The sequence below is a fragment of the Diabrotica virgifera genome, chromosome 4, assembly GCF_917563875.1.
Source record: "Diabrotica virgifera virgifera chromosome 4, PGI_DIABVI_V3a".
NCBI lineage: Eukaryota > Metazoa > Arthropoda > Insecta > Coleoptera > Chrysomelidae > Diabrotica > Diabrotica virgifera.
This window is the reverse complement of record NC_065446.1, coordinates 257,313,257-257,385,345: the sequence shown is the minus strand read 5'-3', so window position 1 is coordinate 257,385,345 and position 72,089 is coordinate 257,313,257. Positions and strand designations below refer to the sequence as shown.

Genomic DNA, 72,089 nt, shown 5'->3' with positions numbered 1-72,089 from the left:
GTATTTTTTCAATTCTAAATCATTTCAATTCAAAATCAAAATAATTTGATTTACATAAGTTAAAAATGTCAAAAGGTTAATCTGTTTAGTTAGACAATCTTCGCACATAATGACAAGCTGTCTCTGTGGCGAAGTTTTAATGCGGGTGAATCACAATACAACGCAAATACCAGCCGCGTGGTAAGTTGGTTCGAATCCCAATACAAACTTTTATTTTTTTATTTTTTTTTATACATTTTATGATTGTAAGTATATTTATTATATAATTTTATTTTCAGAAAATACGTATTTAGTTAAAAAATTTTCCGACAATTAATGTTCAGAAATCATTTGTGGCATTTTTAATGTGTTTTTTGGCACTGTTTTAATAAAAATGTTTGAGAAGTAGTAAGTATAAATTAATTTAATATTTAAATAAAATATAAATAAAAAGTATATTAATTTCGTTTATAATCATATAATAGAAGTATAACTTCTTACGTGCGTACAAAGTACACACACATTCTTTTTTTGTTTTACGTTTTATCTGATTAAAAATAAGACTTAGCGCAATTTTAACCCTCTACCCCTTCCCCCTCTCCCACAACCAAAAACTCATTTCGTTTTTAATTTTTTTTTAGATGGGATGCAATCGAATTTACAATTTGAAAAATTTACAGGCATAGTTGAGGCTTCTTCAAACATGTTTATTTTTTTACATCATCATCATTTAAAAATTTTAAAACATCAAAATGGATTTTTTTTCAAAAAAAGCGTATATTTTTTTGAGATGGTTGCAAGTCTAATTTTTTTTATTTTGCGTATTTCATCAAAACTATATTTCTAATTTTTTCAGTAAGGTGCGACATCCTCAAAAATCCGAAAATCTTGGTTTTTTGTTTGGGTTATATATCATTTGAAGTATTACCTGAGTCATTTAGGATATTAAAAAAATGTTCAAACGTTCAAACCCCCCAAAAATGTGTAGGCCCAACCTACGGGTCTATAAACAAACAAACTCACATTAAATAAAATAAACAAACAAATAAACATTTGCAAATAAACAAATTGGGTTGCAAATCAACAAACTCACATTAAATTATGAAAAACTAAATATATACCTTTTGCAATATATAAAAACTCTCTGCCAACTTTTAATTCATAAAAAATAAATAAAAAACAACAAATATTTAAAGCAGAGTACATAAAATATTTACGAGTTTTAATTGACAGGCTTAAATGGGACTTACAAATAAAAAATATAATAAAAGAAATACGGGACTGTTACCAAAATTCCGCTATTTAAAAGAGTTTTTGGATGTTGAACAGCTTAAAATGTTTTACCTTTCTCTAATACAATCTCATCTTGTATATGGGATTTTAGGATGGGGTGGAGTAGCTGATTTCCATCTGGTGACCCTTCAAAATACTCAGAAATGGCTTCTTAAACTAATATATGGAAAACGAAAAACATATTCCTCAGACCAACTTTTTCATGAAACTCAGGTTTTTGATGTTCGGCAATTGTACTGCTTAGAGCTACTTAAAAATATTCATAAATATAAAATTCCTCTTAAAGTAAAAGTGTCAAATTATAAAAAAAGAATGTGTGTGTACTTTGTACGCACGTAAGAAGTTATACTTCTATTATATGATTTCTTAAAAATAAATATACTTTAAACAGTTTGTTTTATTTTTTTTAAACACCAAACTAATTTTGTGCTTACCGCTTTCAAAAAAATTAAAAAAAAGTATAGGATTGTAGTGGATTCGAACTCACGACCTCTCGATTTCTGGCCGAATTAGTCGAGGCATTGAAGCACAAAAAAAGGCCTTACTGTCGATTTTTGGAGCAGTAAGACGGATTTTAATGCAGTTTGGTGCGTTGGATTGGTGAGAATGTCAGGAAATTTTGTGAACTATTGTAATGAATAAGAAATCTGAAATTACATTTGTGCATAAGAAAAATTCATTTCAAAAGTGCATTTTGAAATAGGCAATTATTATAAATTTGCAACTCGGTAAATACGAGTAGTTGGGCAACATCCCGATTAATTATTTTAATTATTTTTAATCATTTTTAAGTCCATATAATAATAGTCTAAGATGTCAATAACCATTAATAATAAAAAAAACTTTCCTTATGGGGAATCGAACCAAGTACTAACAGGTCCGTAACTAGATACACATACCACTAATCTACGCAGACACTTGCTAGACAAGGGCGATATTAGGTATAAACAAAAACAAATAGGTAAGTAAAAATTGTAAAGAAAATTACTACATACTTAAATGTATTATAAAATTAATATATTCCTAAATTTTAGAAGAAACATTCGTAAATAGTGTTAATTAATATCTATTAATCTTAATAAATGAAATATAAATATTTTGACGTTTCACAATTTGACAATTCACTTTTAACTGCAGTGCCTTAAAATTTTTAAAGCAGCGGTGCTTTAAAGTAGCATTTTTAACGCTCCTATATGGAGTGCTATAAATTGCATTTTTAACACGTTTGTAGAAAAATATATTTAAAAACACTAATATATTCTTTCCACGCCTTTTTTGGACTGATAAATACATAAATTAAAACATTTAGTAACGAACTCCATACTGCCTGTGTGCGCATGCGCGCAGATTACTAAAATTTCACCCTCAATGAAATCGCGCCTAAAGAAGTATAACTTCAACAAGAAGAAAATTGAATGTCGAATGATTTTAGACTTTAAAAACAATCAAGCAACGGTCAATTAAATATTTTGCTCCAAAAATATACAATCAATTGCCCATAAATTAATATCAAGAATTTTTTTTGTATAAAAAATTAGTTACTGCTTAGGTAAAAGAAAAAGGGAGTTGAGTAACAATTTAATAAATTTAAATTATACTAGATAAAAAACATAGAAATTAGATTAGAAAATGTAAAAATAAAATAATGATGTGTAAAAAATAACAATAAACACAAACCTGTCAATATTAGACAGATTAAGTCAACAAGCATGTTTATGTTGTTCTGAAGCTATTTTCTTGTGGCATTTTTATAATCAAGTATTTTCAAATGGGAAATAAGCCACAATTTTACCAAAAAATGATTTTATTAACGTTTCGACGCCCAAGTCGGGTGTCGTTGTCAAAAAACAAAATAATACCAAAATAAACAAAAATGTTGTTGCTTAGTAAAAAATTCTTCTAATAATTTATTTATAGTCCTGTCGCCAGGGGGGGTACAACGGCCTCCTGTATTCAGATGGAGTTACCCAAGTTTTTATTATGTATTTTGACCCGTAGAACACGAATTTTTTGGGTAACAGTTGATCCGGATGTCGATAAGATTGTTATAAACAAAGAAGTTGAGGAATTACATAACAGCGATTTCTCGCAAAACAAAACATGTTTTTGTATTTTTTGGGCCATTCTAACCAAAAAGTGTTCCTACAAATTTTTTCGTAGGATGCATAGTTTTCGAGATAAACGCGGTGGAACTTTCAAAAAATCGAAAAATTGCAATTTTTGTACCCGAATAACTTTTGATTAAAAAATAAAATAGCAATTCTGCTTACCGCATTTGAAAGTTCAAGTCAAATTATATCGGTTTCGAATATATACATTGCTAAAAATTTATGTGTTTATTGCTAAAAAAAGCTATAAACACATACAGCCTTATTAATAAACACGGACTAACGCCCGACTAACTTTAGTCCGAGAACTAAGTCAATACCATTCATTTTCCCTATTAATAAACAGCGACTAACGATGGACTAAGCTAAACCCTCTCTAGTCTCGGACTAAAATTTAATCCGAGGTAATAGTAGGTTTAAACCGAGACTAACTTGACATTTTGTATTCATAACCTTACAAACTTGCTAAATGCATTATTTGCTTTTGCTTGCTTGTATAATAAATATATAATAACATTATTATGTTATTATTGATAATGGAGAGATATTATTTTATTAATGATTTAAGATAATTAATAGACGAATTAAATGAGGATAGAAATCAGCGGAAGCGGAACGATATTCCTCTTGTGAGTCACATCAAAATATACAAAATTATAAAAAAATCTTTAGTTTAGAGGAATTAGAAGGTACATTTAAAATCAAATACCGATTTTCAAAAGGTACAGCAGTTAATATGAAATACAAAACAATAATACAATAATATAAAATATAAAACAACAGGTAGCACCTTCTCAGAACGAAGTCCAACAAAAGTTAATTAAAATTTATGCAGAAATGGCACCGACCGAACAGCTGTTCTGTTTAGAGGAAAGAGAGGTTAAATCCTCTACATTTTCTTCTTTTTCGCAAAATTCTCTCCATTTCTCTTTTTTTTCGCAAGGGTTGCCAACATAAATTTGTTGTAACTAGGACTAAGGAAGGTTTAGTTAGTCCGAGCTTAGTCCGTGTTTATTAATGACAATCTTAAAATGAAGTTAGTACTCGCTTAATCTCGGACTAAGTAGTCCGAGACTAACGTTGGACTAAGAAATTTTTATTAATAAGGCTGATAGTGTTTGCCGTGCCTAATACATGCGTTTACATGCATGCTACGTAGAAATAGCCTCGCTTGCACTTGTACCTACTCACCTACTCGTTCGATTTTAAATGAGAAATCATTGAAAACATCACTCCAGCACTAGGTGTTTATACTTTTGTTTAGCAATAAAATAATAAATTTTTACCAATGCAAATAACTAAAACCGATATACTTTGACTTGAACTTTCAAATGCGGTAAGCAGAATTGCTATTTTATTTTTTAATCAAAAGTTATTCGGGTACAAAAATTGCAATTTTTCGATTTTTTGAAAGTTCCACCGCGTTTGGAACACTTTTTGGTTAGAATGGCACAAAAAATACAAAAACATGTTTTGTTTTGAGAGAAATCGCTGTTATGTAATTCCTCAACTTCTTTGTTTATAACAATCTTATCGACATCCGGATCAACTGTTACCCAAAAAATTCGTGTTCTACGGGTCAAAATACATAAAAAAACTTAGGTAAGTCCATCTGAATACAGGAGGCCGTTGTACCCCCCCCCTGGCGACAGGACTATTAATCTGACTCATTGATATCGGCAATTCAGACACGTATTATACATTTTAAAGTAGACGACTTTAAAAGGATATTGCCAATATTGATGAGTTGCATTCCTGGGACGACTTTACTAAAAGATAGTTCATTCAATTACAGGAAATCAACCCCAACTCAAGAATATCCGCCACAAAAAATCTTAGCATGTGATCTGTCTTTAAAAAGACAACCAAATGCAACGGTGGCAGTAAAATTCTCGCGCTAGAGATTCCATAATAAATCACGAGGGAAAACCAGGAAAAAACCTCGTGATTAGTATCCCGACATCGTAAGTATTTGGGCTTATATTTAGTTTACTCTCAAAACTAATACCAAATTCTGACTTGATATTTTAAATTATAAATAATACTAAAATATAAAATATGTACTAACTCGATATATATGCTGATTTACTAATCGTGGTATTTTCTTTCTATTGACTTCCTCCTTTAATATGGGTAGGTAACCACATCCTACTGCATTCTACCGAAGAATTTGGTAAAAGGCTCTAATTATGCTAAATGAAACCAATTGTGTCTCAAATTCCTCGGTAGAATGCAGTAGGAGGTAGTTACCCATACTAAACGAGAAAGTCAATAGAAAGAAAATACCACGATTAGTAAATCAGTAACATATCGAGTTAGTACATATTTTATATTTCAGTATTATTTATAATTTAAAATACCAAGTCAGAATTTGGTATTAGTTTTGAGAGTAAACTAAATGTAAGCCCAAATACTTACGATGTCGGGATAGTATCACGAGGTTTTTTCCTGGTTTTCCCTCGTGATTTACTATGGAATCTCTAGCGCGAGAATTTTACTGCCACCGTTGCATTTGGTTGTCTTTTTAAAGACAGATCACATGCTAAGATTTTTTGTGGCGGATATTCTTGAGTTGGGGTTGATTTCCTGTAATTGAATGAACTATCTTTTAGTAAAGTCGTCCCAGGAATGCAACTCATCAATATTGGCAATATCATTTTAAAGTCGTCTACTTTAAAATGTATAATACGTGTCTGAATTGCCGATATCAATGAGTCAGATTAAATAAATTATTAGAAGAATTTTTTACTAAGCAACAACATTTTTGTTTATTTTAGTATTATTTTGTATTTTGACAACGACACCCGACTTGGGCGTCGAAACGTTAATAAAACCATTTTTTGGTAAAATTGTGGCTTATTTCCCATTTGAAAATACTTGATTAAGCATGTTTATGCTTTTAAGACTTTTTTTACGTTTATTTTATTGTAAGTAAACTGAATTGTAAATTATTGTAATACCTATTGATTTGAATAAACGTATTTATTATTATAAAAAGTAAACATATTTATCCACTGAATCTACAATTTCCCTGTAAATATTTACTTGCAATGACTCACCCCATATAAAATTATCGGAAATAAGATACATTTTTTGCTATTTGACACAAATCAGAAAATGGAAATAAGATAAATTTAATCTTCTCATCTTTCCGACCGCGTGACCTGGTGAAGACCTGGTGGAGAGCATCGCCGTGGCGTTTGGGCGTTCCCGTTGCCGCTCCCAACCGGCGGCACTCCGCCTCTGACCTTGCGCGACCTTCTTCTGCAGTCACTGACCTCCGGAGCAGACACACGATTCTCAATTCTGCATATTAAATAGTGCTCGTCGTAGTCGTCGTGGCTGCTGGGTGACAACTACCTCATAATGTAAGCTTCGGCAATTACGCTTCGAATATGGTATTTCTTAATAGGTTAGCTATTTGTTTACTTCGAGCTTATGTCATGTAGAGAGTCTCATTTGTGGCGGTTATTTATAACATAAAATTACGGGGTATATTCGCAATAAACAAAATAAACATGCAAAAAGAAACTATTCTCAACTTGATTTATTGAAAATGTATCATTGAGGTTTGTTAAGCTTGTTTGAGAGAAAAATTTCCTTTAATCGCACCGATAAAAAGTAATGGGCGGGCCCCCGGCAAAAAGTGAAGAGCGAAAAAAATTGTTGAATTTTTATAGAAATAAAATTATTAATAATAAATAATAAGAAACGTTTCAAATATAAATTTTATTAAATTTTGATTATATTTATAATAGAGCTGTTTTTCGAGTTTTCTGATCGGCAACAATATCTCGAAATTTTCGAAAAATCGCATGATTTTGCCAAATCATTCTTAATTCACAAAGTTGATAGGCAGCTAACCGATCCTGTTTCATTCTAGCTATCATTACCTCATAGCATTTTTTTATGCGAAAAAGAAAACTAAAGGATCTTTCTGCTTCTGCGACTGTCACCGGTAATGTGCAAAATTAATATTCTTCACGCAATAACGATTCAAATTTGAGATTTTTAATTTTATTAAGCAAATCTATTGGAGAAAGTTGAGATTCACCAATATTATCCGTGTATATTGCTCTCAAATGAAAAAATTCATCTATCAATTCTTCACTGATGTCTTCTTAATAAAACTCGCGCAATACATATATTATATCAATTTTTTTTTAATATTGTCATCTTCATCTCGGAATATCCATACAATTTTAAATAGCGAATGAATTTTATTTTCAGCATTAAATCTTCTGGTTAAATTGCTTATTATATGACAATATTAAATATTTCCCAGCGAAATATTGCATCGGGCTTAAAATTATCAGTCGCATCATTACTATAGGCCCAGGCAAATCATCAAAAATCTCACAGGCTTTTTGCGCCGTTTTTCTTTATTTGATGAAGTACTGGATTTATTCCATAATTGCTGGTAACTAATTTAGATTCTTCAACATAGATTCTTCTGACCTTTTGTAAATCTTCTAGAAGCCCTGATATATTTTTAATCTCCATATCCATACCATAGTTTTATCTGACTGCACTGTACTACTTGACTCCTGTGATTTTTTATTGCTGTTAAAATTTTAAACCAAATCGATTAAAGGTCATAATATTAAATATAGCCGAGTATTAATTAAACGCATTATGGACTAAAGAAAAACGGGAAAAATTACGTCTTTGGTCTGGTCGACGCCGGGTCCCTTACATCGCCGGGCCCCGGTAAAATGTACCGGCTGTACCGCCCTCTCGGCGGCCCTGCCTGGACACTCAACCAATCGAACATTAAAAACCTGGAAACATTCGATATGTGGTGTTACTGAATAACTCTGAAAATATCATGGATACATCGCAAAACAAATAGGCCAGAATAATAAGATAAAAATATACCCTGTTCGTGGCACTTCAACAGCCAGGGTACTGAAGCGTTTTTTCGACAGGTAATACCTATAAGAACAAATTATAAGTATTTCCTGCGGAGGATCTGGCGGCCATTTTTATTTATAAATAATTTAGTGTCAAAAAAATCTTTAAAATGGCGTATTACAAAGTTTGATATGCTCATTTATTGTTAATATAATTACGAAAAATGTTCGAAATTGCAAAAAAATTAATTTCGCAATAACTATTGTAAAAATGAGGGTTCTTTCAAATTTCTACAAGTTTGAAAAAACTTAAAATTCATTTTTAAAATTGCGCAAATTGTACTATTAATCTTAATGTTAATAAATGAGATATAAATATTTTGACGTTTGCTTTCAAAATTTGACATTTTACTTTTAACTGCAGTGCCTTAAAATTTGTAAAGCACCTAGTGCTTTAAAGTGACATTTTTAAGGCTCCTATGGAGTGCTAAAAATTGCATTTTTAACAAGTTTAACTAACAAACAGGCAACATATAGATAACAAGCTAGATTTTTTTTTAAATTTTAAGTGAACTGAAAAATGCTGATTAATCATCTAGATTATCTACATTCACATTGTTTATATTTTCTCAATCAATTAATCGGAAAATTAATTCAAATAGAATAAAAATTTGCCCTCCAACTACATTGTTTAAGTTGAGTACATTGGCACAAATGAAAAATGACTCTGAAGTTGCTTTATTATCTCAAAAGATTAAAACCGAATGCATAATCCATTTCTGCTTAGCGTTCCCGATAAACAATTAATTTGTTTCATATCGACAACAACTGGGGTCCGCTGCATACCCCGCGGAGCCAGTACCCCGGAGCTCTTGCTTCTTCTAGACTGGTGATGGTGATTATCGATGCGATATCCGAAACACCTGCTCGTTATTTTCCAATCGACGAGATGTTTTCTCTTATAATTGGCGGTATGTGTTATACAACGATTCAAAAAATTAAAAGATGCTCGTAACGAGAACACCGTTTTTAAAATGCCGCAGAGAGAACGTTTTTGCTACTATGAGAGATTGCCACGAAAAAATTTTAGGACTGATAGACCAGGACGGATCCGTTTTGAGGTGGATGTGAGAGGTGGCATTCGGATTTTTGCAGGTGAAGTTAGGTGACAATTCCAACAATAATAGTTGACTTATGCTCCTTCTCAAATATGCCCGGAACATTAATAAAAAAAATGAAATATTTAAAAATCTCAAAAATTATCGATTTTGTTTCTACTTTCATTGCTTATAACTTTAAAACAATTCATTTTGGGAAAAAGTCGTACGGAAAGATAATAAAGATAATTGAATTTTGTATAATATACGACTGGTTTAAAATGTCTTAAATTATTACTCTTTCTGCAAAATAGCAATAAATAGAAAATAATGGGGCAAAAAGACTGTTTTTATTCAATATTTTTCAACCACTTTGGTTGCACTTAGAACCTTCATATTTCGCTTAGAAATTTATTATAATATACTTAAACCGTCCACCAAATTTCATTAAAATCGACCTAATAGATTTTGCATAATAATTTTGCAATCTAAATTTTATTTAAAAAGTTTAAATTTTTTAAAAACTTTCTGAACAAAAAGTAGACCATTTAGAAGTTTGCTAATTTTTTTTACATATAAAGAGGTTCTCTACCTATCTAATACACTTTACAGAACTAAAATCGGATTATTTAAGCGGCCTCAGCACTGTTTTAAAATTATAAACAATGTTTTGGGTTATAAACAAATACAGTGAGGACGTTTGAGTTGGAATAAATTTATTTTCTTGAGAATGGGAGATTCTGGAGATAAATCCCGAAATAGATCGATTTTTATTTAAATTATAATTTTTTGGCATAACTATCATACTAGTGATGTCATCCACCTGGGTGTGATGACGTAATCTAAATATTGGAATTAATTTAATTCAATTTTGTTTTAATTCAAACCCTGTATAAATAATTATGTTAATGTTTTATTAGTGAATACAAAATTGAATAGCCTTTCAATTAAGCTATCACACGGCACCTAATCTCATTTAAAAAACTCATCCATTACGTCATCACGCCCAGATGGATGACGTCACTAGTATGATATATATACCAAAAAATTAGAATTTAAAAATAAAAATCGACCTCTTTCGGGATTTATCTCCAGAGACGCCTATTTTCGAGAAAATGAATTTATGCCAACTCCAACGTTCTCACTGTATTTGTTTATGAGCCAAAAAATTGTTTATAACTTTAAAACAGTGCTGAGGCCGCTTATACCGATTTTAATTCTGTAAGTGTATTAGATAGGTAGATAACCTCTTTATATGTAAAAAAAATGAGATTAGATTAGAATTTTTCTTCAGAAAGTTTTTAAAAAATTTGAACTTTTTTAAAAAAATTTAGATTGCAAAATTATTCTGCAAAATCTATCAGATCGATTTTAATGAAATTTGGTGAACGATTTTAAGTATGTTGTAAGAATTTTCTAAGCGAATTATGAAAGTTCTAAGTGCAACCAAAGTGGCTGAAAAACATTGAATAAAAACAGTCTTTTTTGCCCCCTTATTTTGTATTTATTGCTATTTTGCAGAAAGGGTAAAAATTTAAGACATTTTAACCAGTCGTTTATCATACAAAGTTCAATTATCTGTATTTTATTTCTCTACGACTTTGTTCCAAAATGAATCGTTTTAAAGTTATAATAAAAAAAAAGTAGAAAAAAATCGAGGTTTTTCGAAATTTTTAAATATTCTATTTTTTTTATTAATGTTATGTTCTATTAGTCTTATGGCTCCTCTACATAATCGGCGATTGTGTAGAGGGCATACTCCGCTATAGTTGCTCATGATCGTCTATGATCGCCCATGACTGTAGACGATCCGTGATTTTACGGTTTTTTGAAGACGCTTCAAAGGGAATCGTCGAGTAATAAATAAGTTAATGAGTAATAAGTAATAGTTGCGTTGACATGCCCACGCGACTGCCGATCATTAATTTCCCGTCGGAAAATATTGTGCTTAGGTTAAAAAAGGTGTAATTTTTATACTAAAATTTGATGCAAGCTTAATTATTCTCTCTCGTACCGAAAAATCTCAATGCGATTGCAAGTTGTATTTTAACTGGTATGGACTTTCTGAAAGTAGTGTCTTGTTTTGCTACTAATGGGGATATTTTTCGTACCAAATACCTAATTGAAATCGCTCGGTGACATACGTATAAAGTTTTTGAATTCTTCAGAAGGTTTACCTAATAATTCAGCAAGCAGATTGTCCATAATTTTTTTGGAAAAAAGTATATCTAAGTGCACAGCGATGAGTGAAAAATATGTTTATCGAATTGCGAAGTTTGATGTATCTAAACTCATTTGATTTTATCTCGAACAAGCCTGTCAAGGCTGTTGTCAAAGACTACTCTTCTTTTCCTCCATTTTTTTTACAACTTTTCGTTGGGCCATATTGGCATAATGGTTGTATACCGCTATTATACAGGGTGTCCCGAAAAGATTTGTCATAAATTATACCACACATTCTGGAGTCAAAAATAGTTCGATTGAACATAACTTACCTTAGTACAAATGTGCCCATAAAAAAAGTTATAGCCCTTTGAAGTTACAAAATAAAAATCGATTTTTTTCAATAGATCGAAAATTATTAAAGATTTTTTATTGAAAATGGACATGTATCATTTTTATGGCAGGATCATCTTAAAACAAAATTATAGTGAGATTTGTCCACCCCATAAAAATTTTATGGGGGTTTTGATCACTTAAGCCCCCCCAAACTTTTGTGTACGTTCCAATTAATTCATTATTGTGGTACCATTAGTTAAACACAACGTTTTTAAAACTTTTTTGCCTCTTATTATTTTTTCGATAAGTGAGTTTTTATCGAGATGCAGCTTCTTTTTTAATATATTTACATAAAATTTGTATGGGAGTTTTGTTCCTTTAAACCCCCCAAATGTTTGTGTACGTACCAATTAAAATACTATTGTGGTACCATTAGTTAAACACAGTGTTTTTAAAACTTTTTTGTCTCTTAGTCTTTTTTTGATAAGTCACCTTTTATCGAGATGTGGCTTCTTTTTCACAATATACCTAAAAATGTAAATTATAAATACATTTTCAGATTATTAACAGGTCCCTATAATCGTACTTAACCATATACAAATATGTGGTGGACTCGATAAATATTCAAAATATCTCGATAAACACTGGCTTCTAGAAAAAGTCCTAAGAGGCAAAAATGTTTTAAAAATAGTGTGTTTAACTAATGGTGCCACAATAATAATTAAATTGGAACGTACACAAAAGTTTGGGGGGTTTAAGGGAACAAAACTCCCATAAAATTTTTATGGGGTGGACAAATTTCATTATAATTTTGTTTTAAGATGTTCCTGCCATAACAATGATACATGCCCATTTTCAACAAAAAATCTCTAATAGTTTTCGCTATATTGAAAAAAATCGATTTTCATTTTGTAACTTCAAAGGGCTGTAACTTTTTTTATGAGCACATTTGTACTAAGGTAAGTTAAGTTCAGTCGAACTACTTTTGACCCCAGAATGTGTGGTATAATTTATGACCAATCTTTTCGGGACACCCTGTATAAATTGTTGCAGTAGCAACACACTGGACGTCCATCTTTACGATTAGGTGGGCTGTGGACACGTGCACGATTATTGTGCCGATCATAGACAATCACATGATTGGCCATAATCGGCGATAATGAAGAGCAGGCATCAATTCCTTGCACATTCACTGCCATATTAATAGAAGATATGGTCACCCAGAGAGTGTTTCAACTAATAATGGGATCAGAAATAAGCATTCTCAGAAAATACAAAAATGGGCCGCCACAAGGCTCCAAACTCTCACCACTCATTTTTAGCATTTTGCCATACCGTTTGCCATATGGAAGCGAGATTAACGAATCTTCGTCTACAGAAGAGTTAGCGAATGGTATGCCAGTTATAACCTCATACATCAGTTTTGGTGGTGGCGGCATAGTGCTATGGAGTATGGAGCGGTATTGCTTGAAAAGGACATACCGAACTTGTGAAGGTGATTGGGCGAATGACAGCTGATGATGTGTACATTGAGATAACATTTTAAAAGACCATGTTTTGCCATTTGCAAGTTATATTGGATATGACAAATTTGTGCTAATGCACTATAAAACAAGTCTTTAGTCGTTAGAATAGTAGTACGTTCTTAAGAGGAAACAGTAGCGATCAACAGGTAGCAAAACCGCGTTCCAAGATTGCGGCTGTAATTTTGAATATTTTTTCAAGATATTTGGCACACGTATTCGTAATATAATAAAGAATGGCGGTACAGAGCCCAATTTGAAAAATATATTAATATGTGGAAATTACTCTGTAATTAAATATAATATTAAAAAAACGAGCCTGTACCGCCATTAAGAAGAACAAAAAAGTACACTTTCTTCAAATAAACTTTTTTATCCGATTCCTAGATTATGTGTCATTTTGGAACTACTAAAATTTTTTATTTCATTAGTAGTTCCAAAATGACACAAAATCTAGGCATCGGATAAAAAAGTTTATTTAAAGAAAGTGTATTTTTTTGTTCTTCTTAATGGCGGTACAGGCTCGTTTTTTTAATATTGTGTTTAATTACAGAGTAATTTCCACATATTATTATATTTTTCAAATTGGGCTCTGTACAGCCATTCTTTATTATATTACGAATACGTGTGCAAAATATCTTGCAAAAATATTCAAAATTACAGCCGCAATCTTGGAACGCGTTTTCGCTACCTGTTGATCGCTACTGTTTCCTCTTAAAGGTAAAATATTGCAAAACCTCTAAATTTTAAATAACTAATAGCTAACAAGTCAAAGAAAAAAGTGATATTGTTCCGATGTGTGCTTTTGCCCTAGGGGTGAGCTTCACCCACTATTGGGGGTGAAAAATATATGTTCGAAATAAGTCCAGAAATGGATAAAATGACTAATTCTAAGCAACTTTTGTTCTATAAAGTTTTTTCAACAAGTTAATACTTTTCGAGTTATTTGCGAGTGAATGTTCATTTTTCTACAAAAAAAACATGTTTTCAGACGGTTTTTCGCAAATAACTCAAAAAATAGGTACTTGGTGGAAAAAAATTCTTATAAAAAATATAGCACGCAAAAAACCGAAAAACTTGGTATATATATTAGGTCACTATACCTAGTAAAAGCAGAGTTATAGCTAATGAAAAATAGGTTCATATTCGTCAAATTCCAAATCGTATATTTTAACGTGCCATAACAAAAAAAAAACGAAGGGTATCCCGAATGAAGTACGTGCCTCCTAGTGGCGGGATACGGGCAACAATACATTAGCTTATAGGGCAGTCCTTACAGTAGGGATCCTGGCCTATACAGAAAAATGCAGGCGGGTGTGGGGTACTACTGCACTTTGGTTGCATTGGTGGTGTATTGGCTAAACGTGCAGGACAGGGCAGGGTATGGTGCTGATAGAAAAGGCATTCAGGCATCAAATATCCAAAAATCTTTTCAGGCCATAATAATGAAAAGACCTTCTCCAAACTAAATAAAAACTTATACTGAAATGATGGCATCTCCTGAGGTAAAATGTTCCGGAAGTAAAATGAGCCTCCATTCGGATCTCCGGGTGAGGACTATCTCAGGGGGAACACCATTGCAGGTTAGAAAAATCAGGATAGGGTCTTGGAATCTTGGTAGTCTTACAGGTAAGAGTCTGGAGTTAGTGGATGCGCTCAAACGAAGAAGAGTTCAAATTGCTTGTATTCAAGAAACTAGGTGGAAAGGACAAAGGGCGAAAGAACTAGGTGATGGATATAAATTGTGGTATGTAGGGAGTAGTAACACTAGAAATGGAGTTGGTATAATTGCTGATAGTGAAATGAAAGATAACGTAGTAGAAGTTGTAAGAACGAGTGATAGAATGATGTCAGTGAAATTTGTAATTGATAAAGAGGTATTGAATGTTGTGTGTGTATGCTCCTCAAACAGGTCTGGGTGAGAATGAAAGAAGAGCTTTCTATGATCAATTAGGAGACGTACTGAGTGATATTCCAGCGGAGGAGAAAGTTAGAATAGGAGGTGATTTCAATGCACATGTGGGCCAAGCCAAGACAGGATATGAAACAATACATGGGGGATTAGGCTTTGGAACTAGAAATGAAGCTGGAGATGACATGCTAGAATTAGCAACAGCATTGGATATGGCGATTGTTAACACATTCTTTAAAAAGAGAGAAACTCAACTTATTACCTACAAAAGTGGACAACATCAATCCCAAATAGACTACTTCATGATAAGGAAAGAAGACATACGTGAATGCAAGGACTGCAAGGTAATAGTTAGTGAGACAGTAAGCCAACAACATAAGCTGCTTGTTCTGGACATCGAAGTAAAAAGCGAAACCAAACAGAAATATCGGAGAGGACCACAAAAAATCAAGTGGTGGATGCTAAAAGATGAGAAGGAGGGTCTATTCAGGGAAAGAATAGAAGAAAAAATATGTTGGAACATGAAAGGAAGCCCTAACACAATTTGGAGAAAAATGGCCAATATTATTAGAGAGACGGCTATGGAAATACTTGGGAAAACGTCAGGAAAGAAGTTTAAGGATAAAGAGACTTGGTGGTGGTCAAATAAAGTACAAGGAAAAATAAAAGAGAAGAGAAAATTATATAAAAGTGGCAAGAAACCAGATCGGACATAGATCTTCAAAACTATATGGTCGCCAAAAAGGAAGCGAAGGTAGCAGTAGCAAAAGCTAAAGCAGAAGCGTATTCAAACCTATACGATCAACTTGATACCAGGGAAGGCGAAACGAAGATATATAAAATAGCCAAACAGAGAGCAAAGAAAGCAAAAGATTTTAATCAGATTAGATGTATCCGAGATGAAAATAATAAAATACTAGTTCACGAAAGGGATGTCAAAAAGAGATGGAGAAAGTACTTTGACAGCTTATTAAATGAAGAATTTGACAGACAGCCTGTAGAGTCAACGGAGACAGTAGCAGCAATGGTCACCAAAATAACCAACGAGGAAGTGGCTCAAGCGCTTCAAAAAATAAAGAAAGGAAAAGCGGTAGGACCAGATGATATTCCTGGGGAAGTATGGAGAGCATTGGGAGAGACAGGAACAAGGTGGCTAGCAGGTCTATTTAATAGAATTATGGAAGTTGGACAAATGTCAGACGAATGGAGAAGCAGTATACTGGTACCTGTTTACAAAAACAAGGGAGATATACAACAATGTACAAACTACAGGGCTATAAAACTGCTTAGCCACACCATGAAAATATGGGAAAGAGTAATTGATAGACGGATACGTGAAGAGACCGAAATATCCGAGAATCAATTTGGTTTTATGCAGGGTAGATCAACAACAGAGGCAATTTTCATTATAAGGCAGTTGATGGAAAAATACAGGAATAAAGAAACAAACGCTCATATGGCATTCATTGATCTTGAGAAAGCATATGATAGAGTTCCTCGAGAGATTCTGTGGTGGGCACTCAATAAGAAAGGAGTCCCTGGTGAATATGTAAAGATTGTGAGGGATATGTATGAGGGAGTAACGACTAGTGTTAGGACAGGTGTGGGAGAGACTGATAAATTTCATGTGTAAGTAGGATTGCATCAAGGTTCTGTGCTTAGTCCGTATTTATTCTCATTAGTTTTGGACCAGATAACAGCGAAAATACAGGGTAACATTCCATGGTGCTTAATGTATGCTGATGATGTAGTGTTAGTAGGAAATAGTGAAAGAGACTTAGAACAAAAACTGGAACAGTGGAGACAAGCTCTGGAGGAAAAAGGTTTAAAACTTAGTAGGACAAAAACAGAGTATTTGGAATGTTCACTTAAAGATGGAGCTACTACAAATAAAATGGTATCTTTGGATGGTGAAATGATTGTAAAAAGCAATAGTTTTAAGTACCTAGGATCGGTATTACAGAGTAATGGAGAAATAGATGGAGATGCATGCAGCAGAATTAGGGCTGGATGGATGAAGTGGAAAGAAGCGAGTGGTGTGTTGTGTGACAGAAAAATTCCAATGAAGCTGAAGGGAAAATTCTATAAAACAGCTATAAGACCAGCTATGATGTACGGAACTGAATGTTGGGCAGTGAAAAAGAAAGAGGAACAGCGAATGCATGTGGCGGAAATGAGAATGCTTAGATGGATGAGTGGAGTGACACAGAAGGATAAAATTAGAAATGAGTATATTAGGGGAAGTCTAGGTGTGGCACCAATTGATGCCAAAATGAGAGAGCATAGGTTAAGATGGTTTGGTCATGTTCAACGTCGAGACGTTAACCACCCAATACGAAGAATAGCTGAAGTTCAGATTCCTGGAAGGAGTAGGAGAGGAAGACCAAAGAAGACCTGGAGGGAGACGATAAGGCAGGACATGTTGGTAAAGGGGATTAACATTGATATGGCCCAAGATAGAATTGTGTGGAGAAATGCAATTAGGGAAGCCGACCCCGCATAGGGATAAGGCAAAGAGAATGAGATGAACCAAAAAAACGAAGCACTTTTTTGGGAAAAACTCTATTCAACTTTTTTAAAGTGTTTAAAAAAATGCTTATTTTTGTTTTAAAAAAAAATTTAGCATCAAAAGTAAACAAGTTACGCTCAAAATAAAGTTGATCCTTTTTTTTAGTAAGAAATCGGGAAAGTCACCCTCTAATTAGCATTTCAAATGAACTTAATTGTTATCACTTCACAAATTTTTTACTCGCGTATGTATTGATCTTACGATCTGTAAGTTTCATCGGTTCAAAGTCCCTATTTTTGAAACAGCTGTAGTTAAAAGGGCTTGAACGAGTCACTTATCACGAGTGTATGCAAATTTAGAAACACCTAATCTTTACCAATGTTTGTCTTAGAGAAAAACAAAAAAATACAAAATATTCAGAAAAGTTAAGTCGACTTTTTTATTGTTTAAGACTTTTGGTATATCTAACAATTTTTAAGTTAGTTTGAAAAAAAAAAGCATTTTTTTCAAAATTAAAATTTTAAAAAATTTTACTAACCAAGTTTTTTCAAAAACAAGTACTTTGAATCGACGAAACTTACAGATCTATAAACACAACATAAGTAAAGTAACTTGTGAAGCGGTAACGATTAATTTCATTTAAGTTGCTAATTGGGGGTGATCTTCCTGATTTTTTTTGCCAAAACAAAAGGGACCAACTTTATTTTGAGAGTAACTTGCTTATATTTAATGCTAGAAATACTAGAAATATTTTTTATAAAAACAGAAATAAAGCTTATTTTAAACACTTTAAAAAAGTTGTAATGTATTTTCCCCAAGAATGCTGCATTATTTGGATATTTCACATTGAATTATTCTATTTGGAATTTTTCGGATATGAACCTATTTTTCATTAGCTATAACTCTGCTTTTGCTAGGTATAGAGACCTAATATATAAACCGTTTTTTTTCACTTTTTTATAGGCTATAGTTTTGCTAAGAATACTTTTTTCGACAAAATGCTTACGTTTTGAGTTATTTGCGAAAAACAGTCTAAAAACGTGGTTATTTTGTTGAAAAATGAACATAGTCACTTGCAAATAACTCGAAAAGTATTGATTTGGTGAAAAAACTCTATAGAACAAAAGTTGCTTAAAATGAGTCAGTTTATCAATTTCGGGACTTAACTTGAACATATATTTTTCACCCCCGAGATGGGGTGAAACTCACCCCCAAGGCAAAAGCACACATCGGCACCATATCACTTTTTTTTTATGACATGTTAGCTATGCGTATGCCAAATTTCATGTCAATCCAAGCGGTTCTTTAAAATTTACAGCAAAAACCGTGAAAGAATGTACTATAGGATAGGTAGATACTGAATATGTACCTTGATGAGATCCACTTTAAAAAGTATATTGGCCATCATATTAAAGCCCACATCAGATTTAAATCCGACCAAAAATTTATGACACTTTAAAACACCCCATTTGGAAAATAAATTTTATTCCTATGACATTGGAAGGGCTAAGGATTGCAGCACAAAAAATTTCACGTCACATATTAATTTCAAAAATATTCCATATTTTTGTCCATGAATGTACAATGGCAATGGCAAAAATGCAATCTCAAATGCAAACAGAACTTAATTTTGATTATGTAATTATTCCATAACACGATTGAGCTGAATTCAAATAAAAAGATGAGATAAACTTCTTCCAAAAACACATTCTGGTCCATGTAAATTAATAGGTTTATTCATTTTTGTAATCAAGACGCTCATTTGAATAAGAGAAAATGTCCGATCAGAGACTTAAAAAAATCTAAAATACTGCCTTATTATAACGTATGTATCCATAAAAGTTACAAAACTAATAAAAAGATTCTATAATGAGCCAGCGTGACTTTTTTAATTATAAAACCGAGTCAGACTGGTTTTCTTGAAATGAGCACATTGCTGAAAAACCAGAAATATTATGTACTTACTTAATTGCAGGATCGGATCTTCTTTACTTTACTTAAATCCTATAATATATATAGGTAGGTACATACCTATAGTATTTTTACTACAAAAGCGATAATACGTATGTCAAAATTTTTGACGTAAGAGAACTGTCAAAACATTAGAATGTGACTTTTCATTATTGCAATATTCACTTATAAACATGGCAATAATGAAAAGTCACATTCTAATGTTTTGACAGTTCTCTTACGTCAAAAATTTTGACCTACGTAATATCGCTTTTGTAGTAAAAATACTATATATATTAATGTATACTGGGGAACAGTTTGGTTTAACAATAAACATAAAGAAAACAAAACACATATTATTACCACTGTAATAATATTATTGCTAAACAGGTAAATTTTCATTGTATACCGGGTGTACCAATCAAACTGTGTTTTTTTCTCAAAGTTCGCATCACCCTGTGGAATATTCGAGCATTTATAAAATACTGAAATTATAGCCCAACTATAGACTCAGGTTTTCTTAACATTCTGTTCTTTATTCATTCGTTTATGTTGGATAATAAAAAAGTTAGGTAATTTAACAACTAGACATGTTGTTCATCAATACACGGTGTTTCTAAATAAGTGCGATAAAGTTTAAGTGGTAATTCGGCATGAAAAATTATGACAGTTGGCTTTATAAATGTACCTTCGCAAATGTTTCGTTTCCGAGATACGGGATGTTGAATTTTTTCTTACAAACTTACGATTTATTTTATTGCTTTAAAACCGGTTGAGATATGCCAATGAAATTTGCTGGGTTTTAAGACGTATTAATTGCACATTTTTTGACATACAATTAATAATTTAATATTCACCATTAGCGCGCATACGTGTAATATGACCGATCATATTACCAGTATGCACGCTAATGGTGAATATATAATTCTTAATTTTATGTCAAAAAATCCGCAAAAGCTATCTCCTAAATCCCACCAAATTTCATTTGCATATCTCAACTGGTTTTAAAGCAATAATTAAATCGTCAGTTTGTAAGAAAAATTTTAACATCCCGTATCTCGGAAACAATACATTTGCGGACATACATTTATAAAGCCAACTGTCATTATTTTTTCATGCAGAATTGCCCCTTAAAGTTTGTCGCACTTATTTAGAAACACCGTGTATTGATGAACAACATGTCTAGTTGTTAAAGTACCTAACTTTTTTATTATCCACCATAAATGAATTATGCAACAAACAGAATGTTAAGAAAACCTGAGTCTATAGTTGGGTTTTAATTTCAGTATTTTATAAATGCTAGAATATTCCACAGGGTGATGCGAACTTTGAGAAAAAAACACAGTTTGATTGGTACACCCGGCATACAGTGAAAATTTACCTGTTTAGCAACAATATTATTGCAGTGGTATTGTTAAAGAATTAGGCTATAACATGTTCAAAAAATCACTTAAATCTGCCAACAGATTTAGGAAAAATGAGACATCAAAAATCACCAAATTTTTAAATGGGCCGATTTCTACGCACGTAAGTTTATGTACAGACAATATTATAAATTTATAAAAAATCTTAACAAGTCCTTGTTTAACCACTCACGTATAGATGAACGTCACATATACCGGTTTCACACGCGTTTGCTTTTCGTACGTGTTTTAATTGCTTTTAGCAGATTTTTATAAGGGATTATCGTCTTACACTATTGCAGAGACAGGAAACGCGTTTGTTCAGCGGTAATGAAAATATCAGAGAAAGGTTCGCGTTAGTAGATTAACCTAGAGGAAAGACCGCGTACTTGCTGAGATGTGTTGCCAATGAAAGCTAACAAAAGAGAGTATTTATCCTTCAGCGGATAATACAAGAGAGTTATATGCCTTTGCGGGTCAACAGAGAAGAGTCGTTTGCTATCAAGCAGGTAAAGCAGTGAAGAGACCTGTTCCCAGCGGCTGGCGACAATCAATAGAGGATGAGAGTTCTGTCGCAATGTCTAAACATATTTTCTGTACAGAGGTCATATCTGAATATATATAATGGATATCTGGATACAGTCTGCTGCTATTGTTGACATCCGTCTTGTTGACCATTGCCTATGTATATCATAGGAGTCACCAATTTTTCGGGCAGATCTGATTGGAGAATTTCTAGATCTCACTCGCTGGTGTTCTTTTGAGATATCTGGTATATCTTGATGGATTGGTAATTGTACGTTGGCTACAATTTTGTGGTACTTTCTCACTATTGCTGCTGTACGGCGTAGATCTGGTGGAGCAATATTGCTCAAAGTAGGGAGTCATCTCACTGGGGTTGATTTAATTGTTCCAGTGATTATTCTCATGGTTTGATTAAGTTGGACATCGATTTTGTTTGTATGTGCACTATTTATGCATACTGGTGTACAATACTCTACCACCGAAAAAACCAAGGCTAGAGCAGAGGTCCGAAGTGTATCTGCAGAAGCACCCCAAGTTGTTCCAGAAAGTTTTGTTATTATATTGTTTCTTGTTCTCAGTTTACTGGCTGCGTTTCTAAGATGTTTTTTGAAGGTGAGTGTTCTATCAAGTGTGACGCCTAGATATTTAGGGTTGTTGCTATGTTTGATAGCTGTATCATTTAGAGTTACATTGAGAGTATCGGTCGCAAGTTGATTCGACAGGTGAAAGAGACAGGTTTCAGTTTTGCTTGTGTTAGGACGTAAGTGCCAGTTCTTAAAGTAGTTACTTAGTGTAGTTAGATCCTCGTTTAGAGCTCGTTCTCCAGCTTCTTTACTATTATCTTAGAAGCCAATGGCCAGGTCATCAGCATTCGCTGAGTCCTGTCCTGTTCGGAACTGAAGTATCAGGGAAGGTTTCATATTGGAGGTGTGTCATTGATGTAATTGAAAGTAGCCGCCGCCGTCCAACTCATACAGCGATTATTGCTAATATTTTATTAATACTGAGTCGAGAAATATTTTTCAATCCAAGTATTCATACCCATATTAAGCAAGAAATAGATCAAACATAAACGGTTTTTCTTTATTTATTGCTGTTATGCGATTTGATTCTTAAAAAGAGCTGATAGGATCTTATAAAGATGTCTTCATGGTTTTTTCATTTATGTTGGTTTTAAAATCAAAATATGGACACTGTGTGAAGAATATTTATGTGCGAAATGGTGGCTGAAGAAAGCAGGTGTGAATATAATGTAGTGCAGTCATTTTCATTTTTTATTTATAGCATCTATAATTGTAGAAGATGTATCATTTTTTTTCTTCAGTTGCCATCTCCGCTGCGGAGATTGTCAATCATCATAGCTATTTTAATTTTTAAGTAGCTCTAAATAGTTGTTTTGAGCTGCATCCAAACCATTCTCTTAGGTTATTCAGCCATGAAATTCGTCTTCTTCCGATGCTTCTTCCGCCATCTATCTTTCTTTGCACTATGAGTCGCAGGATGCCGTACTTCTAGCCTCGTATCACATGTCCGAGATACTGTAGCAAGATGTAGACTGATGGACAGCAAATTACATTAGAAACAGAAACACTGTAAGTAACTTCAAACGCATAAAGCAAGAAACCCATTATGAACGGCCAGCACGGCACAGCCCGGCACGGCACAGCACAGGCCGGCCCGTCCAAAAACCCATTTGTAACGGCCAGCGCGGCACGGCACCGGAAAAATGATCATTTACCATAAATGATAATGTATTTTTATTAATAATTTTATATATTTTTAATTTATTAATTTTTTTAATTTATTAATAATTTTATATTTATAAATATATACAGAGAGGGGCTAAATTATCGAATAAATTCATTTTCTCTAAAATGGACGGCTTTGGAAGAAAATACCAAAACAGGTCGATTTTTACTTTTAAATTACAATTTTTTGGCATATACAGTGGAACCTCGATTATCCGTCACCTCTGTTAACCGTCAGGGTCCATTAAGTTATATTGTATACACAAGTAAAAATTGAGTCATCAATTCATTTTGTTTGAGCATTGCGATAAGCCAAACGAAATTCATTGAAATGTACACGTGCAGTTATGCCATCACCGCATTTTTTTATGTAAATAATTTTTGTTCTTATTCAGGGCTCTGGATTAAATTTCAATTTAAATATGTAATGATAAATGATACCATACTTTTAGAGTTCTATTTTTAGAATCGCAAGCCGAAAATAAAAATGTACATCACACAAATTTATTAGTTAATATCTGTGTGTCACCATAACAGTATGATTTTTATTTTTTTAATGTTCTGTTAACCGTCTTCTCGATTATCCGTCATACCCTTGGTCCGGTGCCCTGACGGATAATCGAGGTTCCACTGTATTTCATACTAGAGACGTCCTTCATCTGAGCTTAATGATGTAATCGATGATTTTTTTAAATGGGAATAGGGGTTGTGTGGCATCTCATTTGAAAGGGTGTTCAATCCTCTATTCAGTAATATAAACAATAATATCATTATTTATACAGGGTGGCCAAAACAATAATTTTTAAATTACATTAACTGACGCAAAAAGAAGAATGTATGTAATTTATTTAACTCAAAATACATTGTACTGCTGTCAGTAAATAGAAAAAAATGTTTATTTCACAAATAAACATTTCGTTTCACTTAAATTAAATCACAAACAGCCTCCCACCTACCTCTTGACAGTTTGAACATTTAATTTAAGCGAAAAGCAATGTTTTTTTGCCAAATAAACATTTTTTTCTATTTTCTGACATCATTAGAAAGTATTTTGAGTTAAATAAATTGCATACATTCTTCTTTTTTCGTCAATTAGTTTAATTAAAAAAGTATTTTTTGGCCGCAAATGAGATGCCACACGACCCATATTCCCATTTAAAATAATCATAGATTACGTCATCACACTCAGATGGATAACGTCACTAGTATGAAATATATGCCAAAAAATTGTAATTTAAAAATAAAAATCGACGTGTTTCGGGATTTTTCTCCAAAGCCGTCTAGAGCCGTTTAGAGAAAATGAATTTATTCCATAATTTAGCCCATCTCTATATAGGAGAAAAATGTTATGTATTGTTTTAATTTTATTTTAGAAACGCATCATGTCATCTATGATATATTTTAAAAACTATCGTAAAATAAAAGTTTTTAAAAGACATAAACTACACAATTTTAATGAATATGCATCATGTTAAAAAAAAACGAATTCATGGTTAAAAGGTAATGTACGTACCTGTCCATTGATCAAAATGTTCGGATATTTGTACCCATGCATTGTCCTTTTTCTTGCTATCGTGAAAACCTGGGTCCGATGGATCATACAAAAATGGATATTCTCTGACACTCTCAATTAAAAGTTCGTCCATATTATTTCAAAAGAAACAACGCGCTTTCAATTAAAAAATCAACAATATAATATATAATATTTTATAACAATTATGACACACTGGCGCCGACTGGCCGTTCGACTCCAACGGATTTTATTCTACTCGGAGAATTTCGGCCGTTCCGTTTGCGTGCTGGCCTGTGCCGGGCCGGGCTGGCTGCTCATAATGGGTTACGTTGCATTTAAAACTATACAAATGAATTTGGACTGTCCTGTGCCGTGCCGGGCTGTGCCGTGCTGGTTGTTCATAATGGGTTTCTTGCTTTGTTGATAAACACGCAGAGAGTGCAAGTAGAACTGTCAAAGAAAAGCTGAACATTAGAAAAGCTACAGGTAAACATGAAATGGATGATTGATGGAGAGGAGAGAGAACGGGTAAACCATTTTAAATACCTTGGCAATTGGTTAAATGTAAATTGCGATTGTGATGAAGAGGTAATAACCAGGATTAAAATATCACGTAAGGCTTTAATGACCTAGAAACCAGTTTTATGTAACCGAAGCCTGTCGATGAAGATTCGCAAGAAGGTCCTAAAATGTTACGTGTGGTCTATATTATTGTATGGTTGTGAGACATGGACGTTAAAAACCACAATGCTAAATAAATTAGAAGCATTCGAATTGTGGTGCTATCGACGAATCCTAAAGATATCGTGGGTTTCGCACACTTCCAATGAAAATGTTCTCCAAATGATGAATTCAGAACGTCTGCTCATAAACATCATAAAGAGGAGAAAAACAGAATACTTCGGCCATATAATTAGAGGGTCTAAATACCATCTACTTCGTCTTATAATACAATCAAAAGTGGAGGGAAAGAGATGGATTGGTCGAAAGAAACTTTCATGGTTGCGTAATATTAGACAATGGTGTGGTTCCATGGTAGAAGAATTATTTCGCGCAGCAGCCGATAGAAAGGTTTCAGGAACTTGTAAACATGATGACAGCCAATGTCTGAATACGGACACGGCACCTGAAGAAGAAGAAGAAGAAGAAGAAGAAGAAGAAGAAGAAGAAGAAGAAGAGGAGGAGGAGGAAGAAGAAGAAAGATGATATAGCAATGGTAGCAGCATCAACTGACAACATTATAAAACACAATATACTACCGGAAGCATGGAGAACCTCCTGGGAGTGATCAAGTTTAGTCCAGAAACGTTGACATATATAGGAGAAAAACAAAGAAAAGATTATTATAAATCCAAAATCTTATATGGAAGAAAAAAGTATTGCCTCTAGAATATAGTCAAATGCAATAACTGTACCAATACACAAAAAGAGAATTACAAGAGACTGTAAGAACTATATAGGCATATGCCTATTAAGTGTAGCCGCAAAACTATCCCCCTTCTAAGTGCCTTCTCTATTGAGGTTGGCTTATCGCCAATGGCAAATTTTTCTCTGTTCTGGGCTTAAGTCATTCCATGTTGTGTAGGTCGAATCTCTGATGTTTCGGAGCCAGGATTTTTTATTTCTTCCTATACCCTTTTACCTTCGATTTTGTCTTCTACTATTACCTGGAGCTGCTCAAATTCCTTGTGGCACACTATGTGTTCTAGATATGACGCTTGTCATAGAAGAACTGTAGGACACTCTCGAAAAGACGAAGCAAATTTCATATCGGAACAAATCCCTGGAATGAAGAGAAAGACAGGACCACGCGGATAGTAGATTTTATAACCTACCCTTTTATTACAAAGAAAAGGACATTGGCCTTCACCATGCCTCGTTTGGCTTGGTTGGTTCATTTAGCCATTAATTATTATTAGTTATATGATAAGTGTTATTATTGTAAGTAAATCTCGACTTAAGAAGGGTGTGTTCGGAATCATCATCAGTGGCGTTACAGCTCTTTATGAGCGAAAGTCTTCTTCAGAGCAATCCTCCATTCGCCCCTGTCTCTGCCAACTCTTCTCCATGCTCTAATTCCAATAGATTTTAAATCATTCTCTAGGTTGTCTTGGTATATAAGTCTCGCTCTTCCTCTTGTTCGTTGTCCTATCGGCCCTCTTCGGTCAAAAACTTTTCTGACTATGGCATCTTCCTCTCGCCTGATTACACGACCTATCCATCTAAGGCTGTAGTAATAGGCCATGATAAAGAAGAAGAGGCGTGACTTGGCACAATGAAGTTAGATATAGGCTAGAAGGTTAGAACATATAACATGACGTAACGTAAATATTGTAAATCCTACTTTTATTAAATATAATATTTAATAAATACCTGAGTATTATTATTACATGGCGCAGTCAGTAGAAATCGTAATCAATGGATCGAAGTAGTCAACATAAACAACCAAGACATTGAGTTCAAGATGGACACTGGATCAGAAGTAAATATATTACCTAGGGATATCTTAAATGTCTTATTCAGAAACAGTAAGTACAAAATTGAAAAGTGTAATACTATGTTAGAAGCTTATGGAGGTACACGTTTGAAACCTTTAGGGAAAATTACTCTAAATTGTAAGAGGTTAGATAGGAATTATAATTTAGAATTTGTAGTTGTAGATTTAAAATCCAGCCAATTTTGGGTTTAAAAACATGTTATTCTTTTGACTTAATTAAAGAAACACAGAGTGTGAATGTTGATGAGGAACATACTAATAAGGAACAATTATTACTAGAATATAAAGATTTATTTGAGGGAATGGGCACATTCACAGGTTTTTGTAAAATGCAATTAAAAAATGATAGTATTCCAGTAGCTAGACCAGCTAGAAGAGTACCATTTACCATAAAAAATAAGCTAAAAGAGAAATTAAGTAAATTAGAAAGTAGAAATATTATATCCAAAGTAACAGAAGCATGTGAATGGGTTAATAATACAGTTATAGTTGAGAAGCCAGATGGTTCACTGCGTCTGTGTCTAGACTCTCAAGAGCTTAATAAATGTATTGTTAGGGAATATTTTGAAATACCTAGTTTAGAGGAAGTAAGTTCGAAACTGTCAGGAAAAAAATATTTTTCAGTATTAGACTTTAAAGATGGCTTTTATCGAGTTAAATTAGATGAAAAATATAGTTCCTTAACAACATTTGCAACTCCATTTGGGTGTTACAAATTTCTTAGATTACCATTCGGTCTAAATCTGGCCCCAGAATATTTTCAAAAATTAAATTGTAAAAATTTTGGTGACATTGATAATGTTATTATATATTTTGATGATCTATTAATTGCATCTGATTCCATGGAGGAGCATGACAAAAGACTTAAAAAAGTGTTTGAAAGAGCTAGGGAAAAGGGTGTAAAGTTTAAGAAATCAAAATTTCAGTTTAGACAACTGACAGTGAAATATATGGGACACATTTTTAGTGAAGATGGTATGAAAATAGATAATGAAAGATTGAGGATAAATGAGCTAAAAAATCCGTCAAACAAGAAAGAGCTTCAAAAACTGCTGGGTGTGGTAAATTATGTACGGAAATTTGTTCCGAAATTGGGTGAGATTGCAAGCCCACTGTATCAGTTACTGAAAAAGAATGTTATTTTTCAGTGGCTTGGAGTTCACAGTAAAGCACTGGAAGTGATAAAACAGGAACTTGCTAAAAATATATCTCTAAAGAATTTTGATTCTAGTAGAGATATTGTAATTCAAACAGATGCGTCCCAGTTTGGTTTGGGATGTTGTCTAATGCAAGATGGAAGACCTCTGTTGCTTATGCTTCTAGAGGTTTAACAGGTACTGAGGAAAATTATGCTGTTATAGAGAAAGAGTTATTAGCTGTAGTGTTTGCATGTCAAAAATTTCACAATTATATTTATGGTCGCTCTGTAAAATTCATAACAGATCACAAACCTAATGTAAGTATCATGAGTAAGCAAATAAGTCAAATTAGTTCTCCTAGGTTGCAACGGCTAAAACTGAAGCTACTGAAATATGATATACAAATTCAGTATGTACCTGGTAAATATTTACATATTGCTGATTATTTGTCTAGAAACGTAAGTGATGAAAGTGCGGGAATGATGCTGATATGAATGAAATGGTGCATTCATTAGAAAAGCATTTAAGAATGAGTGAGACTAGAAAGATTCAGTTTAAAGCAGAAACAGTAAAAGATAATGTACTGAGTAAAGTCATTGAGTGTTGTCTGAGAGGGTGGAAGAATACAAAGTATGAAGGAGAGATGAAAGTTTTTCACAAGTTAAGAACTGAGTTGTTTGTTAATGATAATCTTTTATTTTTCAATGATAGAATTGTTGTACCTAAAGTTTTGCGAAAAGAGATGCTTCAAATTGTACATAAAGGTCATTTTGGTATAAATCGTTCAAGAGATCGAGCAAAAGATGTCGTATTTTGGCCAGGGATGAGTGTGGATATTGCGAATGAGATACAGAGTTGTAAAATTTGTGAAAAGTATAGATATGCAAATAGTAAAGAGCCATTAATATCTCATGATGTCCCGGAATTGCCATTTCAAAAATTGGGTGCTGATATTATGGAACATGGTGGCAAAGCTTATTTGGCTGTTGCTGATTATTTAACGAAGTGGCTAGAAATAATCCCTACAAGAGGTAAACAATCGTCTAATGTTATAAATGCACTCAAGCAGATATTTGCAACACATGGTATACCAGATGTAATTATAGCTGATAATATGCCTTTTGGATCGTACGAATGCAAAAAGTTTGCAGATAAATTTGAGTTTAAATTTCAAACTAGTAGCCCCCATTACCCTCGATCGAATGGTTTAGCTGAGAGGTTTGTACAAATATCTAAAAATATTATTAAAAAATCAGATGACATGTGGGTTGCTCTAATGAACTATCATAATACTCCTGTTACTGATCTCAAGAGGTCACCAGCTGAACTTTTATTTGGCAGAAAACTTTAAACTAAATTACCATTTGTTGAAAAGCAAAATGATAATATCAAAGAAGTTAGGTCAAAATTAGAAGAAAGAAATAATACTTATAAGGAATATTATGATAGGCAGAGAAGAAATAGGCCCGAATATAAGCAAGTTGAAAATGTGGTATACAAGGACAATAATCAATGGAGTCCGGCTGATATTGTCAATAAACATGAGGCTCCAAGGTCTTATTTAATTGATAATGGTAAAAATATCTTAAGAAGAAACAGCTACCACTTGCGTAAGTCAAAAATTGATCATGATATTAGGCAAACTCAGAATTTAAGTGGTGACAATGATGATACACCTAGTTGTAGTAAAGATCAGAGTTCTAGCAGTTCAGAGTGTGACATGAGCTTGAGACCATCACGTACTATCATACAGCCTGCTAAGTATTCTGATTATATTTTGTATTAGTATAGTTTACTCTGATTGTATTTTGTATTAGCATAGTTTTGTTTCATTAAAGTTCGTTGTCTGAAAAAAAAATATGGAAAAGGGAGAGATGTAGTAATAGGCCATGATAAAGAAGAAAAGGCGTGACTTGGCACAATGAAGTTAGATATAGGCTAGAAGGTTAGAACATATAACATGACGTAACGTAAATATTGTAAATCCTACTTTTATTAAATATAATATTTAATAAATACCTGAGTATTATTATTACAAAGGCATCCTACCTTAATGAATTGTACAACGTCAGGTTCTCCAAAATTTCTATACAACTCAAAGTTGTAACGCCTGCGCCACAAACCTTGTTCTTTTATACCTCCATATATTCGTCCTAGGATTTTTCGCTCAAAACGTTTGAGCAGTTCTTGGTCATTCTGTGTAAGTGACCAAGTTTCTGAACCATATGAAGCAAGTTTCTGTTGGTAGAATTTTCGTATGTCTTTTCCATTGTGGTAGTTAACAATTTCGTTTAGAGCGTGTTCGTATTGTTCTTTCTTTTTTTCTTCTAAACATTCTCTTTTCTTCCCTTCTAAGATTTTCATAATCTTTGAGAGTTGATCTCGTTCTGCGCTGCTGGAGGATCTTATATGCTTCATTTTTTTGTTGGTTAATATGTCTACACTCTTCGTCGAACCAATCTTCGTTTTTTCTGGTCTTGGTAAGTTTTAATACAGTTTCAGTCGCTGTCTGCATGGCTTCTTTATAGGTATTTAGTCCAATGCTCTTCTATACTTAAAGTTTCACCAATGTTTGGTAACGTTTCGTCTAGGGGTCGATTTCTCATACCTGCGTTAATCTATGGTTCAGTTGACCGAGGTTCACCGGTGAACTTCGGTTTTGTTTGGAATGCATTTCTCATTATTAGTGCACGTTCTACAGCTTTCGAGAAATGCCAATAGATGGCAAAAGGTAAAAAACTATTGCCATTTTGTACGACCTTTTTTATGCTGTTTTTGAATAAAGTTAAATTTAAGTATTTATAGTCAAATAGTCATTTTAATAATTATAAATAAAAACAAATATAATGTTATCGTTTATCGTTAGGCTTAATATAATAAAATAGGCTATATTTATATTATGAAAGCGTTTCGTGTTAATACAACGCATGCGTAATCCATGAAATCACCTGAACTGAGTTCTGAAATCTTTGAACGGCCGAATTCCAGCGTTCAAGCATCGTTCAAGTTTAAACTGCCATCGGTTGAACGTGAATTGAGAAAGACGATTTTGACTTTAAACTGACGTTCACTAAAAGTTCAGGTTAAACTGGAGTTGAACTCGATATGAGAAATTGTCCCTAAGATTTTCATGTAATTAGCTCTAGCAGTTTCAGATTTTAGCACCTCAGTATTATATTTTGTGGATTTTGTATTACTGTGACCTTTTTTTGCGTTACTATCTGTTGCGACACATCATATAATTGTAAATTTAGATTATTACACATTATAAAGAAGGAAAGCCTTGGTTGGTTCAGTTAGCCATTAATTATTAGTTATATGATTATTATTATTGTAAGTAAATCTCGACTTAAGAAGGGTGTGTTCGGAATAATATGATCATAAATCGTAGATATTAACATGGTGTGCAATTTGTTTTAAGTAATAGTTTGTTTATATTTATAGTCAGTAAACATGAGTTAGGTATTGAAAATGTCCCAGACACGACTTCATGCACAGTTTTTATGGGCTTATACCTATATTATTTAAATATTTTATTATAGTTTCCTTATGGTGGATCCCGTTTTTCTATATACGGAACACAGATATGCTCAAATAAATTTTCATGAATATGGGCAATGCCGATAAGATAGGCAAAGTGCACTCACACACAGAATTTATTTTTTTATTTTTACTTTCTATGTGATTAAAAAATAAGACTCTCCTCTCCCTCCAACTACCACTAAATACGTCATTTTTTCGGGGGTGCAATCAACTTAAAAATTTAAAAAAACTTACACAAGTAGTCGAAGCTTTTATAGCATTTGCCTATTTTTATAGACCCGTAGATTGAGTTCAAAATTCATTTTTTTCGAAAAAAAACGTAAAATTTTGTTTAGAGATGTCTGCAGGTCTAATTGTTGTATTATTTTACGTATTTTATAAAAAATATGTTTATGGGAAATAAGCCACAATTAAATTGAAAAAACAATTTTATTAACGCTTCGACGTTGTATTTGGTTGTCTTTTTAAATACATCACATGCTATGATTTTTTTGTGACGGATATTCTTGAGTTGGGATTGATTTCATGTAATCGAATGAACTACCTTTTAGTAAAGTCGTCCCAGGAATGCAACTCATAAATATTGGCGATATCATTTTAAAATCTACTTCATATAAGTCGATATAAGTCTTCTACTTTAAAATGTATAATATACGTCTGAATTGCCAATATAAATGAGTCAGATTAAGTAAATTATTAGAAGAATTTTTTTATTTAGCAACAACATTTTTGTTTATTTTAGTAGTATTTTGTATTTTGACAACGACACCCGAATTGGGCGTCGAAACATTAATAAATTATTTTTTTGAATTTTAATGAAGCTTAAAATAGGACAAAGCCTCGCAATTTTTACAGAATAGATAGATTTGCTTGCAAATTTGAGAATAAGTTGTGGATAGTCCAAGGATAAAAATCTATATGATGCCGAAAGGCGCTTTTACCATGGGGGTGGTTGCCACCCCATCTCAAGGATGGAAATTTTTATTTTATTTTCACCGCAAAAGTTGGTAAAAACCTTCATTCTAAGCAAAAAACTTTCTATACATTTTTTTGATAAAATTAACAGTTTTCGATTTATTCGCTATCGTAAGTGTTAGTTTTATATCGAAAAAATCAATGTTTTTCATCAGTTTTCTGCTAATAACTCAAAAAGTTTTCGTTTTATCAAAACAACTTTGCTTAGGAAAATGTACCTTTTGAAAAAATAAACCAATCAGTTTTTTTTTATTTTCTTTAAGACCAACAGTAATCGAGCTATGCTTTATTATATGTTATCTTCTTCGTCAAATGCTAAATATTGTAGTTTCAAAGTCAAAAGACGGGAAAACTATGCACTTTTCGAGGGTAACTTGTTCAAACTAATTTAAAGTATTTAAAAATATCTATCTCCAGAAATAAAAAAAATAGTCTCTAGCTCAAACATTAAGTGACTTATAATAAAAAGAATGTCAGTCCCTATTTTTTTCAGCGAAAAAGTGATTGGAATCTTCCCCCTACTTACCACCCTAATTAGAATTAGTCATTGACCTTATTTGGTCTTCTTTTCTTATGCATTATTAATAGGTTTTAGAGGTTTGATCGTCTTAGAATGATTAATTTTAAAAAAATGGAGTTAAAAGCGAATAACGAATTTTTGTAGTTTGGTAAAAAATGCCCCTTTCTTCAGAATAGAAAGATTAACATCAGAGATACGAAAAAATATTTAAATATAAAATTGTAGCTTATTTAATTCCCAAGAACTTGGTTTGCAAAAATTTTTTCTACAGCAAAAATTGAGTCAGCTATTGACAATTAAAACTTAAAATAACATGCAAAGACCCCCTTTACCAACCCTTTTAAAGTCACCTCTTTTTGCAACTGAAAATTATAAAAGGATTTAATATTAATAGCCTTATAGATCTTGTCAAAACCTATAAAATTCTTTTTTACCGAACTTTCCAGGATAAGAAATAAAAAAGTTACGGTTAAAAATCAATATATTTTTTTGAAAAAAAAAGAAGAAATCGAATTGGAAGCATCATGTAAGTTAGCGGTGTTTTTAGTCATTGGCCTTCTTCATACGTCTTTATTTATGTATTGTTAATAGATTCCAGAAGTTTAACTGGCTTAAAATGATTAGTTTATAAAAAACTGGAGTTGAAAGCGAATAACGAATTTTTGTAGTTTAATAAAAATGCCATTTTCTTCAGAATAGAAAGATTAGCATCAGAGACAAGAAAAAATGTTTAAATATGAAATTGTAGATCATTTAATTCCCAAGAACTTGGCTTAAAAAAATTTTTTCTACGGCAAAAATTGAGTGAATCGTAAATGAGTATAATATCGAAAAACATTGATTTTTTCGATATAAAACTAACACTTTCGATAGCGAATAAATAGAAAACTGTTAATTTTATCGAAAAAATGTATAGACTATTTTTTGCTTAAAATTAATGTTTCTATCAACTTTTGCGCTAAAAATATAATAAAAAATTTCCACCCCCGAGATGGGGTGGCAACCACCCCCATGGTAAAAGCGCCTTTCGGCATCATATAGATTTTGATCCTTGGACTATCCACTACTTATTCTCAAATATTCAAGCAAATCGATCTATTCTGTAAAAATTGCGAGGTGAAAAGCTTCGGTTCCTGGACTACACGGTTATAGAGGAATTTTGTCATGCTAAAATTCCGTTAACCGGGGTTTAATCGGGACAGAAAGTACCGGGCCTTGAAAGTTATAAGCAAATATATTAAAAAAACTATGTTTAATCATTTTTAAATATTTTAATTTTTTTTATTTATGTTTAATTATTAATGATAATTTTCCCTCCTCTCTATTTGAAGGAAGGAACATCAATTATTTAGGTGTTGTTTTTGAAGTTATCCCACAACTTTTTCAGCCGAAATCAGAATACTACTATTAGGGCAGTCAATGAGAGCAAGAACAGGTTATTACCTTCGAATTCTATCAAACTGCATGGATTTTAATGAAATTATAGGAATAGCTTGAAAATATCTCCTTTTTCAAAGTCTACCCTATGCCAATGTGTGCTTTTGTCTTGGGGGCGGTTCACACCCCTTCTCGGGGGTGGAAAATTTTTTGGTTAAACAACTACGGAAGTTGTTAGAGAACCTAATACTAAGCAAAAACTGTTCTATAATTTTTTGTTCGAAAACTCAATACTTTTTGAATTATTCCTGGTTGAAAATTGGCCATTTTCATTGAAACATTTTTTGGCAAACAAATTGGCCTTTTCAAACGGTTTTTTGCTAATACCTTAAAAACTATGCATCTTAACTAAAAAAACCATATAAAACATTTTTGTAGCTTATAAAATAACAAAGAGATTCTTTCCTTTATAAATCTTCTAGTTATAACACAAAAAGAGATATGGTTAGTGAAAAAACTTGTTTTCTTGGTGCATGCTCAAATCAATGTATTTAACTTGAAATAACAGAGAAACGGTTGATTTTAGGTGTATAATGCTACCAATAACTTTTGTTGTGATTAAAAAGACCTTTAAAATAAGCAATATTAAATGTCGATTACATTTAAACTATGCGAGATAAACTGTAAAAAATTTTATGACTAACGTATTTTAAGAAAAAAATGAGAAGTATATTTAACCCCTCATCCACAAGAATTTAAATGCATCGTTTTTCTTCTACAATACATTTTACTACAGTGTTATTCTTATGTTAAAAAGTTGAGCGGGTTTAAAATGAATGGTTTTTGAAAAAAATAAGATCAAATTATAGAGCGCATATTTAAATTTTCTTAAAAATCTTCCTTTTTCTCCATGTAACTTGAAAATGATAAGAGATACTGTTATAAAAAATAAAATCAAAATGTTTATCTAGAAGAAACCTACATTTTTGTATGGCATCTTTTTTTTGGCATCTCTTATCATTTTCGAGTTACATGGAGAAATAGGAAGATTTTTAAGAAAATTTAAAAATGCGCTCAATAATTTGATCTTATTTTTTTCAAAAACCATTCATTTTAAACCCGCCCAACTTTTTGAACATGAAAAGAACACTATAGTAAAATGTATTGTAGAAGGAAAATTATGCATTTAAATTCTTGTGGATGAGGGGTTAAATATACTTCTCATTTTTTTCTTAAAATACGTTAGTCATCAAATTTTTTACAGTTTATCTCGCATAGTTTAAATGTAATCGACATTGAATATTGCTTATTTTAAAGGTCTTTTTAATCACAACAAAAGTTATTGGTAGCATTATACACCTAAAATCGACCGTTTCTCTGTTTTTTCAAGTTAAATACACTGATTTGAGCATGCACCAAGAAAATAAGTTGTTTTCACTTACCATATCTCTTTTTGTGTTATAACTAGAAGATTCATAAAGGAAAGAATCTCTTTGTTATTTTATAAGCTACAAAAATGTTTTATATGGTTTTTTTAGTTAGATGCACAGTTTTTAAGGTATTTCACAAAAAACCGTTTGAAAAGGTGTTATGTTTCAATGAAAATGGCCAATTTTCAACCAGGAATAACTCAAAAAGTATTGAGTTTTCGAAAAAAAAATATAGAACAGTTTTTGCTTAGTATTAGGTTCTCTAGCAACTTCTGTAGTTATTTAAGCAAAAAATTTTCCACCCCCCAGAAGGGGTGGGAACCGCCCCCAGACAAAAGCACACATCGGCATAGGGTAGACTTTGTATCTTGGGCTATTCCCTACTTACTGTGAAAATATCACGTAAATCGATATAGTAGGATGGAATTCGGAGCCACATACCCTCATTGACTGCACTATATTTGTACCTTTCACATCCATATGTATTCTTTTTTCATAGACCTGCCCTGGCCTATAAAAAAGTTTTGAAATTATTAAAATTAAACCCTGCTTTATTATAATTATGTATATTAAAAAATAATTTGATCAATTTTTGTATCCCTTCAACTACATACTGCTGCCATCTTTGAACAACTAGACGCACTATACAGGTCTGGAATTACAGTTTTCAGTTTACAATTTCCATCGATTAATTTTTTCACCACTTTTTATGCCGCCATTACTGAATATATCATCTGATTTATTTTAGGAAGAACTAAAAATTTTCAAAGCTGATAAGGATTCCAAAATTTTTGGTATTTGGTATCATATTTTGAATAATTAATTTTACATTAAATTAAACTGTGTGTTATTAATAAATTATTGTATATGCACATAACCTAGAAGATTTCTTTTCATTTATCTCTTTTCTGACACATCTAGCGGTTCACAGTGGTGGGTGGTGAGATGATATTGTAAATCTGTTTAGTCATCCATTTTTTAGTGTGAAGTACTAGTAGAACTAGAAATTGTTGTGATATAGATATACGGAAATTAGGTGTTCTGCAAGTGCAATCATGAAGAAAGTGTTAGTTTTAACATGTATATGTTTAATTCAAATATCACACTCGGCTTTTCCGAATTTTTACCCAAAAATAGCTGTAGAGCCGATCACAGACGATCCTGGGGTTCCCCTGCTACTCACACCTCTTATAGAACAGAACAAAATAACCGAAGCTGTGGCAGCTTCCAAGGTATATTTCAACGGATTTAAGAAGATTGAAAGCTACTCCGGTTATTTTACTGTTGATAAAACCTTCGGCTCAAATTTATTTTTCTGGTTCTTCCCCGCTGCAACTAATTACGAAAACGCCCCTGTCGTGTTATGGCTTCAAGGTGGACCAGGAGCATCTTCGCTGATCGGGCTTTTTACAGAAAATGGCCCTTTCAAAGCCAAATCTAAGAAAGGATTGAAACTCAGACCCTATTCCTGGAGTACTACTCATTCTATGATATATATTGATAGCCCAGCTGGTACTGGATATAGTTTCACTAACGGAGGATTCGCTCAAAATGAAACTAAGGTTGGGCAAGATCTGTACAGTGCCCTTACTCAGTTTTTCACAATGTTTCCTAATCTTCAGAAAAACGATTTTTATGTTACTGGAGAGTCTTATGGTTTGTATAAACATAATACGTATCTTTTAACTAACCCTAATCTTCTGAATGGAATATTAACAAAATTAATCTACATCTTTAGAGCTACAGTGGCGCACCCAGAATTTTTCTGTGGGCGGGTGGGGGGGTTGGCTTGGGCACATAAATTTTGTTGTATTGTTTGTTGACAGACAAGTTACATTTTCCTACTATTCTTTGTATACCCTGGGAGGGGTTTTAACCCCCAAGACCCCCCTGGGTGCGCTGCTGAAGAGCTAGTATTCATAATATGCTTAACATAAGTAGGTATGCTTATTTTTATGTTTTAACAGATAATGAGGTAGGGAGGTAACAAACAAATTCTTTAAATAATTCTATGTATAGTTCAGAAAAATAAGTTAAAAACGACTATGTTTGGGAGTTCAAACAATTTAGGTCAGGGCCGGACTAGCTCAAAAAGCGCCAACCTTAAATCTAAACGGAAATCACCAGGCCCATATTTGTGGTCAGCTTTTTTAGTGTGGGTTCCAATGCTAAAAATAGCGCCAATAATTTTTTTTCATTTCCAAGACTGTAAATGCATTTTGACAGACAAGTTACATTTTCCTACTATTCTTTGTATACCCTGAGAGGGGTTTTAACCCCCAAGACCCCCCTGGGTGCGCCGCTGGAGAGCTAGTATTCATAATATGCTTAACATAAGTAGGTATGCTTATTTTTATGTTTTAACAGATAATGAGGTAGGGAGGTAACAAACAAATTCTTTAAATAATTCTATGTATAGCTCATAAAAATAAGTTAAAAACGACTATGTTTGGGAGTACAAACAATTCAGGTCAGGGCCGGACTAGCTCAAAAAGCGCCAATCTTAAATCTAAACGGAAATCACCAGGCCCATATTTGTGGTCAGCTTTTTTAGTGTGGGTTCCAATGCTAAAAATAGCGCCAATAAATTTTTTTCATTTCCAAGACTGTAAACGCATTTTCATTATTACATATTATAAGATATTAGATTCTAATCTAGTAGAAACTTTACGTTTTCTCGAAAGAAGAATGTCAATTTCAAGCTTATCACAAATGTCTTTTTATATAATATTATAACAGCACTGCAGGCCACAGGGGCCCATCGCTTGAAATTTTTCAACTTTTTTCTCCACGTTTATTCTGTCTAGGACATATGTTTTCCAATTTACAACGCCTGCTCTTTGTAGATCCTCTTTGGCTGCTTCCAGCCACTTTTTCCGCGGCCGACCCTTCTTTCTTCTTCCCTCACCTCTTAACAATCTACTCTTCGCCCATCGGTCCCCTGACATCCTTTCTACATGTCCCAGTCAGCGAAGTCTTCTAGTTTTAACCATATGGCTGAGTATATTACTGGCTTCCCAAACAGTTTTTGAACTTCCGCATTCGTCCGTCTTCTCCATTTGTTCTCTCTTACTTTTACACCACCGGAAATCTTCCTCAGCACGCTCCGTTCCCCTTTCCAATGCATTTTCTTCTCTCTTATTCAGAATCCAACGCTCACTACTATACAGTACTGTAGGTTGTATCACCGAAAAAAAGAATGTGTGTGTACTTTGTACGCACGTAAGAAGTTATACTTCTATTATATGATTTAAACGAAATTAATATACTTTTTATTTATATTTTGTTTAAATATTAAACTAATTTATACTTACTACTTCTCAAACATTTTTATTAGAACAGTGCCAAAAATTAAAAGAATAAAACACACACAAACACATTAAACAAGCCACAAATGATGTCTGAACATTAATTGTCGAAAAAATTTTTAACTAAATACGTATTTTCTGAAAATACAATTATATAATAAATATACTTACAATCATAAAATGTATTAAAAAAAACAAAAAAGAAAGTTTCTATTGGGACTCGAACCAGCGCTGATAAGAGCGGTTGGTATTGGAATTCATTCGCCTTCTCCGCTTAGCCACGGACACTATGTGTCAGTATTTACGAAGATCGACTAACTAAACGGATTAAACTTGTGATATTTTGATATTTTGAAAATTGATCAAATTATTTTAATTTTGAATTGAAATGATTTAGAATTGAAAAAATACAAGAGTAAAAAAACAATATATTAGGTGAATATTGATAGAAATTTTGATGGTAATCAAATTATATAAATAAAAGTATTACATACTATGTATTTTGGCAGATCAAATAGGTAGGTTTATACCCATGATACATTAACAATTATTACGTACCTGTTGCTTTTAAAAACTATTTAAGTCACTACAATATTATAAACTTTTTTGTTTCTGTCCTCACAACAATAAAACTAATATATTATACATTTGTTTACCTTTACCTTTACCTCCAAACCACAGCTGCCATATCGGATAATGTTTGACATGTCATTTGAACATCCAATCAGAACAAAGTTATAATGCGCATGCGCCGGGCTGATAGGTTTTAACATATAAAAAAATCACTCTCTATCGCCGGTAAAGAAGTATAACTTCAATAACCGCGATTTTGTAGCTCTTGAGGTAACACTACTTTTTAGAAGTGCTCCGACCAGTCGCCATCCCTTCGCAATTTTTTCCTAATTTCTGGAACTTCATCTCCTGTTACTTTGGATTAAATATTATCAAATATATATGGTTCAATTCTTAATTCTTCTAAAGCAACCGATAACGATATTTTTCTGTCTAACGAAAAAAACTTGATCGATACCTGGATTACTCTAAATCCCGGCAAAACCTTCACTTGTTGAGGTGCTTGTTCTTCAAAAAAAAAAAAATTATTCGTACCATGACAATTTTTAAACAATTAAATATTTTAACTGTAATTTCGCTGTATATTTTCAGTTGTGTTGTTTATGTAAAGTCACATATATGCAGTTTTATTTGCAGAAATGATGTTTCCTTAATGAGTGGTTACAATTTTCGTTACGGAAATGATTTGGTGACCCCTGCTCGCCACTTGACCGTTGTGGGCAAGGGTCCTTACCCAACATGCATTCGTTTCTATAATAAATTGCCTATGTTAAAGAGTCAAATATTTATGTATTTAAGAGAACAGTTAAGACCGCGTCCCACCATCAAATAATTTGATCAAACTGGTTTGAGCAAACTGAAAGTGACAGTTAGTGATGTCACATCCTGAGTGTTCATTGTGGATAATAATGAAAAATTTTAATTTTAAATAAAGTACAAACAAGTTAGACAACTCAATACAAAAAATTTGATCAAACTAGACTGATAGTGAGAGCACAGATTTTTAGAATTTCAAAAAAACTGCAAGTGTGACGTCACTTTGACGTACTTCCTCAAGTATGTCAAGTTTGCTCAAACTGTTTGATCAAATTATTTGATGGTGAGACGCGGCCTTTAAGGACTTACTTCTGGTAAACGCTTTCTATTCGTTAGAGGAATACTTGCAGGCATCTTTTTAACAATTTGTATGCTTTTGTGTATATTTTATATGTTTTTATGTTAACTGTTTTTATGTACTTATAGTTTTTACTGATAGATTGTATTTGATGCATTTCAATACTTGTAAAAGTCAGATAAAATAAAGATTATTGATTGATTGATTCACTGGAGTAGTCGTATTTTCTGTATTATTGCCCCCTCAGCTAAATGGAACAGGAACCATACCCTGTTTCTCTTTGTACCTTGCTTCACTATTCCAAATATTTGCAAACATTTTAATTTTTTGTAGGAGGAAAGTATGTTCCAGCTATTTCATATACTATTCATAAAAATAATCCGGATGCCAAGTTGAAAATAAATCTAAAGGGACTGGCTATAGGAAATGGTTTGATCAATCCAGAATTCCAGTTAAATTATGGAGATTATTTATATCAATTAGGAATGGTTGATTTGAATGGCCAGCAAGTTTTTAAGCAAGCGGAACAAGAAGGTTCGTATTTGTAGTTAGTTTATAGTAAAGGGTGATTTATTTGAAAATCTTTATTATCATACAATAGTACCATTCTTTAAATTACTTCTTAAAGATAACTTTTTTCAAATGTTTACCGTGACTGCGGTTAAGATGGTCCATTCTGAAGTTCCAATTATTCTCGATGACATATTCGAGCATTTAGATTGTTATTTAACCAATGACTCGAGTTATTGGCCTCCAATGCCTCAACCGTAGCCGGCGTATTCCTATAGACTTTGGACGGTAGGTAGCCCCAAAGGAGAAAGTCTAGAGGTGCGATGTCACAGGATATAGGCGGCCAATTCACCAGTCTGAAGTGTCAAATAAATTGCTCACCGAATCGTTCTTGCAGTAAAGCCGTGTTTTCACGGGTTGCTTTAACTTTTCTCAATCTATTGTGATCCCGTTATCGTCCCAGTTGAGCATCTTAAAGGCATCTTCAAGAACAGTTATGAATATTTTTGACGCCGCGTTCTATGCTTATTTGTTTGGTTTTATCATGTATCTTAACACTCATTGTTGCCCCTTCATAAATATTATAGATGAGTGTACTATAATGATAGTAAATGCGGCATCCATTTAGAGCAATAATACCAAACTTAAGCAAGTTGATAAAATCGTTTACCTTGGACAGCAATTAAATTGTAACGCAGAAAGTCACGGCAAAATTAGATCTAGGATAGAGCAGGCTAGAGCCGCTTTTAGAAGGATGTCCAAGGTGTTATGTAACAGAGACCTAAAACTGGCATTGAAGATCCGCCTACTTCGCTGCTACGTGTTCTCGGTCTTACTTTACGATGTCAAGCCCTGGACTGTGAATAAAATCGATCTAAATCGCCTTGAGGCTTTCGAAATGTGGTGCTATAAAAGAATTTTAAAAGTTTCCTGGGTGGAGAAGATTCGAAACTCCACAATACTAGAACGTCTCAGCAAGACTACTGAGATCATAAAAAGCATCAAGCAGAAAAAGCTGGAGTATTTCGGACTTGTAATGAGAGGTCCAAATATAGGTTGCTACAAAATATCTTGAAAGGAAAAATAGCAGGCAAACGCAGTCCAGGACGAAGAAGAACCTCATGGTTGAAGAACTTGCGAGATTAGCATGATGTTGATACAAGCATGCTATTTAGGGTGGCAGTAAATAAAATTAAGATAGCTATGATGGTAACCAACGTTCTGAAAGGACATGGTACATGAAGAAAAAGATTTAGAGCTTCTAAAATGCTATCCAGCTCTATCGTGTCAAAGGCTTTCTGAAAATCCACGAATGTTAGGACAAGGGGCTTATTATATTCTATTGACTTTTCAGTTAGTAACTCTTAACTTTACTGCCTGCAGATGGTCATTTGTTCCAAAGTTTTGTCCGAAGTCCAGCTTGTTCTTGATGTCACTACATTTTTAAAGAGTTGGTATAAGTGATTTAGCAAGCTAATGGTTCTGTAATGTTCTAAGTCTGTTTTATCTCCCCCTCTTATGCAACAGTATTGTTACTGCGTTTTTCATTTTTCAGGTATCGACTTTTGATAAAGGCATAAGTTGAAGAGATTTTTTATTTTACCTATAAGAATATGGCCTCTATTTTTAATGGCCTCTATTACGACTCCATCTTCACCTGATGCTTTTTCATTTTTCTTAGTGCTTGATGGATTTAGCTAGTGGTTATCTCTGGTCGTATTTCGGAGCCTTGGGTTATTATTTTCTTTGAAAGCGCTTCCCTACTAAGCATACCAAACTGGATTTAGAAATTCTCATTCATGTGAGACCGCATTACAGTTAGTTGTCTCAGATATGAAAAGTATTTTAGATACGACAGGGGTCGGTATATGCGCAGTTTTTATAGATCTCAAAAGAGCATTTGAAACAATAGATCGTCATATACTTCTTTCGAAATTAAAGAAATATGGTTTTAACGGGACAGTTTTTAATTGGCTGGAAAATTATCTGTCAAATAGGTACCAAATAGTCCAGAAAGCCACTGCGCATCCGCTAGGGAAAATATTCTAATTCCTCCTATACAATAGGACTCCTTTTAACAAATTTGCATGTTGCCAGGACCAAAAGGTGGTCAAAAATTTTTTAAACGTTTTTTTTGTTTTTTTCCTAAAATTATTTTTTTTTGCATGGACAAAAGTTTTTTTAGGTTTTTTGGATCATTCCAAACAGAAAAGGTCTTTAGTGACTTTTCTCTAAAAATGATAGTTTTTGACATATAAGCGAATAGAAATTGAAAAATTGCGAAATCGGCCATTTTTAGTCCTCAAAAACTATGTGAAAACCTGAAAATTTGAATGTTGCCAACGTAGGTAGATATTCTTTAAACATCGATTGATGAAATCCCTAAGAGTTTTTGCAATACAGTATTCAAAACTTCTTTGTTTTTTAATTGCTAATCAAGCATGCGCCACACTATTTTCCACCGACAGTATGGTGCAAATGAAAGGAATAAATTCGTTATTTCGTAAACCGGCGACTTTAAGGAAAAATCCCGAAACAGGTCGATTTTTATTTTTAAGTTATGATATTGTGGCATATATGATATACTAGTGACGTCATCCATCTGGACGTGATGAGAATAGGGGTCGTGTGCTAGCTCATTTGAAAGGCTCTTCAATTCTCTATTCAGTAATATAAACATTTACATAATTATTTATACAGGGTGTCCAAAAAATTTTTATTAAATTAAATTATTTGACAAAAAAGAAGTAGAAGGACACCCTGTATAAATAATTATGTAAATGTTTACATTACTGAATAGAGAATTGAAGAACCTTTCAAATGAGCTACCACACGATCCCTATTCTCATTTAAAAAAATCATCGATTACGTCATCACGCCCAGACGGATGACGTCACTAGTATACCATATATGCCACAATATCATAACTTAAAAATAAAAATCGACCTGTTTCGGGATTTTTCCTAAAAGTCGCCGGTTTACGAAATAACGAATTTATTCCTTTCATTTGCACCATACTGTCGGTGGAAAATAGTGTCGAGCACGCTTGATTAGCAATTAAAAAAAATAGGAGTTTTGAATATTGTATTGCAAAAAACTCTTCGGGATTTCATCAATCGATGTTTAAAGAATATCTACCTACCTCGGCAACATTCAAATTTTCAGTTTTTCACATAGTTTTTGAGGGTTAAAAATGGCCGATTTCGCAATTTTTCAATTTTTAATCGCATATATGTCAAAAACTATCATTTTTAGAGAAAAGTTATTAAAGACCTTTTCTGTTTGGAATGATTCAAAAAACCAAAAAAAACTTTTTTCCAAGCAAAAAAAATAATTTTAGGAAAAAAACAAAAAAAAAAACGTTTAAAAAATTTTTGACCACCTTTTGGTCCTGGCAACATGCAAATTTGTTAAAAGGAGTCCTTTTTGAGTAAGATTGTGCAAAAAATCTGAATTAGAATATTTTTCCTAGCGGATGCGCAGTGGCTTTCTGGACTAAAAGGACTAAATTAAATAGTGAAATGTCAAATCCACAGTTAAATGATATTGGTGTGCCGCAAGGCAGTGCACTTGGACCTCTACTTTTCATATTATACATTAATGATTTGGGAAACGTATTAAGCAAATGTAAAATTCATCTTTTTGCTGACGACACAATAATATATTTTTATGGGGAAGATTTTGTTGATGTAGTGGACACGATGAATTGTGAATTGCATTTATTAACTGAAAGATTTAAGTTAAACAAATTGAAAGTCAATGAGTTAAAATCCAAATACATGTTTATTGGTAATAATACTCTTTTCGGGAAATTCTTAAGTTTGGATGTTCACATTAAATTAAATAATGAAAAAACTGAAATGGTTCAGGAAATAAAGTATTTGGGATTCATATTGGATAGGGAACTAACTTTTAGTAAACATGTTGATTACATTTGCAGAAAGGTAGGGGAAAAATAGGTTTTTTTCGAAGAGTATCACCATTTTTGACATTTCAAACTAAATTAACAATTTATAATTCGTTAATATTACCTCACTTTTTATATTGTTGTTCATTGATTTATACAGGATGTTCTAATTATGACAGGCTTCAAATTCTCCAAAATAAGGCTATGCGAGTAATATTGAGATGCAATCGATATACTCGAATTCAAGATATGCTGAAAACTTTAAATTGTCTACCAATAAAACACTGAAAACGTTTGTTTTCTATACTTCCACAAAATTTATTATAACTAAGTGACTACAGCTGTTTCGGCGGAGTGCCTTTCTCAAGTGATTTAGTGATTTCTCAGTGTTTTATTGATAGATAAAATGAACTTCCAGCAAGTAACGGTCGAATCCATCAATTATTTACTTTAAATTGGTTAAGTTGAACATTTTATGTATGTCCAATCTATGACATTCTTATTTAAGATGGTAAACCATTTATTGCCTGAGTATTTGAACAGTCAGTTGGTCCCGATAGCAAATGTTCATGAGCATAGCACTAGAGCTGCAAATTCAATAAATTTTTATGTTGGAACAACCAACAAGTCCAGTTCAATGAAAAGCTTGTTTCATAAAGGAATTGTACAGTTCAATAATATACCTTATCACATTAAAAATAGCCATAATGCAACTATCTTTAAGAGATTATTAGTCCATTATATTAAAACTAAGACCTAGAAACCAATTGGCAATGTTTGTTGTACTTCCAGTGTTTTTATTTTTATGTTATTTTTTCTTTTTTTATTTACCTATACATTGAATGTTTCTGATTAATTTAATTTGACAATGCTTATTTCTTTATTTGTTTAGTCTCATGTTTTTAATTTTTGTAATACTTTATGATAATTATACAGCGCTCCTTGCCTTGACAATTCTTATGTAATTTGTACAGGTGTGGAGTGCAATGTTTTTGTTTTGTGTATTATCTATTATGATAAATAAATAAATATCTATCTATCCATGCGGAACTTTAATGTGGTAGTTATCTGGGGGCTTTCCACCAACATATAAACTTCTTGATAAAAGAATTTTACCGCAACAGATGCAAGCACTTATGTATTTTTTTTGTTTCAGCTGTCAAATACATCCAAAACAAACAGTTCGATAAAGCACAGGAGGTCTTCCATAAACTTTTAGATGATGATTTCGACAACCATTCATCGACATTCACAAATATCACAGGTTTCACCAACTACTACAACTATCTGTACCCTATTGACCCCAACAATGTAGAAATAGAAGAAGCCGTCAGATATCTTCAGAGAGATGACGTACGCGCTGTTATCCACGTCGGCAACACATCATTTGGTGCTGTGTCGTCTGAAGTCGAAAATAACTTGAAGAACGACATCATGCAAAGCATAACTCCCTGGCTTACCGAGCTTCTCAACAATTACAGAGTTCTGCTCTACAATGGTCAATTAGATATCATTGTCGCCTATCCTCTAACAGAGAACTTCCTGAAGAACCTCGATTTTAACGGTGCAGACCAGTACAAGACAGCGCAAAGGTATCCTTGGTACGTCGGTACTGATCTTGCTGGGTATGTTAAGCAAGCTGGGAATTTGACTGAAGTACTGGTGCGAGACGCTGGTCATATGGTTCCAGCGGATCAACCTCAATGGGCTTTTGATCTTATCAATCGGTTCACCAGCAATAAACCTTTCCATAGAACATAATCATACTCCATGTAACCATTCTCGAACTATTATTTTTAGTTCATTATTATCTTCTTACTCGATTATATAGTTTTAGTAGCTCAGTAGAACTTTAGTAAAGTCTGGGATATTTTAGGTTTGGTTCATTATTATCTTCTTACTCGATTATACTGTTTTAGTAGCTCAGTAGGACTTTCGTAAAGTCTGGGATATTTTAGGGGACTTGAGGGTATTTTTGATCATTCACCTATTACCAAGTCTTTATCTAATTATCTTAAATGTTGTTTTTTATATTAATGATGTGCTAAAATAATTTCATATAAATGTTTCGTAATTTTTACTGACAATATCTCACAATAAGATCAATGCGGATGTCTACAGCTACAGACTTGCGTCAGTGTGAGCTACACAGATTATAAACAGATCAGGTTTGAATGATTGGAAAAAATTTGAAAATATTGAATTTTTCTGATATTATTAACTGAAAGACAGTGAAATACCCATTTGATATTTTATTAAGGAAATAATTAATTTTGTTTAGAAATAGGTACATTAAGTAAATAAAGATTAAGTTACTTTTGTGTAATATTTTTATTTTTCCAATAATTTGATACAAACAAAAGATCATAAGATTATATGGACCAGAAAATAACGAGTCTCAAACAAGAAGGGAAACATTGAATGACAAATTAGAACAAGTAGTAGATCACGTTAGAGAGAAGATGATAATACTGAAAGATTTTAACGCTCGAATAGGCAACCAAGTAATACCCGGAATTAGCCAAAAACATAACCAGAAGGTTTAACACGAAGATGAAGAACTGATGATAAACTTCTGCACAAATAACGAGCTTACAACAAACATCTTTTGGCTATAAAGATCAACAGAAATATACCTACATTCAATAACACCTGTGAACAAAGATATAATATGATAGATTATGTTATAACCAACAGAGATACACTTCTTCTTAAGGTTCCTATCTGTTCCGGCGATCACCGTGGCTATCCTAACTTTGCTTGCTCGTATTCGGAATAGTCTGGTTGTCGATGTATTGAACCCCTTTCTCAGACTATGAAGACAAGATATTCTTCTTCTACCAGGTCCTCTTTTTCCTAATACCTTGCGCTGAAGAATGAGTTACTTCAAACCATATTTCTGTCCATTCCTCATAGCATGGCCAAGTTATTCTAGTTTGCGCTCTTTGATGGTGTTAATTATATTGCATTTGTTGTCCATTCTACGTAGGACTTAGAAACGGCTTCACCAAAGAAGCTGCCACTCACCAACCTCATTCAAACTTTACTAGAAAACTGGTATAAGAATTGTGGATAGTGGGACTAAAAATTGACGACGACTACAGGGTGTTACTTTAGTACAAATGTGGTCATAAAAAAGTTACAGCCCTTTGAAGTTACAAAATGAAAATCGATTTTTTTCAATATATCGAAAACTATTAAAGACTTTTTTATTGAAAATGGACATGTATCATTCATTATGGCAGGATCATCTTGTCCACCCCACAAAAAATTTATGGGGGTTTTGATCCCTTAAACCCCCCCAAACTTTCGTGTTCGTTCCAATTAATTCATTATTGTGGTACCATTAGTTAAACACAACGTTTCTAAAACTTTTTTGGCTCCTAGTATTTTTTCGATAACCGATTTTTTATCGAGATGCGGCTTCTTTTTAATATATTTACATAAACATTTTATGGGAGTTTTGTTTCTTTAAACCCCCCCTAATGTTTGTGTACGTTCCAGTTAAACTATTATTGTGGTACCATTAGTTAAACACAGTGTTTTTAAAATTTTTTTGCCTCTTAGTCTTTTTTGATAAGTCACCTTTTATCGAGATGTGGCTTCTTTTCAAAATATACCTAAAAATGTAAATTATAAATACATTTTCAGATTATTAACAGGTCTCTATAATCGTACTTAACCATATACACATATGTGGTGGATTCGATAAATATTCAAAATATCTCTATAAACACTGGCTTATCGAAAAAGTCCTAAGAGGCAAAAATGTTTTAAAAACAGTGTGTTTAACTAATGGTGCCACACTAATAATTAAATTGGAACGTACACAAAAGTTTGGGGGGTTTTAAGGGAACAAAACCCCCATAAAATTTTTATGGGGTACACAAATTTCACTTTAATTTTTATTTAAGATGCTGCTGTCATAAGAATGCCACATGTTCATTGTCAATGAAAAGTCTCTAAGAGTTTTCGATAGGTATATGAAAAAAAAATTTATTTTCATTTTGTAATTTCAAAGGGCTGTAACTTTTTTGTGTGCACTATTGTATATAGGTAAGTGAGGTTCAATCAACCCATTTTTTACCCCAGAATCTGTGGTATAATTTATGACCAATCTTTTCGGGACACCCTGTATATCCCTAGCCATTTGTTTGCCGATGATCAAATAATTTTAGCAGAAGAAAACGACGACATCGTCTACATGATAAAACAGCTGCAAGACGAATTTAGAAGAAAGGGTTTCAAAATTAGTTATGATAAATCTTTCAAATATATTAAAATGATTGAATGCAAGTTCTATCTGTATCAGATGAGAAAGAATTACAATTTGGAGATTAATGAAATTAGGTTTAAAGGTTATCTTGGTAGCATTTTTATATACGTTTTGAAATTATTAGAATACTTTGTGTCTATCACAATTTCCTGTAATTTTTTATGATATTAAATCGATATCTATATCTTTACTGGAATGCCTTATCTCAGAGATGTGTTAAGTGGATACTTATATTTACAAATACAGTTAGCATGAATAAAGATTTTTTATGAGCAAATCACGATTGTCAATTTAAACTAGGTCACACAAGTGATTTCTTTTATTTGTACTCGAACCAGTGCCTAGAAATGATGTTCAGAGCAGTTGCAGCAACGTTTTTGCTGCTGTGTTATATACAAGATGCAGAAGTAGCTTTTTCAAGCTTCTACCCAAAACTGAAGCCAAAAAACATCAAAAGAGATGTAATTGTTACAGAAGATCCACTAATTTTAACGCCGTACATAGAGAACAACCAAATAGAAAAAGCTCAATCACTGGCCAAAGTTCCTTCCGATGTTTTCAAGAACGTAAAGTCTTATTCTGGATTCTTCACCGTCGATAAAGCCTTTGACTCAAACATGTTCTTTTGGTTCTTCCCAGCAGAAACCAACTACAAAGAAGCACCTGTTTTACTGTGGTTGCAAGGAGGTCCCGGTGCTTCTTCTTTGTACGCCATATTTCAAGAAAACGGACCATTCAACTACAACAATTCTCCAGATTTAGAACTGAACCCTTATTCTTGGAACAAGGAACATTCAGTCCTATACATAGACAACCCAGTTCAAACAGGATACAGTTTTACCAACAATGGCTTCGCACAAAACGAAACCAAGGTTGGTGAAGATCTCTATGAAGCTATCCGTCAGTTTTTCCTGCTGTTTCCGGATCTTCAAAAGAACGACTTCTTCATTACGGGTGAGTCTTATGCAGGAAAGTATATTCCAGCGGCGGCGTATGCCATTTACACGAAGAATAAAGAAGCAGAGTTGAAAATTAACTTGAAGGGAATGGCTATTGGAAACGGTTTGTGCGATCCTGTGCATCAATTGGTTTATTCCGACTATCTGTATCAGATAGGATTGGCGGATAGTAATGAGAAGGAAGAAATACATCATTTGGAAAAAGAAAGTAAGTACTTTTCCCGTGCCCGTATCCTTTATTTGCTACTACTACTATCGGTTTACAGCGTTCTCCGACGCCTTCCGACTCACATTTGCCATTCTTCTCTGTTTAACCATAGACCTGCAGGGATTTCTCTCTCCTCTAGTTCTTTTTCAGTTCATTCACTCCATCTTCTTCTCGGCCTTCCTTCTTTCCCTTCTCTCCCTTGTGGTGTCCACGTCAAAATCTTTTTAGGGATCTGGTCAGCATCTAAACATTCCGTATATGTATTTGGAACCTAGGAGTTTTCTATTGGTTCGTTGCAGCACGCGGTCACATTTTAACCAATAGGCGGCGAGGTCCCAAACGCATATACGGAATGTTATTCGGTTCCAAATTCATATACGGAATGCTAAATATTCGTACACCGAAAAAGATAAGTTTTTATTAGAGTCTGTTAAAAGGAGATTAATTTTAAAATACTTGTTACTGTATTAATAAATAAAAATAAAACAATTATAGTATTTGGAATGTTATTTGGTGCGAAATTCATATACGGTATGTTAAATATTCGTAGAACAAAAAGACGATTTTTATTAAAGCCAATTAAAATGAGACTGGTTTTTAATAGTATATTATGCAACGAGCATTTAATGATGGTCATTATGAAGCGAGTATAAGGGATACGAAACGAGCCGCCTAGCGGCAAATTTCGTATAGAGTACGAGCTTCATAATGATAATTAAATGCAAGTTGTTTACACGATTTTTTCTATGATCATTCACAAAAAAATATATTCAAATTTATTAATTTTGTAACGCAAACAAATTAAGTAGTTTGTCAGTCTGACAGTTTGTTTACATATTGAGAACTGTCAAAGAGTATGTATTTGATTCGCCATTGGTTACTGCGCGTGTGCCACCTTTATCGCGAATGTCATATCGCGATTCTATTGGTTAAAAATCCGTATCCTAATGAAAATATGTATCATAATGAAGTTCATTATGATACAGGTGGTGACATCATGAATGATATTTTATAGTGTGAGAATAGAAAAATTATTGTTAATGTATTATTAAAGATCCACAAGGAAAAAGGTTTTCCTGTAGTTGGCTGTATTGTATACCATATAATACAAAAAACGAATAAAGTCCTTTATAAAAAGTCTATATTTAAAATCCCTAAAAAGGGCTACATCACAGAACTAGTTTTAGATTGATTGATCAATCATCATCCGTGCTTTCCTAAAATGAATATAACCTGATAAAATGATGCAAAGGTTTTAAAATTTTGACTACGTTTAAGAAAGTCGTAGGTTATACCTACTCACGTGTCCTTACCATTCTAACCACCAAAATATAATATTACAAATTTTATTTACATATATTACATAATTACAAATATTTTGGTGGTTAGCATGTAAGATCACGTGAGTATAACGTACAACTTTTTTTAACCGTAGTCAAAATTTTAAAACCTTTGCACCATTTTATAAGGTTAAATTCATTTTAGGAAAGCACTGATGATGATTGGTCAACCAATCGAAAACTAGTTCTGTGATGTAGCCCTTTTTAGGGATTTTATATTGACCTTTTATAAAGGACTTTATTCGTTTTTTTGTATTATATGGTATACAGCCAACTAGAGGAAAATCTTTTTCCTTATAGATCTTTAATAATACATTAACAATAATTTTTCTGTTCTCATACTATAATATTAGACCAGGGCGGATCTGTAAAAATATTAGTACATTTGGACGTTTAGAGGTGACTCAAATTTTTTTGCAGAAATTGCTTGAAAATAAATCAAATAATAATATTTGAGTTATCCTCCCTCTCAAAAAGGTCCGGAACATTGTTTAAATAATCAAAATATCAAAAAATTAAGGAAAAATTCGATATTTTTCTTGGTTTTTTGATTATAACTTTATAAGTATTCATTTCCGCGAAAAGTTGTACTGACATAAAAGTTGCGTAATTAAATTTGCTACAATATAAAATTGGTCAATAATTTAAAAAATAGTCACCCTTGTTGCAAAATAGCAATAATTTTGAAAAAAATATACAAAAACGAGTATTCGCATTTTACGTTTTTCAACCATTTATGCTACACTTAGGACCTTCATGTTTTACCCTGAAAAACTTTATGATACAGTAAAACAATACTGTTAATTTCATTAGGATCAATTCAACAGATTTTGCAAAATAAATTTTGCAATCCAGCTTTCGTAAAAAAAATTATTTTTTTCAAAATGTTACAGGACTGAAAATAAAGCAGATAGCAAGTTGAAAATTTTTTTACTTATAGAAGTGTACCGTACCTTTCATTTGCAATTTTGCAGATTTAAAATCGATTAACACCACGGCGTCAGGAATTTTTTTAAATAAACATTAATTATTGATGCTACGCGCAGGACAGCTGATACTTTGCTCTGATTGGGCATTCCAATGACCTTTGATAATGATTGATACATTTTAATTTTTATTATATTTCGATATAAATAAATAAATTTGTTTATTGCAAAATAAAAACACATGCTCTATCTTTAGAAATAACACTTTTATTAGCAAAAACTTTCTTTGTTCATATATTTTAACTTAAATAATAAAAGTTTATTATTTTTAAACATATGCAATTGTTTAAACAATATTTCAAAATCAATAATAAAATTAGTTTGATTTTTGTGAAATTAAAATATTAAAATACAACAAAATATAGAGTAAGAAAATAATATGTTAGATAAAGATTGGAAGAAATTTTGATGGAAATCAACTTGTGTGAATCGAACACCGCTGTCCTGCGCGTAGCACCAAAAATTATTGTTTATTTCAAAAAATTTCTGAAGCCGTGATAATTAATCGATATTAATTTTGAAAATTGCAAATGAAAGGTACAGTACATTTCTATAAGCAAAAAAAATTTCAACTTGATATCTGCTTTATTTTCAGTCTTGTAACATTTTGAAAAAATGAATTTTTTTTGCGAAAGCTGGATTGCAAAATTTATTTTGCAAAATCTATTGAACCGATCTTAATGAAATTTACAGTATTGTTTTTCTGTATCATAAAGTTTTTCTGGGTGAAATATGAAGGTCCTAGGTGTAGCAAAAATGGTTGAAAAACGTAAAATGCGAATACTTGTTTTTGTATAATTTTTTCGCAATTATTGCAATTTTGCAACTTTTATGTTAGTACAACTTTTCTTGAAAATGAATACTTTTAAAGTTTTAATCAAAAAATCAAGAAAAAAATCGAATTTTTCCTTAAATTTTTGACATTTTGGTAATTTAAACAATGTTCCGGACATTTTTGAGAGGGAGGATAACTCAAATATTATTATTTGATTTATTTTCAAGCAATTTCTGCAAAAAAATTTGAGTCCCCTCTCAACGTCCATCTCAAAACAGATGCGCCCTGGACTATATATCAATTATGATGTCACTACCTGTATCATAATGAACTTCATTATGATACAGATTTTCAATATGATACAATAACCAATAGGATCGCGATATGACATTCGCGATAAAGGTGGCACAGGCGCAGTAACCAATGGCGAGTCAAATATATACGCTTTGACAGTTCTCAATATGTAAACAAACTGTCAGACTGACAAACTACTTAATTTGTTTGCGTTACAAAATTAATAAAGTTGAATATATTATTTTTGTGAACGATCATAGAAAAAATCGTGTATACAACTTGCATTTAATTATCATTATAAAGCTCGTACTCTATACGAAACTCGCCGCTAGGCGGCTCGTTTCCTATCCCTTATACTCGCTTCATAATGACCATCATTAAATGCTCGTTGTATAATTTACTACTAAAAACCAGTCTCATTTTAACTGGCTTTATTAAAAATCGTCTTTTTGTTCTACGAATATTTAACATACCGTATATGAATTTCGCACCAAATAACATTCCAAATACTATAATTGTTTTATTTTTATTTAATAATACAGCAACAAGTATTTTAAAATTTATCTCCTTTTAACAGACTCTAATAAAAACTTATCTTTTCCGGTGTACGAATATTTAACATTCCTTATATGAATTTGGAACCGAATAACATTCCGTATATGCGTTTGGGACCTTGCCGCCTATTGGTTAAAATATGACCGTGTGCTGCAACGAACCAATAGAAAACTCCTAGGTTCAAAATACATATACGGAATGTTTAGATGCATCCGGTCATCTGGCATTCTCTGTACATGGCATCCTATATTTAACCCATCTGATTTTGCTTGGTCTACTTCTTCGTTTTTTCTTCGATATAATGCATCCATAAAGGGTACACCCTGTTAAAATCTGAAAAATTATTTCACTAATTTTTTTCATTTTTTACTGTGATTAAAAATTAGATTCAGCGTTATTTTAGACCCCCTCCACACCAACGTCATTATTTGGATTTATTTTTTTTTTCAATGGATTGCAATCAATTTCCACATGCATAGTTTAGGCTTTTAATTTTATAGACCCGTAGGTTGAGTGTACATTGAAATGTTACATTTTTTAGGCCTTACCTTGCAATCTGTTAGAGGAGTCAATTTTATTTTTTTAATGTGTAGGAGGGATCAGTAGAAGCTTAAGTTTAAGTTTTTGGGGTCGGCAATATCTCGTAAACTACTAACCCTACGGAAAATCTAATACAACACAAAATGTAGCAAATTAAATTTTCTACAATTTTGTTTCTATTACTTTTTATCGTCAAGTGACTAACAAAAAAGTTATAAACAAAAATAAGTAAAATTTTTTTAAAAAGTTTCCTTTTGGGGGTTATAACTTTTTTCAGTAGATTTTACAATAAAATAACATTATAGCAATTTTGTAGAGGGTTTTTCAGCGAACAATTTCCACTATAAAGTTGTTTAATTCTATTTATTTATCTAGGTTTACAGCTCTCCAAACTTGACCAGAATCTCCAATAGTGCTCATAGGGATACAATAAAAACAAAACGTTAGGCTTACTTTTCTATCTACATATTATTTTATTCATACAATTTATTATGATTTTAACATTCCTATGCTATTATTAATCTATTTTTGACCTTTCTCCCCACTATAAAACTTAAAACCCTAAGCATATATATAGAAAAGGTCCAAGAAGTTATTTGAGGAGAAATTCGCAGGTCCAGAAGAGGAATGACGCAACCGCAAAATGTAAAATTCTTCAGAAGACAAAAAAAAACGATTTTTAAATATTTAAAATAGGGATTAAATGAAGAGTAATCGTCCAGGAGCATCGGTATGGCGTTTGTTTTTTGACAACGATGGCTTTTATTTTCATCGATATTGGTTCGAATTACATTATCTTAATTTACTCGCCCCATTTTCAACCCTACCTACAGTTGCGTCATTATGCATCTGAAACAAGGTCTAACAGCGCGTATTTCAGTAACGACGGCGACGCAACTACCCTATAGTGGCTCAGCACATTTTTACAGTTCTCAGTTTTACTAGGTCGTTTCTGTACTGTATCATCTGTACATAGTATTTTAGAAGTTAACTACGCAATAAACAGGAATTGGCAAAATTTGCAGTTACGTTATTCTTCTTCCCTACCGGACTGAATATCTGCCTGCTATTACTTTTTTTAGTTTGTACCTGACTGCCAGACCTCCACTTTCCATTCTCATTCAACAGAGACACACCACACTAGTTTTGAATCTGAACCTGACATACTTTTTTACGAGGTGGAATTCGCTTTAAAAAGACTTTTTAAACAAAGCAGCAGGATATGATCTCATTACTGCAGACGTCTTGAAGCATCTTCCGGAATGTGGAGTGAAAATATTACATCGATTGTGTAATGAAATATGGCACACAGGCGTCTGGCCTGAGGATTGGAGAAATACCATAATCATACCTCTTCATAAGAAAGGTTCAACAAATAATTGTAACAACTACAGGCTATTAGCTCTCAGTGGCGTGCTGGAACTTTTCAAGCGGCCCGGTGATTTTGTAGAAAAGCGGCCTCCCATCCTCATTTTACCTTCTATTATCAGGATGTTTTATTCGTTGTTTAAAAAAACAAAAACAAAAACAAAAATATAAATTATTTTTGATACAAACATAAAACTTCGAATTCAATGATTTTTTTAATTTGCCATATTTTTTCATTTAAGAATAATAATCTTACAAATAATAAATGACATGTATGACAATATTGTATGCAGTAACGCAGAAACCATAATTTCCTGAATAAATATAATATGAATTTGATGTAATTAAGATAAAAGTAAAATAACATTTTGAGAATTTTTCAATTATGTATTAAGCTCAATTTTAGTAAATTAATTATACAAGAGAGTACAAATGCAAGTAGAGTGCAAATACTTTAATTTAAAAATATTTTTCTACAACCACTATTCAAAGTGCACTTTTCTGCACGGTTTTATGTTAGCAAACTTGATATTTTCTCACAGTATAAGATATTTGACATTAGTGTGCAGAAAAGTGACGTTTCTGTGCCGCAAAGTGACGTTTCTGTGCCGCAAAGTTCTTTTCTGCACAGTTGACTACCTCATTCTGAGTAACGTTATATTCTGTTTACATCCGTGGACTACCGCATTCTGAGTAACGTTATATTCTGTTTACATCCGTGGTTAAACTTTAGACAAATATATAACCTATAAGACAATTATTATACTTAACTATAGCATAGAAACTAAATTATGGATGTTACAACTGTTTTATTTTACAATTTTATTCTTATTAAACATTTTATAATTATCAAATAACCAATAAGGATTTAGCAACCTATGCAAGAGACGTCGAATGAAGTAGGTTTTGTGTAAATTCGTGACTGCATAAATATAATGTTAATAATGTGTAATAATTGTTTAAATTTAAACAAATTAAGGCAGTGCATTAATTTTTTAACTGATTTCTGTGCAATTTATTTAGGTATAAGGAATTTAAATTGATTAGTAGGTATTAATTAAATACAGTTTAAAATTTATCACATAGGTACCTATTATAATTAATCGTCGTTTGGAAATTGTGATTTTTATTTTTAGGAAAAACTGTGCTTGTAGAAAAAGTATAGTGTGAAACACGTGCAGAAAGGTAATTTCTCACTCGTTTGAATTGCGGCACTCGCTTGCGCTCGTACCGCAACTTTTCAAACTCGTGAGAAATTAGTACCTTTCTGCACTTGTTGCACAATATACTATTTTCTACAAACGTGTTAAAAATGCAATTTTTAGCACTCCATACGAGCGTTAAAAATGCTACTTTAAGGCACTAGTGCTTTAAAAAAATTTTAAGGCACTGCAGTTAAAAAAGAGAAATGTCAGATTTTGAAACGTCAAAATATTTATATTTCATTTATTAACATTAATATTAATAGTAAAACTTGCGCAATTTGAAAAAGGTGGTTTAAAAGGTTTTTTTTAAATTTAATTTAAACTGTATTATTGCATTTTTAACACGTTTGTAGAAAAAAACTATTAAAATTTGTTAGAATATACAACAATAAAAGTAAGATGTCATTCTATAGTTGTTATGATTTAGGTACGTATTGACAGTATAGGCGGTTTTGATGTAATGTCAAGGACAATATAAAAATGGAATGTCAGTCAAGTTCAAGTAAAAGTTTTTGTAGATATTGCCCTGTAATGAATAAATTATAATTGTTGATATATAAGACGTTTGTAGAAAAAATATTTTTTCATTTTTAAGGCACTCATGTGAATTTCAGAATTCGCTTCGCTCATTCTGCAAACTTTCACATGCGCAGTCGCGGATCTAGCAGGATCCAGCATCGTCAAGAGAGGGGGCCGATTGGCTAAATTTCTATGAAAAATAAACGAATAATTGAATGTTTTTATAATCTTTATATATAACTTGGTTTGAGAGGGGGGCAACTACCCCATCGCCCTCCCCTAGATCCGCCACTGCACATGCGTGCCTAAAACGTGTACTTTTAACACATATCATAAATAACTATTAAAATGTTAATGCAACGCAATAATCTAAATATTCTTTTGCGATTATTTTATAAAATAATTACTTAACTCTTGATCAATAATTTCCGCATTAAAGTAGATTGTTCGATTGTTGAGCAAATACGTCGATTATTCCATCATTTTTAAGCTCAGACAAAGCTTCTTTTTCTATAGCCATTAGCATAAAAGTGATCTTGTGTTAAAGTAAGTACTTCTTAACCGATTTTTTATGCATTTTAATGTTGAAAAGCTTTTTTTGCAAGATACTGGTGTCACTGAAAGAGTTAATAAATGCTTTATATTATACTATTTAAATTTTGATAAGCACACAGCACACTGATATAAGTTGTACTTTTACAAAACAGCGTAACAGCAAGCTATACAATCTTTACACTTTTTAGTACCACACGGAGGTGAAGTTTTCACGATATCAACATTGTCATTTGTTACTTCATGTTCATTATCACTTAGATTAATAATATCATATTATCATTTTTCATATTTTCTGTAGACTGAACATATTCATCATTAACTCGATCTTCTATAATCTCAGTATGTATTTTGCAAAATCCTATTTTTAATACAATACATTTATCAGAAGAATCCACGAGTTCTTCTCTAATTGCAGTCGCAAATATGGTAGGATAAAAATTTCTTAATTTTTCAGTATACCAATTTTTATTGCATCAAAATTTCTAGGATGTAGAGTGCTTAGATCATCATAAAACGGTTTGATTTGTCTTGATCAAATCGTTTTTCGATACTTCCAATAATTCGGTCAAAAGTGAGCAAGACGTTTTTCCATTTTTTATTCTGCAGAGTACATACATGTTTGAAGGAAATTCATAAATATACTTGTATGTATGAAAATAAATAATATTATCTGTAGCAATCTATTTATGCATATAGACTATAGAGCCTTATTCATTTACTTAAGCTGTATTTCACAATTAAAAAATTAATTTTTTTTTAATGTTTTAGTTATATTATTAGCAAAATTAACATCCGATTAGAAATTAAAAAAAATATTTTTTTATTACATCTAAAAATTTTTGAGAAAATATTTGACCGGCCTCAAGAGGCCGCGGCCTCTCGGTGATTGCACCGATTCATTTATATGGCCAGCACGCCACTGTTAGCTCTAATATCACACGCCAGTAAGGTGATCCTCTACATACTGCAACGGCGTCTAGAAAACTTCATAAGTTGGCAAATAGCACTTGAGCAGGCTGGATTTGTAAAGGGCAGAGGTACTAGAGAACAAATCCTTAATGTAAGAAACATCATAGAAAAAGCCAGAGAATACCAGATCCCGATATTTATATGTTTCGTCGATTATACAAAGGCCTTTGATAATGTTAGATGGGACAAACTATGGAACATACTGACGACAATGGGTGTACCTAAACACTTGACTCACCTTATTAACAAACTGTACCAAGATAACCTGGCATATATTCGAATGGACGGATACCTGTCTGACAAATGCACTTTGGAGAAGGGAGTACGCCAAGGATGCGTTTTATCTCCCTTATTATTTAACATCTATTCGGAGTTCATAATGCGCAGAGTCTTGGATGGTTGGGAGGGAGGAGTAAACCTAGGTGGTGTTAAGATATCTAACTTGCGTTTCGCAGACGACACTACACTTCTAGCCTCTACTCCAGAAGAAATTACTGAATTATTAAAAAAACTCGAGGACTCATGGTTAACTACAACAAAACCAAAATCATGGTTATTGATCGCCAACAACAGTTTTCTGAAACCCAAACTATTGCGGGATGCGAGGTAGTCTCATCTATGATATATCTTGGAGCTCTAGTTAACAACACAGGCAGTTGTGAACCCGAAATTAGAAGACGCATTCAACTAGCAAGAGCAGCCATGAGTGAACTAAACGGGGTCTGGCGTAATCGTCACATTATTATGACAAACAAAAAGAGACTCGTTTCAACTCTGGTCTTTTCCATATTTTACTATGCATGCGAGACATGGACAGTCAAAGAATCAGATAGACGCCTTTGAAATGTGGACATGGAGACGCCTGCTTCGAATTCCATGGACGGCTCGCCGTACAAATATCTCGGTTCTGGATGAAATTAAACCGGATCAGCGTCTCTCCAGTACCGTTTACTCTAGAATTTTAAAGTTCTTCGGTCATATCCATAGAAGTGATCACAAAATGGAGCGGTTGGTGGTCCAAGGAAGGCCTCAGACTCAACGCCAACGCGGAAGATCTCCACAGCGATGGGCGGACATTACTAAAAAGCTTCTCAACAAACAGTACACTGAGGCAATACATGTAATTGATGACCGCGACCAGTGGAGAAATATTATCAATCAAACTGTCCAAGCTGCTGAAGCCCAATTATGAACCACAACACATCTACTAAGATGTTAATGACTATGATGATGATTACTTTTTTTATTATAATTTATCCTAGGTGGCACAGCAGTCGGTTCCCCTCTACTTAACTTATTCTTACAGTTGTGCTACGTATTTGACCACGTGCAGTCGTATTAAAAATTGTGAAATGCATTTTGAGTTTTATAGAAAATAAGATTAAGAGTGGATAAAATATATATTTTTATGATTAGATAAGCATTTTGTGTTTTTTGTAAGCGCGCATCATGAGTAGTGGTTATTTTAGTTGTAAGAAACCTCTGGGGAAAATTATTTGTCAGTGGGAAAGTCGAGCCATCTTTACTCACTGTTGTCGTCGAACGTTATTCATCTCTTTATATGGCAGAAATAAAGACCATTCTCTGGAAACCCTGAGATACAAACGATTCGCTGAAACAGCAACAAAAATGCATTTAGTCTCTTCTCACTTCCTCCAACACAAGATGCAGACCATTTTCACAGACTCCGAGTGTATCACCAGATTCAGCCATGGCTCGGTAAACATTGTGATCCAGAAGATTGGGGCTGGAAAAAGCATGGAAAATTTTGGATACCAATCCAAACTTCCAAGCATCCAGTACCCCCGAGCTTATTAAATTCATCTTTTGCAGATGCAATGGAAACTGGAACTGTGAAAGTTCAAGCAACATCGTGGACATATCAACATTAGTTATGGAAGAAAATTAATTGGAAGATGAATTACCGAGCAACATCGTGGACATATCAACATTAATTATGGAAGAAAATTAATTGGAAGATGAATTACCGACAATGACCCAAACTCTTTATTCTCATTATACCACAAAAATTCCCCTCGGATACTGATTCAGATCTTGACTCGCAACCTGAACCATAGAAAAAATAATAATTATGATAGATCTTTTTCAACATATAATAATAAATAATATTATTTTGTCTAGAAATTGTCCGTGGATTAGGCCTATTGGGGATACCACACAAAAAACGCACCTCCAGACTATACCTCTTAGGTGGAGGGGAAAAGGGTCAAAAATAGCGTAATAATAGCATAGGAATATTAAAATCATAATAAATAAATATAAAGATAGAAAAGCAGTAAGACCAATGTTTTATTTTTATTGTATTCCTATGTGAATTCGAGAATTTGGCCAAGTTTGGAGCGCTGTAAAACCTAGATAAGTAAACAAAATTAAACAACTTTATAGTGGAAATTGTTCGTTGAAAAATCCTCTACAAAATCGCTATGTTATTTTATTGTGAAATGAACGAAAAAAAGTTATAACCTCCCAAAGGAAAATTCGTACATTTAATCTTATTTTTGTTTATAACTTTTTTGTTGGTCACTTGACGATAAAAAGTAATAGATATAAAATTGTAGAAAATTTAATTTGCTACATTTTATGTAAAATTAAATTTTCTGTGGGTTGACTAGTTTAGGAGATACAGTGCAAAAGCCCTTTGCACCCCTTTTTCCAAGATGGCGGCCGGGGGACAAGGGTTTCAACCCCAAAAACTTGAACTTATGCTTCTACTGAACCCCCCTACACATTAAAAAAATAAAATTGACTCCTCTAAGAAATGCAACCCTAAAATGTAACATTTCAATGGACTAATAATCTAAAAGTGCATTTTTTTTCGTATAACTTCTTTGGAGATGGCTGCAGATCTAATTTTTTATTTTGTGAAAAACTGGTTTGTAGGGGAATTCCCTATTTTATAGACTTTTAAATACATCAAATCAACGTTTTTTATAGATTATGTATAATTTAAAGTAACTGAGCCCTTCAAATTCATTAAAAATTTGGTTGAAACATCTTTAAAACTCCAAAAGACCATGTTTTTTAATCGTGGTTAATCACAACCTGAATCAATGCAAATTCAGACATCAGGCAAACAAATACAACCATTGTTGTGAAAAACCAGGATTTCAGGGGTTATTCAGGGTTTTTACTTGATATATCTTTCCATCTTTAGTGCATTTTCAGCTTCCATGATATCTTTCATTATAAAGCATTTTGTTGGTGTCTCTGTAACTGTTGTTTGGAAGGTTTTCTCCACTCTAAGCTATCTAAGGCTAAAGCTAATATCTAAGGCTATCTTAAATAAGGGTCCCTTTGAGCTCTCTAGCTGCAATCTTATACAAGGCCCCCTAGATGCTACTTTCCAGGCTTTCGCAAAGTTCTTTCCAGCATCTTCTCCTTTCGCCGTTTCTGTGGTTAGTTCTCTCTTTAAGCTTTTAGTCTTTCTTATTAATTCATTGCAATCGCTTCTTATAACGTCTATGATGTTATCTGTTCATCAGTATGGGCGGGTGCTCATTCTTATTCTCCTTGGTAACATATATCGGCTAGATCATATCCAGATTCAAAACTATTTGGGTGTTCTTCTTTCCTTGTAATTCTTATTTTAGCCTTTTTCTTATCAAGGAACTGATTTTTCAACATCAGGACAGAAGAGTGCCCTTATCTTGGGCTAACTAACCTAATCTTAGCCTTCTGTCGTCCATTTTTGGACATATACCTCTACCAACTCCTTCCATCGATCTGTATCCTGACCAGTGGCGGCTCGTGAGTTTTACACTGGGGGAGGCTCTAACTATAAAAAATCTAGACAAATTTGCACTAGCAAAAAAATGCACCAAAACTGTAATTTAAGGCTCCCCCACAACGATAGAAGTTCCTTGTAATTGCCGCGATTAATGGAATCATCACTTTCATCGTGTCCGCGAAAAGCTAATTTTGCGAAGCCCAATATATTGTTATATCGATAAGCCTTTTTAAATTGATCCTATTCTCCAAAACCTGATTATTGTAAGTAAGTATGGCTTCTTTTTGAGCTGTATCTAAAGCAGTTACTATATTTTGTTTAGCAAAAAGTTTTAATTTACACGACGAAAATATGTGATCTTTAGATTTGGAATGTCTTTCAGTTGAACGAGGTAAATTTTTTAGATCTGAATATCCTATTTTAGACCACGTTGTATGTTCGGTTTGTGTTGAAAATAAGATACAAGGATAGCAAAAAACTTTTTCCCTCTTAATAGACCCGGTTAACCAGTCCCATTTATTATACCAATTAATATTAAATGCACGATTTTGATGATTACCTGAGGATTTAATAATAGTTAAATTTGACTGTGGTCTGTGGTCTTCCTAAGGTTTTAATAATATAAGCTTTATTATATGTATATCCTTAAAGTATTAAAATTATTCCTGAGCAGCCAGTCAATTATATCTTCAGATATTTTGATTTCGTTTAACTTATCCATTTTATATAAACAAACAACGGTACATAAATTGTAAAAATAACCTTACCAAGCCAATAACAACACAAATAAAAATATATGAATTACGAAAATTCACCAAACACTAATTAAAAAAAAAATAAACTGATAAAATCACGCCAAGAAATACCCTGACTATTAACTTCCTTATAGAATATAAGTAAAAACACAAGTGAGCCTAATTCTGGTTTAGCCTCCCCTGCATTATATTTCTGGGTAGTATGACGTGAAGCGATATAATATTACGTTTCTCTATCGAGTATTATTGTACGCATAGGAAACTATATTGGTGGTTTCGAGAAGTTTGTCGTAACTTATAACACAACGGACAACGACACACACGGCGTGGACAAACAGTCTGAAATCAAAAAATTAAACTCCTTTGAGATGTGGTGCTACAGGAGAATCCACAGAATATCGTGGACTGAAAAAGTAACTAATATAGAGGTGTTACAAAGAATGAAGAAAGAATGTGAAGTCATAAAATCTGTTAAAATTAGAAAGATTCAATATCTGGGTCATATAATGAGGGGCGAGTACGCATTACTTAGGTTAATTATGCAAGGGAAGAGAAACCCAGGACGACACAAACAAAATATCCTGGCTAAGAAATTTGAGAGAGTGGTTCGGTTGCAGCTCATTAGAATTATTCAGAAGTGCGGCCAATAAAATTAAAATAGCGATGATGATTTCCAACCTCCGATAGGGGAAGGAACCTGAAGAAGAAGAATAACACAACGGAGTCGAGTCTGGTTTCTGCCTCCCTTGGTTGCCAGACCGATTTATACAATTCCCCCAAAAATGACATTTAAAAAAAATCCCCCAAAATTCATCTGCCATTTCTTCTTCTTTTTTCTGAGCTGTCATCTGTCATTTCTTCTTCTTTTTGGGCTGTCATCTGTCATTTTTTCTTCTTTTTTGGCTGTCAAGTGTCATTTTACCAGCGTAGAATTTTAGTAGATTTTATACAATATATTATAAATCTACCATTTACATATCTTATAAAATGATTTTGTGTCATCTTCTGATACAGGACCAATCCATCATACATAGAATAATTAATTATTAATGACAAACACCAATAAAATTCTATTAAACAGATTACCTTTCTTTAAGTTCAGCATCCGATTCCCAAGTAAGTCGGTATTTTCGGGTATACTCCTTTTCTTTAGGCATATTTTTAGATTAACACGTCTACAAACACTAATTTAAATACATTATGCGTATTATTATTGAACACACCAGAAATATAACCTTCTTCAAAGTTAATTCTAGAAAAGTAAATAAAGTTAAGCAATAGGAGATACGATATTCTGTGTTTCACATAGGTACCATTATGAATATTTAAATACACCATCAAGCGCACAAAAACCAAATTTTGTTGTGTCGTTGTTGAAGAAAACTGTAATGCTTTACAAAATAAGTTAAGTAGTTTGTACTAGATGGCAGAATCGACTATAAATGAATTTATATTCAAAGATTTTTGTGAATCACAGTTTAACTTGAAATTCAAAATCGGCCAAGCAATGGAATGTGTTCTTAAAATTATACTCCAAAAAACCCCAATGCGAAAAAATTTTCCTCCAAAAAAATCCCCCATTCAGTGTATACCCCAAAAAATCTCCCAAACAAGAAAAAATACCCCAAATTTGGGGGAAATTCCCCCAATCTGGCAACCCCGGAGGAGCTGCTCACAGCGAGGTGGGTATATAGATGCGTTCCAGATGCGTACAAGTGCGCAGTAATTTACACTTTGTATTAGTACTAGCGCTTGTTGTTTCTCGTGATTCAAAATAAACAAAACAGTGACATTTCATCAATAATTATAGAAATATTACCTATGTCCCAGAGATGACATAAAATGTGTAAAAAATTTATGGGGAGGCTAAGCCTCCGTTGCCTCCTCTGACTAGCCGTCACTGATCCTGAGCAACATACTCCCAATTTGTTCCGGCTTCCTTTTATGTCATCTACCCATCTCATCTATGGTATTCCTTTAGGCCGTCTACCTTTGTAACCTAACCTACCCTAATTCAACTTTGTATAGCTACATAATTATCAACAACTATTTATTTTTTTAGTTATACAATATATCCATAAAGAAGACTTCCAGAAAGCCTTTGAACTATTTGACGATCTTCTAAATGGAGACCTAAACGGAGGAAACACTTTGTTTAAAAACATCACTGGATTTACTTCTTATTATAATTACTTACAGGACCATGGTTCAGGAGAGTCAAACTTAACTGATTTCCTGGAAAGCGAGCAAGTCCGAAAAGCGATTCACGTAGGCAACCTAAAATACAACGACGGAGACGACGTGGAGAAAAAACTGGTCCTGGACTTAATGCAGTCCGTAGCGCCGTGGATTTCTGAACTGCTCAGCAACATCAGAGTTCTTTTCTACAACGGACAGCTTGATATAATAGTTGCCTATCCCACTACTGAGAACTTTTTAAAGCATTTGCATTTCAGTGCTGCCAACGAATATAAAACTGCTCGAAGGCAGAAATGGTATGTGGGTGATTATCTAGCCGGATACGTTAAGCAGGCTGGTAACTTGACAGAGGTTTTGGTGAGAAATGCTGGGCATTTGGTTCCTGGAGATCAGCCAAAGGCAGCGCTGGATCTAATTACACGTTTTACACAAAATCAACTTCACTAGAATAAAGATATGTTAGTCTGTTCAGATTATCGGCGAATAGGCCATTTTTGGGAAAAGTTATTTACCAGCAATTTTATTGCTGGAATCGAATCTTATGATTGTATATATTAATAATATAGGTACACAAAGTCCGCAGATAGTGTGCTACTTTTTTTATAAACAAAATGGCGCCCGAAAATCGTGTTTTTTCAATTTTTGCTCTATAACTCCAAAGGTTTTATCTTTACACCAAGAACATCCAAATAAAAATTCACCGTAATTAAATTCTGCATAGAGACGTGTTTTTCCCGATTTACTTCGACGAAAATTTTCCCCGGAAAATGCGGTTTTTTCCAACAAAATCTTTAATTTTCAACTAAAATTTTAGATAAATAATTGTTTATCAATAATTAAATAACTTAGTAATATAAAACCTCTTTTCGTATAGGTTATAATTCCATAAGCCAATGAAAATTGAATGAACAGTTTAGCAACAATTTAATTGTTAATTAAAAATTTACGGTAGCTATAATAACCACAATAATTACGATTCATAAGAATAACTATGATTTTTGTATAAAATAACACAGTACCTATCTAATGTACTTTACATAATTGAAATTGGACTATTTAAGCGGCCTGAAGAATATTTTAAAATTATAAACAATTTTTTGGCTTATAAACAAATAGAATATCTCGGGATATATTAAATTAAATCATGAAAACGGTATTGGAAAAAAGCGGCAGGACGCTTGTTTTAAAAGAAAAAACGTTTAATTGTGATAAGTGGTTCCTGAGATACAACCGGTTAAAGATGACCGGCATTTACGGCAAAGATATAAATAATAGGATCATAATTTTTGAACCGTCACCTTTTTATTTCGGTCCTCTTTTTTCACACCAATTTCCATATCTTTAAAATACTCATATCATATATTATTATAATAAAAATATCGATATTACGAGTGAAAATTGCCAAAAATAGCAAAATTCCAATCAAAAATTAAGGTTGGACAAAATGTAATCTCAAAGTTCAAAATCGGTATACGTTAAAAAAATGCATTTTCTCGGCTTCCCATGAAGCAATTTTCTTCATTCTTTTTTTGTTCCCAAGTAACTCGAATAGAGCTATCTAACTAACGCATTATTAAATGTCAAAGTTACTTTTGTTTTGTTATAATAAATTAATTTATTTATTATAACAAAAATTTTTAATTTGTTTAAATAATTATACAGCTTTCAAATGAGAATATTTGTGTTTTTAACGTTAAAAGGTACACTTGTAGTAAGTTTATCTAAAAAAAAGTCTACAACTGAAAAAATATGTAGTTGTCTTTGCTTATAAATAAATTAATATATTATAACAAAACAAAAGCAAGTTTGACATATAATATTTCGTTATTTAGATGGCTCTGCTCCAGTTACTTGGAAACAAAAAAAAAAGAATGAAGAAAATTGCTCCATGGGAAGCCGAGAAAATGCATTTTTTTAACGTATAGCGATTTTGAACATTGAGATTACATTTTCTCCAACCTAATTTTTGATTGGAATTTTGCTATTTTTGTCAATTTTCAATATCGATATTTTTATTATAATAATATATTTTATGAATATTTTAAAGATATGAAAATTGGTGTGAAGAAAGAGGACCGAAATAAAAAGGTGATGGTTCAAAAATTATGATCGTATTGTTTATATCTTTGCCGTAAATGCCGGTCATCTTTGACAGGTTGTATCTCAGGAACCACTCATCACAACTAAACGTATTTTCTTTTAAAAGAAGCGTCCTGCTGCTTTTTTTCCTATAACGTTTTCGTGATTTAATTTAATTTAATATTTCCCGGGATAGTCTATTTGTTTATAAGCCAAAAAATTGTTTATAATTTTAAAATATTCCTGGGGCCGCTTAAATAGTCCAATTTCAATTCTGTAAAGTACATTAGATAGGTACAGTGTCTTTTTTTTTACAAAAATCATAGTTATTCTTATGAACCATAATTATTGTGGTTATTATAGCGACCGTAAATTTTTAATTAACAATTCAATTGTTGCTAAACTGTTCATTCACTTTCCATCGGCTTCTGGAATTATAATCTATACGAAAAGAGCTTTTATATTACCAAGTTATTTAATTATTGATAAACAATTACTTGTATAAAATTTTAGTTGAAAAGTAAAGATTTTGTTGGAAAAACCCGCATTTTACGGGGAAATGTTTCGTCGAAGTAAATCGGGAAAAACACGTCTCTATGCAGAATTTAATTACGGTGAATTTTTGTTTGGGTGTTTTTGGTGTAAAGTTAAAATCTTTGGAGTTATGAAGCAAAAATTGAAAAAAATACGATTTTCGGGCTCCATTTTGTTTATAAAAAAAGTAGGGCACTATCTGCGGACTTTGCATACCTATATTATTAATATATACAATCATAAGATTCAAGACACAATGAGTCAGATTAAAAAAATTATTAGAAGAATTTTTTTACTTAGCAACAACATTTTTGTTTATTTTAATAGTATTTTGTATTTTGACAACGAAACCCGATTTGGGCTTCGAAACGTTAATAAATTCATTTTTTAGTAAAATTGTGGCTTATTTCCCATAGAAAATACTTAATTATAAAAATGCCACAAGGAAATAGCTTCAGAACAACATAAGATTCGATTCCAGTAATAAAATTGCTGGTAAATAACTTTTCCTTGTATTTTGCTAATTAGTCCAGAGTAATGTGGACTTTCATATACAAGGGTGACCAGAAGTCAGCTGTCTTTGCAAATAATTATGTATTTAAAATAATTGTTCCAAATGTTCACCATTCATCACAATACACTTCAAATAACGTTTTTCAATCAAAGAGATCTTCAACGTTGTCCATCTTCGCGCAAAAAAACTGTTCCTAAATTGAAAAATCCATAGGAGTAATGTCTGGCGATCTTGGAGGCCACGATTCGTTTCCACGTCTACCGATCCATGCAGGACCCTGATATTAAAACTGTTTTAATAAAAACGCAAGTTGTTATAACCAAACACAACGACTAAACCCACAAAAAAGCCGGTATTCGTTCGTTTCAAGGTCGACTAACATATTGACTTATGCCCAGCTGGACGTGTTGTTAAGGATCGTTTAAACACAGCGATAAATCAAACAACTTATCAAGGTCAATCGAGTTGTTGCAACTTATCATTGTGTGTAAACGGTGCATCGCACAACTTATCAAAGTTGGAGTTGGGTTGAAGGTGATATCGCATTGAATCGCAGCGTCTAAACAGCGTTTCAACTTATCATCACAACTAGTTGCTGTGACTTATCGTTGTGTTTAAACGACGCTTTAGGAAATGCACGCTGAACGCCGGATAGAGTGGTGGAATTTGCTCATGCCTCGTTCCCAAGAACGCCAGCTGACTTGCGCCCACACCTATACAACATGACCAACACTAAAAAAAAGTTGAATTTGCTCAAAATAAGGTATTAACAATATTGTTTTAAAAACTAGTGATATAAGATATAAGAGCCAAAAACAGTCACTTTATTTAATTTAAAAAATGTGCCGAAATTGATGTATGTATTAGCATTGAGGTATTAAGTTTACTATTATTGTTATAAGTATAATATTTAATTTTTGTTACTTACAAATAAATTATATAGCTCTTAATTTTGCTTTTCTATGCATGTTTTAATATTTTAGACTACTTAAAATGTGATGACTCTTCATGAAAATGTAGATAACACCTGTGAAGTGCCTACTATAGTCTATATTAGGTATAATTAATATCAAAAAAGCATTGGAAGATGAAGTAGCAGGCATAAAAATAAATGGCCTACCCATATTATGTGAAATTAGATACGCCACTGACACAGTACTAATAGCAGAAACTATTACAGATCTACAAAGAATTTATATAAGGTTGTTGCAACGAGTGAAGAATTTGGTCTGTCATAAAGAAAACAAAATTCATGATTATATCAAAGAAAAATATTAGAAACATCAATCTACACGTAAATAATAAGACGATAGAACGAGTTCAGAATTATAATCTTTTTAGGGACAAACATTAGTGAAAAAAAAAAAACGATTATACCAAAGAAATACGAATTAAAATAGAAAAGGCTAGAAGTGCATTCACTAATATGAAACAAATATTATGTAGTAGAGACCTCAGCCTAAATCTTAGAAAGCGAGTACTAAAATGGTATGTATTTTCTGTTCTTTTGTATGGTGCGGAGACATGGACTCTCAATAAACAATGCCTCAATACATTGGAAGCATTTGAGATGTGGACGTATCGAAGAATGCTGAAAATCTCCTGGATAGACAGAATAACCAATGAGGAAGTACTTACTAAGGAGAATACAGAACAGCAGGAAGATACTGGATTCCATCAAAATAAGAAAACTTCAATACTTGGGTCATATAACACGTGGTGACAGATATGAACTCCAAAAATTAATTATGCAGGGAAAGATTCAAGGAAGGCGCAGCATAGGTAGGAGAAAAATGTCCTGGCTTAGAAATCTGAGAGAATGGTTTGGATGATGCAGCTCAACTGAACTCTTTCGGGCTGTAGTGAGAATAGCATGATGATTGCCAACCTTCATCGCGGTGATGGC

At 32.7% G+C, this 72,089-nt stretch overlaps 2 protein-coding genes across 3 annotated transcripts; both read left to right on the top strand.

The window, feature by feature from the left end:
* Nucleotides 1–37,307: 37,307 nt before the first annotated feature.
* On the top strand, nucleotides 37,308–48,126 carry LOC126883384 (venom serine carboxypeptidase-like). Of its 2 annotated transcripts, XR_007697633.1 has the most exons (4): nucleotides 37,308–38,049; nucleotides 41,722–41,922; nucleotides 46,962–47,681; nucleotides 47,764–48,126. XR_007697633.1 is itself a non-coding variant. In XM_050648909.1 (3 exons), exons 1-3 carry the CDS (start codon nucleotides 37,449–37,451, stop codon nucleotides 47,564–47,566), a joined length of 1,407 nt encoding a protein of 468 aa, XP_050504866.1. In that variant the 5' UTR covers nucleotides 37,308–37,448; the 3' UTR covers nucleotides 47,567–48,126. The 2 variants fall into 2 exon arrangements, 1 of the variants encoding a protein (XP_050504866.1); XM_050648909.1 differs by having other exon boundaries at nucleotides 46,962–48,126.
* A 2,219-nt stretch (nucleotides 48,127–50,345) lies between these two features.
* LOC126883385 (venom serine carboxypeptidase-like) lies at nucleotides 50,346–71,133 on the top strand. The gene is made up of 2 exons (XM_050648910.1): nucleotides 50,346–51,248; nucleotides 66,920–71,133. Exons 1-2 carry the CDS (start codon nucleotides 50,429–50,431, stop codon nucleotides 67,501–67,503), a joined length of 1,404 nt encoding a protein of 467 aa, XP_050504867.1. The 5' UTR covers nucleotides 50,346–50,428; the 3' UTR covers nucleotides 67,504–71,133.
* Nucleotides 71,134–72,089: the final 956 nt, after the last annotated feature.

Excerpts from the sequence above, each read along its gene's own strand:
- LOC126883384 (XM_050648909.1), top strand. The coding sequence starts at position 37,449 with ATGAAGAAAGTGTTAGTTTTAACATGTATATGTTTAATTCAAATATCA. Across the intron at positions 38,050-41,721 it reads TGTTACTGGAGAGTCTTATG|GAGGAAAGTATGTTCCAGCT; the intron begins GTTTGTATAAAC and ends AATTTTTTGTAG. Across the intron at positions 41,923-46,961 it reads TAAGCAAGCGGAACAAGAAG|CTGTCAAATACATCCAAAAC; the intron begins GTTCGTATTTGT and ends TTTTTGTTTCAG.
- LOC126883385 (XM_050648910.1), top strand. The coding sequence starts at position 50,429 with ATGATGTTCAGAGCAGTTGCAGCAACGTTTTTGCTGCTGTGTTATATA. Across the intron at positions 51,249-66,919 it reads ACATCATTTGGAAAAAGAAA|TTATACAATATATCCATAAA; the intron begins GTAAGTACTTTT and ends TTATTTTTTTAG.